This window comes from Adiantum capillus-veneris, chromosome 17, assembly GCF_014529385.1.
Source record: "Adiantum capillus-veneris isolate H3 chromosome 17, ASM1452938v2, whole genome shotgun sequence".
NCBI classification, from domain to species: Eukaryota; Viridiplantae; Streptophyta; class Polypodiopsida; order Polypodiales; family Pteridaceae; genus Adiantum; species Adiantum capillus-veneris.
Window position 1 is genome coordinate 142,148,386 of NC_140947.1, and position 72,089 is coordinate 142,220,474.

At 40.2% G+C, this 72,089-nt stretch overlaps 1 protein-coding gene across 4 annotated transcripts; it reads right to left on the reverse strand.

Moving 5' to 3' along the window:
* Positions 1-23,795: 23,795 nt before the first annotated feature.
* Positions 23,796-26,928, reverse strand: LOC147438220 (putative WRKY transcription factor 11). 4 transcript variants are annotated; one of them, XM_086487522.1, is made up of 5 exons: positions 25,366-26,928; positions 25,167-25,290; positions 24,755-25,076; positions 24,486-24,611; positions 23,796-24,367 (listed from the first exon to the last, which is right to left on the reverse strand). In XM_086487522.1, exons 1-5 carry the CDS (start codon positions 26,017-26,019, stop codon positions 24,208-24,210), a joined length of 1,386 nt encoding a protein of 461 aa, XP_086343648.1. In that variant the 5' UTR covers positions 26,020-26,928; the 3' UTR covers positions 23,796-24,207. The 4 variants fall into 4 exon arrangements, with proteins under 4 accessions (XP_086343648.1, XP_086343646.1, XP_086343647.1 ...); XM_086487520.1 differs by having other exon boundaries at positions 24,755-25,290; positions 25,366-26,927; XM_086487521.1 differs by having other exon boundaries at positions 25,167-26,927.
* Between the last annotated feature and the right edge of the window lie 45,161 nt (positions 26,929-72,089).

Here is a 72,089-nt window from a genome sequence, read left to right on the forward strand (position 1 = left end):
AAGTTTAAGAATTATCCTTTTGAAGATGCTAGATGGATGCAAGGCATACAATTAAAGGATAACCTAAACCTTGTCAATGCTTACAATGCTTCCCAAGAGTAAGCAAATGTACAAAATGTTATTAAAAATGAACAAAATTTTTGTCTTATAACACTCTCTTTTTCTTTATTTGTGCACAAAAATGAAGTAGTATGCATGCTTAGATCAAGTTTGCGGAGACGACGTCTCCCAAACACCAAGTAGAGCTTGTCACTCTACTATGGAAGATTGATAGGACTAATGTGCAGACATGCTTGCGGCAGCCTCAGGCTCTCAAGCGCCAAATGGACTAGTCATCCATTGTGGAATGATGTCGTAGGGTAACATAGGGATCCTCTACCCGCTAAGAAAAGGACTCATGAACATGCTTTATCTTCTCTACACCATAGTCGAGGACGACTATGATTTCAAGAGAGAGGTAATGTCATAATAATCAATATCTAATTCTCCTAAATGATTTTCTCATATTAAACTGATCATTTAATGTGGGGAAGGCCAGGGGAGAAAAAGCTAGAATATTGGTTAAGCTAGCAGACCGGCCACAATAGGGATCCAAAGGAGGGAAAATAGGGATCCAAAGGGGGGGCCATCTGCAAAAGATCCATGTGCAACAATGGGCTAAAAAGACCCTAAGGTGCAGCCCATTAAGAATTCTAAAATGCTAAGGTTCCAAAATTCAAAGGTTGTGTCCAAAGTTCAACCCTAGGGAAAATTGGATGCTTTGTGTGTGCCCTAAAAGTCTTTGCACATCCCTACATGGGAGGGGGTGAGCCCTAAAGGTAGGGGATGAGAGACAAAGCCACACACACACACACACACGGGCTCCCTTTAAACAAAGGGAATGAGGAACACATGTCAGCTCCCTAGGCCAGATACCCACAAGGTGTGCCCAATTTCTATTGGATGACACTTGAAGTGGACCAATGAAAATTAAGCTAGATTAAATCTAGTTTAATTAATTTAAAAACATTTAAAAAAATAAACCAATGAGAATTAAGTCTCCTAGAAGACTATTGGGCAATCTCCCAAGGGGTCCAATGAGCATTCAGGAGCCCCATGGCTTGCCTGATTCCTATTGGCCAGGAGGCAAAGGGGTCCAATGAGAGTTTAGTTTAATTATTTAATTACCTAAATCTCTCACAAAAGGGGAAAGGGGGACACATGTCAGAAGGCTATCACTTATGCTGCTTAATTGTAATTGGCTTGACTTGGGGAGGGCCAATGAGGCTTCAGGAAGAGCATTTAGCAAGAGGGCTCGCCCAAGAGAGAGAGAGAGGGGGCTGATTTTTGCAAGGCATTATCACACACACACTCACACAAGCTCATGTGTGAAGAAAGAGAAGACTATCTCTTCCCAAGATTTAATGGAGAACTCATCACCTACTCCAAGCTTGTGAGATAGAAGCCTACATCAACACTCTCTTGGCATGTGGATGAAAATCCAACCAAGATCCAAGCTTCAATGCATGCTCATCTCCTCTACCAAGCTAATTACTAAGCTAAGATATGCTACATATGAGTGATTATGTGAGGAGATGTACATCTTTCTCATAAGATACTCCTTCTTCCTCTCAATCTACTCTCATACCCTGCTAGCTCTCACCATCTTCGAAGGTGTGTGAGGTCTTGGGTCTGAGAAAGGGGATAATTCAAGTTGTGTTTGTTAAGTGTTTTGCTTAGTGCATGAAGTTTTCATCTTCATTGCACTAGCTAGTCTTGAAGGAACACAAAGAATTGTATTGTACAATGTCTCAGTATGGGAGAAACCATAATACAAAGCCTTTTGGAGGGGGGACCGGCTCCATGAAAATCCGGTCCTCAACTGTTGTCAATAGTTTAATTTCTCTCTCTTTTGAAAGTATTGTGGATGCTATCTAACTAGGTGTTATGCTTTTTGTTGCTCTCTCCACCCAAGCACTCTTGTAATTCTCATTAGGAATCTACTCTAATGAAATGCCCACTATGTTCATGCTAATTTCCGCTACACATAAGTTATTAGGCCATTAAATGTTACATAACCTCTGTTTATGAGATTTGTAATCTTTCCATATAATATGAACGAGTCGGTTTTCTACCATTCGGCGTAACTCTAATAGTTAATTCTGTACTTTTTGTTGTTGAAGTATTTGAATTAGTCAAGTTGTTAGATTTCACCTCCTCAACCATCCAAGCACCTGTTGGACGTGGGATGCCTACCGGTGAACATTTTACAAAACGGAGCCATTTTAGGTGCGTATGGAGACCGTGGGACTGCCAAAATGCACGCCGATGACCAGCGGTGCCGAACAGGCCAAAAAAAGACCCTATGCACCACAGCACGCATGAGGTAAAAATTTCAAGAGTTTGCAAAAACTCAAATTATTTACTTTTTCTTGACATTTTAGGCCAAATTAAGTTTTGATTTGATTCATAGGCTTAAAACAACTCATGAAAAGACTGTCCATGAAAGAAGTGCAAACACTTTTTCATTTTGGGCATAAAGTAAATAACCGCAATTATTTACTTTCAGTTTAAATTTGACTAACGTTGATACGAGTGACTCATTGTATGTGTATAAACAACTTTTGTAAAGGCACAAAAGATTTGGATCACCAAATTGGCAAAAAACTGGGTAAAAACTAAAGTTTGTACTGACTTTCTGAAACTTGAGTGTAAATTGGGGAAAAAATTGTCCAAACTCAATGAAATTTGATTCATAGGCTTATATTGATGTGATAACATGTGTACATGCTCACTTGACTAAAAAGATGCAAAAAGTTTTGAGTTATAGATAATCACGATTATTTTCATCTGCCTTAATTTTCAACTTTTTTGACCAAGTTAGTATACCACTAGTTTTACCATGTTGTAATAAGCCCACAAACCAAATTTGGTAAGATCTGGATCATTGGATTGAAAATTGTGACCAAATTTGCAAAGTCAGTCTGCGGACACAAAACTGATGACCATTTGACTAAAAATAGTCCAAATTTGATGAAACTTGGCTAGAGACCTTAATTTGAAGTGCTTAACAGATCTGTGTCAAGATTGGGACAAAAACTTGTAAAAAATTAGCTGGAGTAAATAATCGTGATTATTTACATCTACTTCAAAAATTGATAATCTTCCATATTTGGGCATACCACAAGGTCAAGCATATCAAGTAAACCACACAAATCAATTTTAATTTGGATCACAAAAGTGAGACTTAAGCCAGATTCTTGAAAACCAAGTCTGCAGACACGAAACAGTTGATAAACTTAAACAGATTTTGTCCAAACTTGTTGAAACTTGTCCAAGGACCTCAATAGGTTGTAAACTTGGCAAATCAAGCCAAAAAGGGCAAAAATTTGACAAAAGTAAATAATCGTGATTATTTACTACTGCTACACAAAGCTACCTATTTTGACTTTTGAGCTTGTACAGTGTTAGACCAACATAATACAAGGCTCCTGGGAAAGTTTGAGTTCAATCGGATCCAAATTGATACATGTTCACTCAGTTTTTGAGTTGCAGATTAGTCCTTTGATTTTTGCCAAAGTTGAGTTTGGAAATTGCAACTGTTGACTCAATTAGCTCGATTTGTAGTGATACCCATAGACCAATCATATTAGCTAGCAAAAACTATAATGTCTTTATAGAAGAATAGCTAACTTGATCAAATTTGTACAGGAATCGGTAGCTCAGACAGAAAGTGTAATCCAGTCAAGTGGAAGAAATTGACAGCAAGTCAATCCAAAGGTAAGTACTCTATCCAGGGCTTCATAAGTCTTTATGAACCTTAGATCTAGTCGTGTACTAGGAAATCAGGGCATACTTGGAGAAACCTCCAATAGAGTATCCACTGAAGAAAGCATGAATCAAGGAAATTCCTTGCACACGATTCTTGAAGAAGTCTCAGACACTTTTTCATATTCATCTAAAATGTCTTCCTATTTGACTCACTCGAAAACCGAACAACAATGCGCTATACGCATATACTCTCATTTTATAAGACTAATCGCCATGGAGCTCAAGTTTACCTGGATCCTAACGAAGACTATGCTATTCGCATTGATGACCATGGTATTGAGTTTGAAGAGGAGATTAGGGCAAACAAATAAGAAAAAATATACATGGATCGAAACGGAACTCAATATGGATCGAAACGGCTTAGTACAAATAATCTTAGGATCGGAGTCTGTGGACTTCGCATGCCAAATCAGGACAACTGACAACCATGAAGATCATCTATATCTTGAAGATCAAGGATAAGGGATCAGCAGACCTATCAACCTACCTGCTTAGGGATTGTTATAATAACAACTTTATTATGATGACTCCTGTAGAGGTAGAACAAACCAAATACCAAGGGTATTCAATAAGGGATTGGATATTGGTCCAAGGACCATAAACTATTCCAAGAGATGAACACCGTGAAAGATCTTCTGAGAGCTTAATGAAACCAAAAACCACCTCATCACGTAGAAAACCAGGTGACACTAAGGCCAGTCCAGGGCTACATGAGTCACTATTTCCAACAAATTGGTTTGAAGGACTTGGAACATGACCAACTACCAAGAGACCATGAGTTGAACCAAATAGACGTGTCAAACCTGCTGATTTTCAAAAATGGGTCAAAAAATACAGTGGATCTGGAGATCCATACGATCACTTAGCAAGATTTAAGCAAGTGCTAAGAGCGGAACATATATTCGATTTTCATACTCAATTCGAGGGGTTTGGAATGACATTAAAAGGAAAATCATTGACATGGTTCCAAAACATTCCACCGAGGTCAAGCATGGACTTAAACACATTAGCTCAAGGATTTGTAGCTACTTTTTCTAAAACGGGGATCAAACACAATACGGTAGCTCAAATCTACAGCTTTAAACAAAAGCATGGTGAGTCTGTTAGGGATTGTGAAACTCAAATGAAACAATACATTGCCAGATGTCCAACACTAGAGATACCTGCAGAAGAACAACTAGTATCATTGTTTGTAGAGGGACTGCTAAACAAAGAACTTCATGCTATACTCTATAGCAAGAAGCATACACCCCTAGAAGAGTGTGTGTCAGATGCTATTGACTTAGGAGACAATTGTGAGATTTTCAATGAAGAAGATTTTCCTAAGAATAACCAAAGTGAGAAAACAACATCCACTAAACTAGCTCAAGCGGGAACAGCTGGTGCAACACCACTTTCAGCCATAGAAGACGTGCTAAAAAGGATGAACGACATGATGAATAACATGCAAAAATAACCTATGAGAGGACCAAGACAAGGGATACCTCAACAGGGACAACCAATTAGACCGCAGAAATGGTGTGCAATCGAGGGTAAATGGACCAACCATGAGACCAATGAGTACTACTACCAACCAAAGTATGATGGGAATGTTCAGTACGTGCCCATGAGACCATAAGGACAAGCCATGTACAGATATCAGCCTAATATGGCACCAGCCCACCTATGGGTATGGAAAGACCTCAACCCCTGTTGGGTCAACAACCTCCGTATCCAGAACATAATGAAGTGCTTGTAAAGTACATGCACCTCGAGGGAGTCATAGATGAATAAGCACTAGTGTCTGCTACACCCTATGCTGAGCCTAGTCCATCTACAGTAATGGTAGAAGGAGATTGGTATAATTCACATCCACCACCAATAAAAGAACCCATGACTTATGCTCCACCAGAGCTTGCACCAATATATTATGTAGCTAATCGAGGTGTTAGACCTCCTATGGTAAGACCCATGGTTAAGCCAAGAATGGAAAACTGTCATAACTGTGGTGTAGATGATCATTGGAAAAATGAATGCCCAGAACTTGACAAGAACCTCAAACCAGTTGAATTTTATTGCATACAATGTTGCAAAAAGAGAGGACACTTCCCGGAAGATTGTCCAAAAATTTCTTTAAACAAGGAGAAAACAGTAGTAAACGTAGTCCAAGTGATACCTAGTAGCCCATCTAAGAGTGAACCGGTTGTTTCAATCAAGGTAATCACTAGAGCCCAGGCTAAGAAAAAGAAACATAACTCTTCTGATGATTTGGAGAATACAAAAATTTCCTCTCAAAAGACCAAAAGAAATAGAAGCAAAGATATGAGATGAGAAGGCAGAAACAAAAGGCTGAAATCAAGGAGAAAGCAAAGAAGCTATTCCAGGAAAAGGTGAAAGAAACTGGAAGCAAAATCAAAGAAACAACCGTAAAATCTGGAGGATCAATTTTGGTTGATAAAATTTTTGAGCCTATTAATGCAGCCTTGGAAGCCTACCAAGCGGGACTTAAAGCAGGCCAAAACATGAAAAATAAATGGAAAAACTATTCTTCTCGAGACATGGAAGCAGCTAAGCTTGAAGCTTATCGAAATTTGGTAAGAATCACGCAAGAAATGCTGGAAAAACAAAAACCCAAGCTTGAAAGTATGGCAAAACCTGAGGAGCTTGTGGTAAGAGACACTAAAGAAAAATCCGAAGTGGTGGTAGAACCCCACCTTGAAACAAAAGAGCCAAAACTTATAGTGCCGGACAACAAAAATGCCTTAAGATGGAATTCCACTTGTAGAAGAAGACTGGCCAAGACACTTATGGAAAAAAGTTAGAGAGACCAATGATGGGAGCCTAACTCTAAAGTCGGCTCCTATAGAGGAAGTTTGGTTAGACAACCTACCTCTTGAAATGGACATGGATGTACAATCCTTGTATGGGGATTGCGGATCTGAAGCTTCAGGAATGTCAAAACCATTGACCTTGAAAAATTACCCTCTTACTTGGGATATAACGAAGATGAATCCATAGTGTGCAAGACCACTCAATTAAAAAGAGCAGAACAGACCCTAGAAGTAGACAACATTCATTCAATAATATCTACACCCATCCAGTGCACTCTTACTTTGGGAGAACTATTAAAACTCAGATCATATTTATGGAATGATCTACAGAAAACCCTAGAAAAGGTGGGGATAACGGGGCTAATCTCAAAAAAAATTAAAAATTTAAAAAACAAAATGGACAACAATGAGATTCGATTTGTTCCAATGAACAAATTATGAAGGGGAAGAAGGAAACACCCCCCTTCTAGTGAAATAATATGACATTGAAACCACGGCAATACTGGATAGTGGAGCAGACATAGCCATAGCCACAAAAGCAATATGGGAATCTTGGGGACAGCCAGCCATTAGACAAACTCGAATGAAACTGCAATTGGTTGATGGACACATTGAAAGACCATTAGGACTGCTTGAAAAAGTGATAGTTAATTCCTGTGGGATTGAATATCAACACACTTTTGCCACAGTAGGCTTTGAAAAAAAACTCAATTACGAAATCATATTGGGAAGACCTTTCATGCGATAGGTACAACTTATCCAAGATCGGGGAAACAATTATCTGTACTTGAAGCAAGTGGAATCTATAACAAGGGTTAATCTAAAACATCACACTTATAGAGATGTCATGAAGACACCCATAGAAGAGTTTGATTCAATCTCTTCGGCTGAAACTAAGCTTCCATCATGGTTGAACAAAGACACTCCTATTTGGATGTACGGAGCTTCAAAAAATGGAAGCTTAAAACGGGAAGAATGTATTTTAAAAAGGGATTGTACGGACGAAGCCTATGTACCTGAACCCTTTCCAGAGCATTTGTTTGAGCCATTTGAGTGGACTCAAATTTTAGTGAAAATGGATGTATGTGTGAATATGTCAATGCCTACTCAGTTTTGCAATGAGGATGGCTATGACATAATTCCCATCCAAATGATTTCAACCCTCTACATTGAAGATGAAATTGAGGAACTCAAGGTCTTGATGAAAGCTTTTTCAGGCCTCTACTACGATGCAACAGATGAGTTAGAAGAACACTCAGCTACCGCAAAAGATTCGGGGTCAGAAAAAGAACATGTGAGAGCTAAGCTAGTCATGAAAGAAGGGGAGGAAAGTTTTTTTTACTTTCCTAACTTGAAACCGAGAAGACAAAAAATGGTATAGACGGAAAGAGACACCAGAAACATGAAAGCTAGACCTATGCCATCAGTTTCCAGTAGAACACAGTTCCTGATGCAGATAGATGCACATGATTGTGTCAAGGACAAAATCACTGGCGATTATCCTTTAAACGACAATCCAGGAATGTCGAAAACATCAAGAAAAATGAGGAAGGATACTCAAGCAAAGCCAAAAAAATAGGACAAGGAGTCAACCATGACACGAGTTGAGCAGAAAAAGAAGTATCAAGAGTTGAAAAAAGCTCTAGAGGAGATATATACGATTGAAATGGGAACCACAGAAGAGGATGGTAAAGATATAATGAGTATTCCATCCCATTACAAAAAATATACTCTCCAAGATCAAAAAATCATTGTCAAACAACCTGTTAGAAAACTACGAAAATAGGGCGAGTCCTACGAAGGGCTTGAAAACGCGAAAAAGATAGATTTGGTTGAACCAGGAGAAGAGACTAGGCTTGCCTACATTGCAAATGACCTAACATAGGAAGAAGAAGAGCTTTTGCTAAGTTTGCTAAAAGAATACCGAGATATCTTCGCTTGGTCTTACAAGGATCTCAAGGGTATTGATCCAGAAATATGTCAACATACCATACCCATGAGAGATGATGCAAAACCAAGTAGACAAAGGCCATACACATATAATAAAACATTTTCTAAGAAGATTAAAGAAGATATTAAAAAACTAAAGGAAGCCGAATTCATTTATGAAATTGAACACACAGATTGGGTGTCTCCAATTGTGGTAGTACCCAAAAAGAATGGAAAATTACGAGTGTGTGTCAATCTCAGAAAAGTGAATGTAGCTACCATTAAAGACAACTTTTCTCTTCCAGTCACTGAGCATGTGTTAAAACGAGTTGTAGGTAAAGAATCTTACAGCTTCTTAGATGGATTTTTGAGATACAATCAACTTTTGGTTGATCCAAAAGATCAGCATAAAACTGCTTTTGCAATGGAATGGGGTATTTTAACCTATCGGGTTATGCTTTTTGGATTAACTAATGCTCCTGCCACCTTTCATAGATTGACGAGTCATGCTTTTAAAGAATATCTTAGGAAATTCTTGGAAGTTTATATGGATAATCTCTGCGTACATTCATCAATCCGGGCTGATCATTTTGAACACCTAAAAAAGGTATTCGAAAAATGTAGACTTTATAGGATTTGCTTAAATCCTAAAAGTGCACATTCATGGGTAGACAAGGAAAGATTCTTGGACATATAGTGTCAAAGAGTGGCATAGCTGCTGATATGGATAACATTCATGTCATTGCTGATTTGCAACAACAGTCAAGGGGGTTCAAGCCTTCATGGGGCATTGTGGATATTACATGTCATTGCTGATTTGCAACAACAGTCAAGGGGGTTCAAGCCTTCATGGGGCATTGTGGATATTACAGACGGTTCATTTACATTTACGCTATAGTCGCAAAACCCATGTATAGCTTGATTACACACTTTGAGTGGACTGATGCATGTGAAGAATCCTTCATGAAGCTTAAGCAAGCTTTCATCTCAGATCTAATATTGAAAGCACCAGATTGGAATAAGATATTCCACATACATACATGTAGATGCTTCCAATTTTGCCATTCGGTGTCTACTAGCTCAAGCAGGAGACGACAAAATTGATTTTCCTATTTCTTATGCTAGCCGATAACTGAACATGGAAGAAAAGAATTACACCACCATCAAAAGGGAAGGATTAGGAATGATCTATGTTGTAAAAAAGTATAGACATTACCTAGCAAACAAATTTGTGTTCTTCGTGGACCACCAAGCCTTATTTTACTTGGTCAACAAGCCATGCAGCACAGGAAGAATAGTGAGATGGTTCATCATTCTTTTGGAATTTGATTTCACTATGGTTGTAAAACAGGGCACTACTCATCAAAGAGTAGATCATTTGTCAAGGATTGTTTCAGGGGAATCACCTAAAGGAGTAGATGATGATCCACCAAATGCATTTTTGTTCTCCGTGGAAATGATACCTCCATGGTTGGAAAATATGGTATCATTGATGACCATAGCTCAAGTGGATTCACAAATACCGCTCCCTATTACAATTGGATTAATCGGGCAATCAGCTAATCCTGAAGAGAAAACCCAATACCTAAGTCAAGCACATATTACCATAGTAGGACTTTACTTTGTTGAAGACCAAACTATGCAACGGATCTTCAGACTTGGAGTATTTTGGCCAACTATGAGGAGTGATGTTCGCTCTTTCGTAAAGGATTGTCCTCAATGTAAAAAACAAACACCCATACCTCATGTAACATTGTTTCAAATGTCGCACGTTCCTAAGTGGAGTAACTATCTAGTCACTTACTTAACGAGCCGAACATTTCCTGAGGATATGAGTAAACGTCATCAAAGATCAATTGAAACTGAAGCAAGAGACTATGCTCTCATTGGAACCAATTGTATCGCAGAGATAAGGATCAACATTTGCGTCCTTGTGTAAATGAAGATGAATATATTCCGATTATAGAACAAGCACATGCTGGATTAGTTGGAGGTCATGTTTCTATTGAGACCACCGCAAGAGCAATCTTAATGGTAGGCATATGGTGACCGACACTTTTTGTAGATGCCAAAGAATATGTTCGGAGATGTGATGCTTGACAACGAGCAAAAATGCCAACACGAGTAGATAGCATGCCCTTAAGACCAATGATGGGAGATAGAGCTTTCGCAAAATGGGGTATAGACTTTGTTGGGCCAATACAGCCACCTGCTTATAGAACCCAAGCTCAATATATCATTGTAGCTACGGACTATTTGACTAAGTGGGCCGAGGCTAAAGCAACTCAAAAGAATGATGCTAGAACCACTGCCGCATTCTTATATGAGTATGTGTTCACAAGATATGAACTACCAATAGAAATTGTTAGTGATAGAGGAACTCATTTCCTCAATGAGGTAATCGAGTATTTGCTTATTGAATTTATGGTCATCCACCATAACAAATCAACTCCCTATCATCCATAAGCAAACGGACAAGCTGAGCATACGAATAAAATTATCAGCTCGGTATTGACTAAAGTGGTTAGTTCAGGAAGGACAGACTGGGAAATGAATCTCGATGCTGCTCTATGGGCTTATCGAGTTTCATTCAAAACAGCTTTAAATGCTACACCCTTTAACCTTGTTTATGGTCTTGATGCCATACTGCCAATAAAATCTCTATTGCCGACATTAAGGGTAGCAAAAGACCTTGAGTGGATTGGACATGAATTGTCAGAAAGACTTGAAGATTTAGAGAAGCTAGATGAGCAAAGGCTAACTGCTATAGCTCACATATATTCACAAAAGCGGAAACAAAAACATTTTTTTTATTCCCCTCTAATTACAAAAATCTTCAAAAAAGGGGACTTAGTTCTAGTCTATTCCCGTAAGCAACACATTCCCAAGTTTAAGAAAAAGGGAAACGGACCTTTTATCATTGAAGATGTATCTCCAAGTGGAGCAGTTAAGCTTTCCATCCTAGATGGTGAACCAATGGCTAATTGGATTAGTGGATGTCATTTAAAGAAGTACAATTTGCCACTAACCAATGAATTGCTAGAACGAATGCATGCAGCCAAGCAAAGAAAGATAAAATGACAACAGGTTATTGATGAAGCGCAGAAAGAAGCTCGGCTTCGAGTACTCAAGAGAAAAGCTGCTTCAAGAATCAACAAACACCTATTCCCATCAACACATTGGAAATAGATGACCAACAATGGGAATTACCGAAACATGCAGTGTCAAAAGATGATGAATGGTTAGATGGAATGGACCTTCGCATCAAAGTACAACTCAACAACCATAGCACAAATGCATTGGTCGATACAGGAGCTAGAGTAAATGCAGTCAGTTATTCCACGTACAAGAAAGTAAAAAGTCAGTCTTTGATAGCAAGAATAGCGACAATAAAAGGATGCAACAAGAACCCAACACCAACATTGGGAGTAGTCAACTTGAATGTGATAGTACATGGATGTTCATGCCCTCATAAGTTTGTATGCTTACCAGACGAACACATGAATGAGACGATGATTCTTGGAATTCCATGGATGCGGACATACAAGGTAGTACCAAATTGGGATACGAATCAGCTCAAGCTATCACCTAAAGACGAACAACTCATTGTTCCAATTGCACCAAGCAAGGAGGAATGGAAAGAAAGCAATCAACAGACCAAACCACGAAGTAATCAATCTTCTCCATCCTATCGACAAGCAAATTCTACAGGTAGCATGCAAGGAGTCAAGCAAATTTGGGTACCCAAAACATCATCGACAATACCAAAGACGGTTCTAAAGGTCAAAACACAGAGACGAGCATCTCCAAGCAAGGAACCCAACATGAAATGGGTTTGGAAGAAAAAAGAGCACTTATCTTCTCTGCAAACTTCAAAACCAATCAAGCAATGGAGAGCAAGCCTCAGAACACTCAACCACACCATTCTGACCAAGACAAACCAAGGTATCAATGGCGGGTAAAAGCTCGACAACAGTCAAACGTGTTACCAACAGCTCAAGAAATCAAGGTGCTAAAGCATCCTAACGGTCAATCAAGCAAAGAGCACACAAGCTACAAGAATTGCTCTTTGGAAGACAGCATCAGAAAGCCTCGACGTCAGAAATCCTTGAGTTAATTACTCAAGATCCAACTCATGCACATCATAATGGTTTGAACTACATTGATCTTCAAAGCTTGGTAGAGCCAACCAAGGCTATGCATAGACACGATTCTTCAACCCATGCACACAGTCGTCCCGGAGTACGCCATCTAGCAGGGGTGGAAGGGCACTAAGTAATTAAAGGAAATGTTTGAAGAGGGAGGAAAAAGTTTGATGTTAACGTGTGATTTTTTGCAAAATTACCTAATAATGCCCTTATAAATGATCAACAAGGGGAATTTAACTGATAATATCTCCCTGATGAGTGTAAATAGTGTATATACTATCAAAAAATCATCAAAAAATAGTGCTTTTTGGTTATTTTTTATCATTTTTCTTGATATTGGAACTTAAAAATGGAGAAATCCAATAAAAACAAAAAAGCTGTGTTTTTCAATGGATTTTCTTAATTATTGAATTTTTACTTTACTTTTTTAGCGCATTTTGTTTTTTGTTTTTTCTAATAAACAGATCAAAAATTAATAATAAATAGCAAAGGAGCTCAAATGGAAAAATTGAAGACATGGTGGTGATCAGAAAGACAAGGCGAACAAGCACAAAAAATTTCAATGAAATCAGAAGATGGAAGCGGGAAGCCTAAATTAGGCGATCAGATCTACTTTTGCAGAATTCTTGCAGAATGAGCTACAAGAATCTAATTGGGGAAATTTTTGAGTCTAACATAGATTTCATGGACTACTAGGACTAACAGGGGAATCTGGGAAAAAATGGTTCGTGAAGTCCGGGTATAGATATCCCAGGTAGGCTAAAACCACCTCATTTCCACGTTGCCTTTGGAGAGAGAACTTTTCGACCTCTTTCGCGCGTCTTTTCCGGAGTCTACAGTCACTTGTTTTTAGCATCGTCTCACACGAGACATGAGGCATAAGTTCTTTACTCATCAATGATCCATTTTGTACGGCCGGAAGTTAGTCTAAACCCCTAGAAAAAACCCTAGAATCCGAGTAGTGCACGAAGACCTACTACCAAAAATTGACCATAGCGGCATGTCAGCTCAACCAAATCGAATGAGATTTGAACTGTAGCATGCCCCAACATAATATAACACTTCTATATCACCAGTAGACCATTCGGCAAGGGTTGAGGGGGTCCCAAGTAAAAAAGCTAAGTTTTTGGCAGATGCCAGAATTGCATTATGACTCCACAGACAGCTTGTATACGAGGTCTATACACAATGTATATGATTGGTTTCATAAAATCAATCAAGCGAAGCCCTCAAAAAGCAAAAAGCGGCTCGAAGGCTACAAAGCGTCAAATTCGACATACGAGGTCAAATTGACTCCAAATGGGCCAAAATTGGATGAGTTGCTTCACGATTATGTTACGGACAAGTCCATAGCCTCAAAAGTGACTAACCAACTCTATAGGCCATGTAGTCATAAAAATCAAAAATTTCAGAGTCAACAAAGCACAAAGTGATGCCGGCAAGACCAAATTTTACCAAATTCAATTTAGGACTTGTTTTAGGTATATAGAATGTGTTTAGGTCAAAATTAACAAGTCTTGCAAGAAAATGTTGGCTGCTGTAAATAATCACGATTATTTACTTTTATACTATTTTGGATGGGAAATTGTATCATCACCTCACCTATCACTTGTACACACCTGTTTACATGCCAAATTCCAAGTATGAGCCAAAATGATAAACTATAACTTGGAAAATTGCCAAAAAACTCAAAGAAGTCCTTGCAAGCCAATTTCTAAGTTATGAGCCCTATCTTTTGATCCAAATCACCCCATATCACATACATAGGGTCTATACCATCCTTAGAACCAAGTTGTACCAAAAAGTGTTCATTTTGATGAAAAAATGAATAATCACAATTATTTACTTTTTGGCCAAAATGGGAGAAAATTGCAACTTTGCCATCATAGATCCAAAGTACATGATGCCCTAAGCCCACTAGCCAAGTTTGAACAAATTTGAAGCTCAAAATCTCAAAATTCCCTTACGTCTACTGTTTTAGAGACCTAAAGCCTAATCTGGCACCATTTTCACTCTGTACATTCAAATAAGCCCATATTTCACTAAGAGTATGTATTTGGTATATACTTCAAGCCTATAATGCCAAATTTGCAAACTACCAAGTTCAACCTTCATTTTTGCAAGGTGATTTCATACTTTCAATGGAAGGGTTAGAGCTCCTTCTTGTATGCCTAATAACAAACAAAGAGGAGCCTCTAGATTATCGAGCTTGCCTAATGCATTCCCATACACGCTCACACAAGCTCACTATCAAGTTGCACTAGTCTACTATTCAATTGCTAAGGGTTGGAATAGTCATTCAACCTTTCATGACGAGTACTAGCTAGTTTCAAAGCGGGAGGCATTTTTGGAGGGTGGTTCAACCACCCTCCACAGAAGCAATGGCCATTGTCGCATGCATACAAGTGCGCCAAAAATGGTCAATTCCACTTTCAAGGACAGTTTTGGAGGGCCTACACGAAGACCCTCCTATGGCACCCAAAAGAAGTTGATAAAAATTGTTTCCTTCTAGCATAATTTCATTATTTTACAACATGAGGAATTTGAGACTAACTAAAATTCACAAGAGTCAATTTAGTGTGAAATGAAAACTTAACAAATGAAGATAGGACTACCTAATACCATTGCCATTCTCAAAACCCAGTTTGGAAGTTGGTATATAGTAAGCTATAAGTGGTCAAGCACCAAAGACAATAGGCCCTTATACTAGATATAAAAGGGGGTTGAATTTCAGTCTCGCCCTCCCACGTCTCTCTCTCCCCTATATCCAACGCTTTAGCCTAGTGTGCCTTGAGAGAGAGAGAGAGAGAGAGAGACAAAGAGAGGTGCCTCCATCGGAGGCGGCACCTATGTATTAGTGATATTTAAAGCTTCTCATGGAAAAAGCATGTAAGCACAACCTTTGATCACTCATGTTGTTCAAATTAGCTTGGCCCTCTTATGACAAAGGAGGAACATGACTTCATCACTCTTTGGAACCTTGGTAAAGAGCTCCTTCAACAAGGATTCACACACACACACACACACACACACACACACACACACAGAATAAATTCCATGCTACGAAAAGGTAACATTAAGCTTTATAATGTTCTTAAAAGACCATATCTTGATTAAGTATGGGGTATCCCAAGGGAAGATGAAGTCAAATAGGGAACATAAACAAAAGCAAGGACTGGACTATGTGTCTTGAAAACATGGCATCTCTTATTTGAATTCCATCTCAAACACAAACAAAGGATTGTAAGAATCTCTCACAGAAAGCAAGACAATTTGCAAATTGATTACTCAAGTAACATTTTCAAGCGTTGAGGTTTTGAGCGAGCTTTGGAATGAGCTTTTTTGGGATATTATTTAGATGTTGCCTTTACCGAAAACACTCGTTCATGAAGCAATTGTAGCAATCAGGGTGAGCTTTTGGGAGAGAGATTCTCTCTCTCTCTCTCTCTCTCTCTACATATATATATATATATACATATATATATATATATATATATATATATAGAGAGAGAGAGAGAGAGAGATATATATATATATATATATATGTATATATATATATATATATATATATATCTCTCTATATATATATATATATATACATATATATATATATATATATATATATATATATATCACCCACACCCCCCTCTGTTCATCCCTTTCTCACCCTCCCTCTCTCTATCTCTCTCTCTCTCTCTCTCTCTCTCTCTCTCTAAGCACAAGCGGACGTAGAACCCACTTGTGCTCAGAGAGAGAGAGAGAGAGAGAGAGAGAGAGAGAGATAAAATTTCTCTTTCAAAAGCTCGCTCCGATTACTCCAATCACTTTATAAACGATCATTTTTTATAAAGACAACATTTAGAGAATATCCCATAAGAGCTCACTCCAGAGCTCGCTAGAAACCAATCCCAACAATAGAGAAACATACGGACTTCATTTTGAATGAAGGTTGCCAAATGCCCCCTCGAGCATTCCAACAATGAAGTGAGAGATCTAAACGACAAATGGTACTAAATTTCTTTCAATGTACGTATCTGAACCTTGCAAATTACTTCTCAATCTATGGGATTACTTCAAAACTTAAAGGCAATCAAATGCACCTTATTCCAATTTTATGTATATGTTGTCTCTAGTCGCTTCGAGACTAACACACAAAATTTAATGAGAGGTGGTGAGGGGATCCACGGTTGCCAAGTCCACGCACAAAAATCAATGCAATTGCAATCGCAATCGTCACATCAAAACTAAACATAGGCAAAAATTATACCCCTTAAATCCGAGCAAAGCATGTTGAGTTACCATAAAGAATCATAAAAACGGGTTGGGTTACTTAATGTGCACGCGGGTGAGGTGGTTAGCCCATGTGTCTCAAAGCTTGGGGCATGAGGTTGTGGGTTCAAAGTCATTTGGTAAGTTGAAAAAATTACTCAGCTGTAAATAATTGCCATTATTTACTTTTGTTGCAAATTTTGTATTGACTTTATGGATTTGATCTTTACATGTTTTTATGTATCTATGCATGTTCAAAAATTGATTTGAAGCAAATTGGACCAAATTTGTCAACATTTCAGACTGAAGGACATTTCAGAGAATTTCTATCAAATTTGCTAACTTTGACACTCTATTCACTTAACAGGATCCATGCAAGCCACAGAGAGGGCCAAGAAGAAGCTCTCGCAAAAGGAAAAGCTCCAAGAGCTACCGCCATACCAACTGGATCCCGATTCAGCCAAGAATGCCAAAGCGACCTACCTATCAAAGGAACACCTTGAATAGCATAACACAACAGTGTTCACAGGAAGATTCAAGAGAGAAGAAGGACATCAGGTAGAGCAGCAACTTCTATCAAAAGGAGTTTATGATGTCGCTACAAAGCCCGATACCAAAGAAGCCAACAAGAGGCTTGGTCTCACAGAATTCTATGAACAACAACCGTGTGGAGTGGACTTTCAAAAAGCTTATGAGCTTTTGTCCACAATCAAAGAAGATGGAACCGCTCAACTCTATGACCAGCAAGGGAACAAGGTTGAAGTGGTGATTACCAAAGAGATAGTGGCAGAAGCACTCAAACTGCCAACAGAGGGAATGACCATGAGGATACGAGATAGAAAGACGGCAGGAACCTTCACCAAGAAAACCACCGCTACCACATTTGCCGACCTCGTTCAAAAACAGGTGGAAGAGCCCGCTAGATTGTATCACCAGCACTTCCACTTCCTCACCAAGAGACCACCAAGGTATACGACACCAAATCATGCGGTTTCCACAACCTTTACACAAGTTCTGAAATCGACAACCAGGCAACCAATTGATCATGCACAGTATGTTTTGTCCACATTGAAGGGGACAAAGAAAGAAGGAAAAATTACATACGTGGGAGCACCAGAGGTTTTGACCAGAATCGCCTACCATGCTATCGGCATGGCCGACAACTTGCCGCCTGCCCCAGATCAGAACACTTGGATAGTGTCAGCACAACCCTCCCCTCGGGCTACAAGATCTGCCAAGAGAACATACAATTCAGATAAGGAGTTTGCTGAGAGCTTGCCAAAACGGCATAGCAGTGAAAGCTCAGATAATGAGGAAAAAAGAACACGAAGGGAAGAGATGAAAGAAAAGCCGTGGCAGCACATCAGGAGGAACCTGTACAAAAATAAGCCCGATTTGAAAGAGAAAATCAATCTTATAATGAACGCAGTTGCCAAGCACAAGGCAAGGACCCGGCAAAATGGGTACCAATTGAACTCAAAGGGCCAAGAACAAAGCACCATACTAGGAAACAGGCAGAAGATCCCACAGAATCACTGGAAAAGATGTATCAAGAAGCAGAAGCTTTAAAGATGAAAGAAGCCTAAGAAGCGGAACAGAAAGCTAAAGAGGCGACGGAGCAACAAAAGCAAGCAAAGGAAGCAAGTGCACAAGGAGAAGCACAACATGATCAAGGTGATGTGTCTCCCCGACCTTCTTTACCCGTTTCAGCACAGCATGATCACCCCATGCCGAGCCCACCACCTTCACCAGCAAGTAAAGCCATAGAACCTGAGCCCACCAAGGAGACAGGGCCTGAACAAAGAGAAGCAGCTGGCTATGCACAATAGGCAGCTGAATCTACACAAGAGCAGCAAAAAGAGCAAGACAAAGAGCCAGAAAGGCATTAGGAAAGAAATGGACTCATTTTCGGGCCTTTTAGCTCTAGTGAGAGAATGCTCCTTAGCCAATAGGAAGAAGGATAACGTTACATTGAAAAAACCTTTTTTCTTATTTTGAAAATGTCCATGAAACCATTTGGTGAAATTGTCACTATCATCAGAAAAGTAAGGTGCTTGATAATGACATCTTGCACAAGCGCCGAACGCCTTTTTATGACCCGTTGTTGCTATCCTATAAAGTGAAGTACTTGTACTTGTGCATCTCGCACAAGTATCAATCACCTTTTTATGAAGTACTCGCAATTTAAATTTGAACATATCGTACTTGATAGTGATTGATAGGTACTATTTAAGACTATGATGGAGTCAGAACCAAGCAAAATGAGGCCCTTGAGGGGTCTCTGGGACCTCTATTCGATTGGTTCTGACCTCATGAGGCCCTAGGATTAAGATATTGCATTTTTTAAGCCCATAGATGCATCTAGAACGTCCAAAAACCTTAGGATAGCTCTACTAGAGACGTCAGATTTCAGTGTTTTAAAGAGCTATCCTAAGGTTTTTAGACGTTCCGGATGCATCCGTGGCATTATTTTTGTATTTTAAAAACAACTCTTATGTGTTTTCTCTCATCGCACATCACATCACTCATTAAGATTCACAGACATGGATTTTTGTGTACACTTAAGTTGGGCTCTCGAAAAGCATTTTGTATGAGCATGCATTTAAGTGATTGAGCAAACTTTTACGTATGTACTATGAGAAATAGAATTCCAAAAAAGAACTTTTACATTTTTCACAATTACCTCTCTCTATGCTGAGTTGGCGTTTCTTACAGGGCCCAAAATTGAGTCCAAGTTTCTCCTAATGGACAGCGAGTCCTGAACAAGAAGACACCACAAAGTTTGAGCACACAAGAGATCACGAGTCTGAGGAAACACCTTCTACCTCAACACAACAAGAAAAGGCCGAGGCATCCACATAGCCTCAGGATGACAAAGCGGGAGATGATCAGCCACAACCTCAAGAACAACAACAACCAGCCACCATGACGCAGCCAAAAGATACACAAGAGACTGCAGAAACATCAAGGTAGCTAGCCAGAAACGAGGATTGGCAATCAAACGATGAAGTGATCCCGCAAGTCAACGAGTATGCCAAGCAAATGCAGGACATGACGGAAAGACTCCGAATAGCCGTACTTAGCCGTAGCACAAGGGCCAAAGAATTAGAAATGATGATTGACGCACTCCAAGGGGAGCTAGACGACCGATTAAACGTCATCACCGATCTACAAAGGCAAGTGCAGGAGTTGAAAGCAAAAGCTGAACAACATCAGCTAGCACGGGATAAACAACAGAAAGAAATAGAGGAGCTCGGTGACTTGCTTACGAAGTTGTCAGATACATGCAAAGCAAAAGATGAACAGCTAACAGAAGTTACAAACAAACTTCTAACTACAACCCTGTCAGTTCAAAAGATTCAGGTACAGTTAGATGTAGCAAATGCTTCTCTACAGTACTCAGAGCAAAGAATAAATGATCATGCAATTTTCTTGCGGCAAATACAAGAGAATCCAGTCATAGCCTCGATCAAAGGAACAGACGAGGTCTACAAAGCATTAGGGAAGAAGAATAAAGACCTCGAGCTGGAGTTAAAATTGGAGCAGTCTCAGTGCAGAGACCTGGCTTTAATGCGGGTGCAAAGAGAAAAGGAGCTGCTGAAAGAAATAGCTGAACTTAAAAGAGTCAACCAACTGTTGCGAGAGGGACGGCCAGAAACACAAGAAGAGGCAAGAACTTCCGAGAAACCACAAATAGAGATCCCCTTAGTTACTTTCGCTGAGATGGAGACACAGCCAGCAGAAGAGCTAAGTGGCGAGGAGGAATTTCAAGTACACATAACCGAAACGGATACAGTGCCAATGGTCCAACTCTCAAAGGTTGAGGAAGATGCACTGAAAGAGAAGATTACACAAGAGGTAGATAAGCAGTGGAAGGCAGCAATGGATTGGGAGCTGAGAGTTCTTCACTCCGTCAAGGTTATACAACTCACTCCCAATCAAATCAATGTGCAATGGGACCAACAATCCCTGCCCTATCCTTTGATAAAGGTAGAATTGCTCTAGGTAAAAGAGAGGTTGTACAAAGACATGCAGGTAGACAGCGCAGATCAACCCCACCTAAAGTGGCAGCTGGTTGAACAAGAATCCAAGGTATTTGATTCTGTTCATAAGAGCACCTGCGGTCTTACAAAAGGATCCTACTTTCTGTCCTATACCAAGAGTAAGGACCTGGCAAGCATAGGAGGTATTAACAAAGAAGCGACCAAACTTGGCTTAACTACCCCGATTGCCTGCTCCAGAAAAGGGACCACCGATTGAAGAGTACATGGTGAAAACCCTAACCGGCGTCATGTTCTTCTTCAAAAGTCTACCAGATTTATCATGTGCAATGCTATATAAAATTTGTCGAATGATGCTCACATGTATCGAGGTTTTTCATGAGCCAAAGCAAGCATGCACCCCTTGGATGTCATTCCTTGAGGGTAATAAAGGTTTATGTTACGATCTCAATGGCCAATCTTCCGAAGAAGTCCTCTATGGCTTCTATGCCCGATGTATGTTTTTACCTTCTCACAATATGCTGGCGTTTTTTAGGAAGCGTTCTACACAGGGTTCTTCACTTGGCGAACGAAGATATTTGGACCAGTAATCAGCAACCTAACATCACGATTTGTCCGCTACTCAGCAGTGGAGTTGAAAAGCAGAGTAACTATGCAGTTCTTAAAAGTGTCAGATAAAGAGATGAAGATCAGATACCAAAAGACACTAAATGCGCTTGAAGACCGCCTCGCCAGTCGTCAACCCGAAGACTACTTCAGCCCATAAAGCTGTGTCAAGGGACGACACAGGCGAGAAGGGGAGAAATGTTAGTAGTAAGCTACCACGAATACCATTTTTCGGAGCTCCCATGTAAAAACACTTTTTTTTATTATAAACCAAGAATATTGTAACTCCTATTTTTCGTGTAAACCTTGTAATAGTTGAGCCAGGGCTACAAGCTTCCAGATTGTATCAACTTGTCATTACCTATCTTTAGTTAGAGCTCCAAGATTATTAGTTTTGATCACCAAAAATCTTGGCTAAGGTATAAAAACCAATTTTTATAAGTTATTTGTATGTTTTGGATAATGAAATACACAGCGTGAGCTAACAGAACTCACTTCTCTCCTTCTCACGCTTCCTACTCTCTCCCCGGTTGTCACATTGCAGTCGCGTTTGTTGCATTGCAACCGTAGGTAAGAGCTCTACGCATTGACGTAAATACATCACAGTATTTCGTAGCTTTTGACATCACCGACCCGCGGCTTAATTTCATTATAAGTAGGAATTTACACTTCAAAATAAAAAACTAAGCATAGGCGGAATATTGGTACATCATTGCTAAGCATTTAAGTGCATTCTACGTCGAAAACGACTGAGTCAAAAATCCACTGCTGTTAATAATCGCGATTTTGGTACTTGACCTAAAGTGGGGTTTGAAACCATAAGCATGTGTGTTTAGGTCTTATAAACATATCGTAGAAGTTTCGTTACATTTGGATGTCATTTAATGTTGTAACGGATGTGAATTGTTTGCCAATGTGAACGATTGGCTTTTGGTGATTTCAGTCGCTTGAGTGTAGCTTGAGTTAGATGCGAGTTGTTAGTTGTTTCTAAGAGACTAACAACCTCTTGTAGCCTCTATGCACTAATCGAGTCAGCTTCATCCCATGGATTGATAATTTAATCGTGGTTTTTGCTAAATCTACAATAAGATAAGAGTGAGGTTAGACACCCGTCCCACATGTTGTTATGAGCATGAAGAGGCTTTCCCAGATCTCTCTCTCTCTCTCTCTCTCTCTCTCTCTCTCTCTCTCTCTCAGATGTGATGAAGAGGCTTTCCCAGATCTCTCTCTTAGATGTCATGTCTCTTTCTACCTCAGTGATCTCTCTTCTCCACAGACGCCTTGTATGTGGCTTTACATGAGTCCACCGGATCGTGAGTCAATTCTTGTCTTCATTGCATCCTCTGCTGCTTACTTTGACACTAACCTCGGGTAGTCTTCTTTGAAAACAGTTGTCCTTAGTAAAACTAGAACATAATGCAATGACCAAGAGATTCCATTTAAGCCAATACAAGACACTATTTGCAGTGGAACCAGCAAAAGATGGGAGATAAGACCTCATGCTTTGGCTATGGGGGGAAATTGAGAAGAGCATGCTGAAGGAGCAGTAGAGGGGGAGGTATTGATTGAAAATGCCCATGCAATACGCACATGTCGCGAAACTATCCATCGTGCCACTTTGCGCGATGCACATGCTACTCATATGGATACACAGACGTTTTGAGTGCGTGCATGAAAAGTAGTTGCACGGCCAGGGGATATATCATAGTTCTTGTGCTGAATAATCTTGATTAAGTAAGAATATGTCTCTGATCATTTCACCAGTGTCGTGGGGTGGCCCCCTTGTAAGCCAATGTACTAGTGTCTGCTGAAAGATGGCATGTCTCGTGATGAGCATGACTAATATTTGTAATTCTTTTGGGTTACTAATATATTTGTGAGTTTTGCCCCAAAACAAAAACAAAAAAAAGTTTGGTAAGCCCCACAACCTTAAGTGGTACCTAGAAGCTAAGAAGCAGGACAGCCCAGTGCATGTTTGCATTGGGTGAATTCCAAAGAAACAAAAGCAAAAAGGCTTCGATAAAGCTAAAAAGCGATATTTGATGAGCTTGCAGTGCATTAGGTCATTAAACTTCATTTGCCATCAAAATTTCGTGCTACCTCGAAGATTGGAGTTCATAGACACACAGTCATACACTCACAAAAAGACACACATGAACTACTTTCTCAGATACAATGTTGAAATGAAAGAGCGGCACTTTGGTTCTTTCAGAGACTGCTGATCCACATTGAAACCAAACAACTTATGGTGAGTAATTTATACAAAAGCGAGTTAGATGCAGAGTACATCATTCAGTGATTGGTGCAATGTTAATTAGGAGGGGAGAACACGTTCATCCAAAGTTTATGATCTCAATCTCACACGATCGGTATCATCTTCTCAAAAAACCATCCTTTTTATGGGTAGGGCCTTCGGCGAAAGAATGATAACCAATTCTTGCAACAACAAAAAAACCTTCAAATCTCAGAAAGACTCATCTGGGTGTAGGGTAGTAACTTGAAGCCACCACCGCTAATATTAAACAGTGGCCGCAACTTCAAAGCAAAAAAGCCCTAATCCAACCATTTGTCAGCTTTCTGGGAAAAAAAAACAAGTTTCAACACACCAAGCTAGCTAATTTTTCTTGTATATCTTCAGACTTGGACCATCATGTTGTTTGCTGAATCATAAGGTCTCTGAAAATGGTTATGCTCCCCCTCATATGTGACAATCAGCATGCTCGAATCATCCGAAGCTCGTTCGACATACTTTCGCGCACTACATCCTCTCACACTGCTGCACTTGTAATAACTCCTGAAAGAAGTAGAGAATAAATCAGCTCTTCTACATTCTGATGTGCTCACTGCTGTCCAAGTTTTGGCCTCTAAAAGTTCAGTTATATTGATTCAGGTTAAAAGCCATGGAAACATACCTGGGATGAGGGGAGCCCTTGATGGGCTTCTGCCCGTATTTTCTCCATGAATAATCGTCTGCTGGAATGTCCGCCATTTTCGAGCTTATCGCAGGCACTCTAATCACTGTTCTGTCTCTTGATTTCCTAGAGAAATGAAAAAAATCCAATGTTAACATACACACACACACACACTAAAAGCCCTTCCATAGCTTGTGAAGGCGCCTTGGACCGCCTATATAATATACAGATGTCCAAATGCACATACAACTCATCCAGAGGAAACCAACCTGCGTTTCGAGCAATGGCACCTCCCAGAACTATTGCATCTACCCCCACTTTGATCATCGAGCCGCTTCCCACATTTTCCAGTTGACGAAATTGGAGGGTGGCCACCCATACCGATGTTCCCGAATGCATGGTGGAAGACTGGATGCTTGTCACTCACACTCCCAGCAATGCTGAGAGACGACATGAATGAATTCGTTGTTGTGGAGAAGCTCTGTGTGCACATTGATGAGGTCTCCGAGTTTCGTATGTAGCCATCTGAGTAAGGATTTTGTGCATGCAAAGAGATAGGGGGCTGCATGGACTTGATGATGTTGTTTGGTCCTTCAATAAGACATTGGTTATGAGATAATGCTGATAAGGAGCTATCAACTTGGTAGAATGTAGGTGAAACCAAATTGAGGGCAGGATTACCAGAGCTGTTGTGGCAAGCAATATACGCCGGCTGAACATTCTGACGCATCGAAGGGGCGGTGTAAACACCAGATACATCAACACTTCGGCCAGTATTTTGAGAAGGAATTGTCATCTGAGACTTCTGAGAACCATACACTAAGAAAGGGTTAAGCATTAGACTTGGCGGGGGCGAATCAGGTTTCAAATTCAAATTGACCTGCTGTAATGTGGGTTTGATGGCATAATGATGTTGGGCAACAGGAGGCATGGTACTTTGCTGATGCTTCTGTGTTGGGACTACCGGGAGACCATGCTGGGAAGTGGAGACAACAGGGGAGAAGGCGGTCGGAGATGCCGCATGAGGGGCATCAGAGGAGCATGTCACACTTACTGATGAAGAGCCTTGAGGGGACAACTGTTTCACAGTTTGGGGCAACAAAGAGGAGGTGGGCTGTGGCCGGAACAATCTGCCACCATTCATGCTCCCATTGTCGGCAATGTCGATGTGTGCTGTGGGAGTACTCTCTTTAGAAGTAGAGGCAGCCTTTGACACGGCCTCCACTTGCATGTCAGATAAACTGGTGGCTATGGAAGAAGAAGCTCGTGGGCCTTTCCGAAAGCGAGCATGGCCGGATCTGCCGAGCAGCGAGACCACTCTCTTGAACTGAGACAATGTTTCATCGGCTACCGTAGAGCAGCCCCCAATATCCTTTGACTGATCTAATTCATGTTGTTCTATATGTTGGTGCTCTGAGAGCAGCTGCACTAGCCTATGAAAATTCTCCAACCCTGCACTTGCAGCTTCGTGCACATCGTGGTCCCTTTGCAGCTTGGCAAAGTTGCAATAGTCCAAGGTTTGTGTGGCGGCCATGGTTCAATCAATGGAATCAGTTCAAGCCAGCTCTGTTAAGAGGCAATTCGCAATATGCTTCACACTAAATGTATAGAAGACCATGAAAGCACAGACAATGAGGTTTACTCATGGACCGAATGAGAGGAAGTTAGGAAAAGATACAATGAATTCTATGAGGCTCCTCATATAACCGAGAGAGAGAGAGAGAGAGAGAGAGAGAGAGAGAGAGAGAGAGAGGCAATGGATGCAGATTCAAATGTGGCAGTACATGACAAGGAGAAATGGAGAGGGCAACATGGACCTGCAGGAAGATGTCAAGTCAAGGAAGAGCACGGAGATGTGTGTGTGTTAGAGAGAGAGAGAGAGAGAGAGAGAGAGAGAGAGAGAGAGAGAGAGGCCTCGGTGAAAACTGAAAAGTAGTGATGAATCACACATATAATGAGTGAAGGTGTACTTGACAGCTGGAGTTTGCTACTACGGAACAGAAGAGAACGAGCACCTTGAAAGTTTAACCAGCATTTTCATGTGAGGACCTCAAATGCAGCAGGCAGAAGGGGGGACTATGAGAGAGAAATGTACTCAAATGCAGCAGGCAGGAGGGACTATGTGAGAGAGAGCATTTTCATGTGAGCACTGAGGACCTCAAATGCTTTGAAATGGGTTGTCTAGAATCAAAACAGAGTTAGGCGCAAAAATGAAGAAGGAAAGACAAGAGAAGTACTAATTTGGGCTGATTTGCAAATCGTGCCAATTGTAAAGGGGAAGAAGAAGAAGAAGAGGCGCGGGCAACCGTAAAGATTTTATTACGACGGGCAATTTACGAAGTGGGCGATGGTGATTTGGATACAAGGCGCAAGGGGGGGAGATGGGCGATCGCGGTTCCGACAGAAAACGGAGAGCTGCGGATGTGGGCGATGTTTGGCAAAGGGGGGGGGAGTATTTCAGTACTGCGGGTAGCTATACCTATATAAATAATTGTACCATTCCCGAAAAAATCACATCCTGCGTGAATAGCTATATCGGTGAGAAGTTAGAACTCATGATCAGGTGGACTCACAGAAAGCTCTCATCGTAATTTTTCACCTGTGACCTCAGTGGCTCAAAGTCAACTGGAGCTCTCTCTCTCTCTCTCCCTCTCTCTCTGGTCAAGAATGCTGACTCATTGCTGAGATGCTCATCGCTGGAATCCGCGACGCGTATCTCGATTCCCCACAATTTCCTTCTTATGATTGAGCACCTGACGAGGCCCTCTCTTTACCCCAATCTCGTTGACTCTAATCGCAAAGCATAAGGCTCCTGTCACACATGACCAGCGGCCATGTGTGAGAGGGCACACACTGTCCACGACGCCCAAGTAGGTTGCACATCGAGTGTACGCAGCTTCTGTCACACAAGGTGGCACAAAAGAAGCCCTGCGCAAGGAGCTGCTCCAATCATCTTTCATAGAACATCAGTTGGGCGGGAGGGGGCGAGGGCGACCCCTCAGATGCAAGAGGAGAAGCGTCGGCCATGACTTGGGCATCCAAATCTGCTCATCATCAGCGAGACCACTGCTCTATGTGAAAATCTTGAAACAAGGTAATCAAAGTAATTGGACCAGCTCAGCCTGAATTGCGTTTGCCCGGTCTAGAGTGATAGGGGCCTAAACGTCCTGTTCCCATGGTTGGTAGCCGGTTGCAAGTATAATTAATATCATGGGCATCAACGGGTGGATCAACAACACGTATCAATCTCGATTGCCGATGTCAATCGTGCCCCGCCCCGTAGTGTTGTCTTCGTGGTTTTCGTTTTGTAGAAAGAGGTATCAATTAAAATAACCAGAAACTTAGAATGGGAAAGGGCTGAAGCAAAATTTGGTCCGTTTAGAGTTAAGGAGCTCATTCTAATTCTTTTCCTTCAATTTCAAATTTTGACCGAGGGCACACACTTTTGAGGGTGTTAACACTAGTTCTGTAATTGGACACTTAAGTGTCCTGAGACACTAAAGTGTCATGTTTTTCTACCAAGTTTTGGCAATTTATTTGTCAAGCTAGAAAGAAGTTTTTTACACCTTGCTTCTACCATAGATTAGTTATGAGGGAAAGAAAACACTTGATTTCTCTCCAAAGCAAAGTACAATCTGTATGGAGAGAATTTTGGTAAGTTCTAAGACATAAATTTAAGTAGAATTTCGCGCTGTTTTGCGAAAAAAATCATAAAATTATTATATATTTTTGTAGAGATGGCCTTTTTTATGATTATAAAAGCCAAGTGTTAGCACTTAGTGTAACAAAACAATGGAATGAACTCCAAAGACAAGTTTTCAAGTCACATGCAAGTTATATACATAACTTCATACTTGCCACGTGCTGAATAAGAGCATAATTTTGGTCTTTCAAAGGTCCCCTCATAAAATTGGTACTATTCTAGTGTAATTTGACAACTACAAATGACTTTATATATTTAAACTAAGAAACTACATATTTTTTGGCTCCTTAACTCAATTAAATCTTGTTGCTTGAACTCTATCTTAAATTCTTTATCATGCAAAAACTCTTGAAAATCTTGAGTTCGCCATAATAACATTGAAACCAAGGTTTTAAGCACCCCAATTGTGTATGTACCACGTACTTTGATACATTTAGTGGATCTACATGGAAAGTTTGATATTATTTGAGGTTTTGAATGCTTATGTCTCAAGAATGAAAATATAAAAGTTTTCTCTTATGCAGTTTTGAATATTTAAAATGATCCAATAATTGTTGCATACCAAAGCTCTTCTACTTGCCACCTTGAGTGCTCAATGGAAAGGGCAAGCAATGTATCACTTTATAAAACTCACAAATACATCAGAAACATACAACGATATGCTTGAAATGACCATATCAAACACATGGAACTTTCCTTTATTTTACACACTCCAAAGTCAATCTTTTTGCACATGAAACTTTCAATTATCTATAGAAAAATTGTGGAAGAGACCTAAAATTTTTTACAAGGTCGCTTCATTTTTTCTTGTGCTTATAAATGCGATTTCTTCAAAGCATCAATCGAAGTCTTACCAGGGTCAACTTGATGAGTATAGTTCTTGATCATGATAGATTCTAAAATACAAGGTTATATCTTTAAAAGACCCTCTACCTAACATATTTAAGCATATACAGAGGGTTTTCTTAAATAAACCATCTAATGCAAGTAGCATTTAATTTGAATTTGTTCAAAAAGGACACTTAAAGTGTCCTGTTTTGGTACCAAACTAGTGTTAAGGTCGAATTTTCGAAAAGTTTTGTATGTAGCAAACGTAGTTCTAAACAGAAGGAATATTAGTTCTTTCAGTATTTTAAGATTCCATCGTTTTGATGCTCATTTTAGCCCATAGATTAAGGAAAATTTGGAAAAATGTTGATTTACATCGAAATTGCCAGCTCGCAAATTAATTTTTGGAGAATCCGAGCAGGATGTGACTTTTCGGTGCCACACAGTTGTCAAAGAAGATAACGAGGTGAACAACTTCATGTGAGTAGAGTCCGAACATATTCGGAGCCGTTTGGGAGCTACGGGCCATTGAAAATGGCCAAAAATTCAGGACTTAAAAAAAAGTTTTCTAATTCTTTTACATTTGCACTTATGGGATATTAGTAGTGCCGTTTTTGTGGTCGAGTACAAGGCATCTCTTTTCAACCCTATTTTTGCCTTGCATTTCTAAAGACAAGAGTCAATTACAAAAATAACTACTTTTAGGCTAGCTATTCCAAGGAGACGGTCTCTGTCATCAGAAGAGGCTGCACGATTGTGATTGGGATTGAAAGTGCAATTGTGATTGTTATTGCGAGTGTGTGTGGGATTGTGATTGAGAACGAGATAGCTTGGGGGTGATCAAGAGATTATGACATGAGCTAAGCTCTTTCTGTGATCTTTATATACATCAATACAGATTCTTTATTTCGCCTGCCTATTTTGTGCACTATATCACTTTTTTGTCTTTTTAACTATTTCACACCCCCGTGTCACGTCCGAAAGGGGCATTTCCATGTGGGTGGAGGGAAAAAACAAAGTCCATACATCCATGGATCAAGGTTGGAAAACAAGCAGCAAGATCCAAGTGCTATGTGATACATCTATAATAGAGATAAGATGGAGTCGACCATAGCTCTAGTGACGGAGTAGAATCCACTTAATGTCTTGGTCCGACTCTTCCATTCGGTACACTTTTGGACAATTTATAAATCAAGGATTGAGGCCTCCTTAATTAATTGTTGGAGAACTTCTGTAGCTCTCCTAAGATCAAATTGTAGCAAAAGGAGAGCATTTGTGATTGGAGTACTATAGACATATGAGTTTCGATGAACCCATATGAGCCATACAAATAGAGATCTGATCTTAAAATGAACTCCTTCCATATGATTTGTTGGATGAGTAGGTTGAGTTTTTTTTTTGCAAAGGTTCCAAGAATTGTTTGTTAAAAGGGTAGGTAAAAAAAGAGACAATACTTGATAGATTTCACCTCTCCCTAGCATTTGGGGCATAGTCCATCACCCCTTCCAATTCTTCGAGATCTCTATCCCAATCCAAAGCCTTGATGGAGCATAATCCATAGCAGGTAATTGTGCTTAGCACCCCTTGGAAAAGCCCAAAGAGTCTTAAACCTACATGTCCCTTGACGAGAATTCCATGCAATTGACCAATTGGAATTGAGCCTTTTCTTCAATTGGGAAGACACATTCAAGACCTTGGAGAACTACTTATATATGTCAAAACACAATTGAGTAAGAGTGCAACATAAGTGTTAACTAGCATGTTGAAGTGCTGCCAAACTACTTGCCTTGTATACAATAATGTCAAGAGTAGATTGTAAGATATGGAACGAGGCACATATTTCTTCTTCCGACATCCACCCATGATTCATATAGATGTCCTTTATGGATCGAATTCTTGCTTTGAAGAAAGTGTGAGGCCTCATGTATGTCCTTATACTCATTTGTTTTGCTTGGTGTACATACCAAATAGAATCTTGGGGAGTGGTCTTTTAGCTTCAAGCTCAAGTAGAAAATGACACATCTACCAAAAGATGGAGTATACATTAAGCAACAAATATCACTAAAAAAGCTTCACTTTGCAAATAACCTGTGTAAAACCATCATAAGGAACCTCTGAAATACAATTTCAACTAGATGTTCAATGGTGCCTCAAGTGTGGGTAGCAAAAATATCATTTCAATTTTTTTGCAAATGTAGAAAATTGATAAAATTCAAATGACCAAAAGTTGCAAATCATAGTTTTCTAAAACAACCTCAATGTTGGACTATGAGGATCAATACATGTGATATGCATGCCGAACGACCATGAAGTAGTACATGTGCTATGCATCTCTCTCAAACTAAATTGACAATATACACTAAACATAGGAGCAAGAACATGTGTATTCCATAATCCAATGGAAGGGCTAAATGAATACTTGAGGGGGTCATCCATAATATGTTACTATGGCACATGAGTTCAACATAAGGGGATTTTAAATCGTAGATTTTACCTTTAGTTAACTTATACAAGGGTACCAGACAAAAGAGGTTTACACATATTGAATAGGAAATGGGTGTATAATTCATTCATGGAAAATTTACAGGCAAGGGTTTTTTAAATAGCCTTTGAACACACTTGATACAAATGGTTTGCATGTAGTCCCTCTTGAAAGAGGTTATATCATTTGTTTGCATGTGCTACTATGTGGGAAATTGTCAAATGGGTTTAGCAAGTTTTGAATTGGAACGACATCTAATGGTCATCATTTTCCAATTAATGGATTTATCCGGTCACACTTGGTACACCCATGGTTTCAAAAGGAGTTTTCAAGACTCAACCCCACCATCTACATGATTTAAAAGAAGATTGATAGAAATCTTGAATTTTTTCAATTTTATTAGTAACACTTTAAAACTTTTTCAGCTACAAGACTTCAAATCTGCAACAATCATTGATTTGAAACCTGTTCTTTTCATTACTTCCCAACATTGTTTTTTGGTACAACATCCTGCAAATAAAGATTATAGACCTTTCTTTTCTGGATTTTTCAGAAGCAAATAGTAATATTCATGAGATATTATAACTATCATAACCTAGTGATTTTGGTCAAAAGGGCAAGAAAACAAGGTGTGTAGGCTTAAGAAGGCATTGTATGACTTAAATCAAGATTCACAAGCATAGTATGAAAAGATTCGTACTTATTCAGATGCACCTGGCTTTCAAAATAGTCCAATTGAGAGCACTTTGTATGTCAATCCTATAGATGATGTATTTCTAATCATTGTGCTCTATGTGGATGACAGTTTCTTACTATACCAAATGAGGAATAAATTGTTGATTTAAGGCTGGTTTGAATGTATCTTTTGAGATGTTAGGTTTGGGGCTTATATTAATCTCTACAAATACACTTCAAGTAGGTTGATGGAGTAATTTCTTTGTGCTAAACTAAGTGTATTGAGACACTATTTCATAGATTCTGTAATGGAAATGGCCTATGAACTTTGAGAGTAGCGGAAATTAGAAGAAGCACTTTTGTGGAGTTACTTTGTGAGCATAGAGGGTGAACTTAATTGATGGTAGCAACATTAACATAGCATTTAGTTAACTTGGCATGAACAATACTTTTGCAAGAGAGAGAGTTTAGAGAACATGACAACAGTTGAGGACCGGATTTATGTGGATCCGGTCCCCCCTCCAATAGGCATTTGTACTATAGTTTCTCCCATCAAGAGAGACTTGGTACAATACAATCTTTGTGTTCCTTGTGACCTAGGTGATGCAATGAAGATGGAAAGCTTCATGCATCACAAGCATAACATAAACTTTGTGGAAACTATTAACTATCCCAAGCCTCACTCCCAAGGCCTCAAACACCTTCGAAAGTGGAGACAGCTAGTGGAGAATGAGGGTAGGGAAGAGGAAGAAGAAACATTTCATAGGAGAAAGAATTAGTTCCTCACTTATCATCACTCTCCTTGTTAGCATACATAATAGTATAGTAATGAAGATGGATAAGATGGCAAGCTTAAGCATTGAAGCATGGCTCTTGGTTGGATTTGCATTCCATAGCCAAGAGTGTTGGTGTAGGCTCTCAACTTCTCTACTAGGTTGGAGAAGGAGATGGAGCTCTTGCACTTTGCACTTCACACAAGCAGAGTGTGTGTGTGAGAGTATACCCCTCAAGCATGCCCCCTAATTGCTTTGGTCGACCCCCTCTTCTAGCACAAGCTTGAAGCTCATTGGACCCCTGCAAGCCTGGCCAATCACATGCAGGATGCATATCAAGCAAGCATGCTAGCCTTGGGATAGGTGTCCCCCTTTTCCCTTTGGGAGAGAGGACTTGATAAATACAAAAACAATTAATTAAGTCTACTAATTTACCATTGGACCCCTTGGGAGGCTAACCAATAGGCTTTAGGCACACCATGAGGGCCACATGAGGAGCAACTTGACAATTTTCCTTTTGATTTCTTTGTCCAAGCTTGCCTTGTGTGAGGGGGTGTGTGTTCTCTCTCTAGAAGGGCTTGCCCCCTCCTTGTAGGGATAGTTGTTGGCTTTTGTGGAACACCTTCCCCTCAAGCACCTTAGTCAACAAGCATGACAAACCACCTGAAACTTGGGTCATGTTCCCACAAGCATCTCAAGCTCCCTAGTCGGCAAGCACCTCAAGCACCTTAGTCAAAAAGCACAACAAGCACCTCAAGCACCTTATTCATCAAGCACGACAGGCACCTCAAGCTTGGGTCGTGTTCCCACCTCAATCTCAACCCTAGCTTACCTAAGGTCAACCTAAGGTCAAAATACTTTTTAACACTAACCTTTGGAGGTCTTCAATGAAGCCAACCCTAAGGTCTTTTAAGATCCATTGGTTAGCCTTGCTCTCTAACAGACCATCTCTCATTTGGACCCCTTTTACCATTGGCCCCATGGTGAGATAGATTTGTAAGCACGTGTCTATATTCTAAACCCTGGTTCCCGTTTATTCTCCCACATTAAATGATCATTTTAATATGAGAAAATAATTTGGGTTGGTTAAGTGTTAGATTTTATGACATTACCTCTCTCTTGAAATCATAGTCGTCCTCGATTATGAGGTAGAAGAGATAAAGCCTTAGTCATTAGTCAATCTTGCTTAGCGGATATAGAGGATCCCTTTTTACCCTACGACGTCTTTCCAAGATGGATGACTAATCCATTTGGTGCTTGGGAGACATAGCTTCCGCAAGCATGTGTGCTCTTTAGTCCATTTCATTCTCCCAAGTAGAGTGCCAAATTCTACTTGGTGTTTGAGAGATGTCGTCATCACAAACATGATTCTAAGTATGCATACTATTTAAATTTGTGCACAATAAAAAAAGAGAATTATTATTATACAAAAAAAACATTGGTCATTTAAAAGAAATTTGTACATTTTCTTACTCTAGCTAATGTAGCATTGTAAGCATTGACAAGGTTCATACAATCCTTAAGCTATATTACTTGCATCCAGCTAGCATCTTCAAAAGGATTATTTTTGAACTTAATAACATACCGTCGAATAATCTTACCATGTCGTAGTACCTTGTCTTCATGCTGAAGGATAGCTTCTTGGTCTTCGATTTCGGGAGGGTCTTCAATAATTGGTTCACTTGGTGGCTCTCCTTTGTAGGGCTTAAGTAGGCTCACATGAAAAGCATTGTGTATGAGCCAATGGTTGGGCAACTTGAGTTGATAATCCATCTCATTGATTGGCTTCAAGATTTGAAAACGACCATAGTATCTTTTTGCTAATTTAGCATAATACTTTTGATGGCCCGTAGGATTTTTTCCTGTCGTTTGCCTCAATCAAGCCTTAGGAAACTTAAGTAAGACCCAATCATTTTCTTTGAACGTTAAGGCCCTTCTGTGCTTGTCAGCATCAACTTTTTGCCTTTGTTGAGAGATGGATATAGCCTCCTTAATCTTTTGAAAAGATTCTTGTAGGTCATGGCTATACTCATCACAACGAAGATCTTCCCATGTACTTTGAGTAGCAAGGGACTTTTAGGTCTTCCCTCAATGATTTCAAAAGGTGCTTTTTCCATAGAAGTATGTAGAGTATTATTGTACGCATACTCTACAAGGGGTAAGTACTTTTCTCATGTAAGTGTTGATCTACTTCGATAACATAAGTCTTTAGTAGATCGAGTATCGTAAGATTGGCTATCTCACTTTGGCCATCTGTTTGTGGGTGATAGGCCAAAGAGAAATTCAATCTTGTACCTAGATTTTCAAAGAGACCTTTCCTGAAATTGCTGGTCATTCTAGGATCTCTATCTAACATGATGGATGTTGGTAATCCATGGTGTTTGAAAATATGTGATATGAAGAGGGTTGCCATTTGGTGTCCCTTGATAGTCTTTTTGATAGGAATAAAGTGTGCTTGCTTGCTAAACCTGTTGACTATTGTCCATATTCCTGTATTCCCATGGATAGACTTGGATAATCCAAAGATAAAATCCATGGATAAACTCTCCCATGGTGAATTAGGGGTGGGAAATGGCTGGAGTAATCCAGGTTTCTTCCCTCTATCATACTTAGTCTTTTGGCATACCACACATTTTGAAACATACTCTTGTTTCATGGTAGGCCAATAGAAGCACGTCTCTACTCCTCGAAGAGTAGGTTGAATGCCTCTATACCCCGCATAGAGAGGACCATGGGATTCATACATGACTTTCTCATGAAGGGAGTGGATAACACATGATGGGGAGGAGTTGGGAGCACAATGGAAGAAGAATACGCACGCACACACTCACACACACACCACCATAGCCACACACAGGTTCAAGGGGGAGAGCCAACGTACTGTATGCTCCCTTTCTTTCTTCTCTTATCTTATGCACTAAGGCACAATAAACATTGTACATAGTGTTAGTGGCTCATACAAGTGTATAGTTGTACACTTAGGGTTCGTGCAGTTAGTGATGGGCGGTCGGTCACATGGACATTAAACCTAACATTCTCCCACTTGATGGCCAATGTGGGAGACTATAAAAATGGAAGAGCACCACTCTTCACCCAATGCCCATCAACTCACAACAGTGTTGAAATTGATGGCTGGAGAGACTCTTAGTGAGTGCATCCGCTGTGTTCTCTGACGTAGGAATTTTCACTAAATCAAGTCTCTTGTTTGCCAGGCATTCACGCAGACTGAAGTGATAGCGCACATCAATGTGTTTCGTTCTGGAATGAAACACTGGATTGTTAGCCAAGGCAATAGCACTTTGACTCTCACAATGAAGAATTGGTGTACACTGCTCCAATCCAAGATCTTTCACTAGGCGAGCAAGCCAAATAGCTTCTTTGCATGCTTCACTCAATGCAACATACTCTGCCTCTGTGGTAGAAATGGATGTACAATCTTGAAGAACAGATCTCCAAGATATAGCAGAACCAGCAAATGTGTAAATCCAACCTGTTGTTGATTTACGACTTTCAACACAGCCTGCATAGTCACTGTCTACAAATCCTTGAATGGATGACTCTCCACGACCATAGCGTAATTGTCTATCTGCAGTGCCACTCAAGTATCTGAGAATCGACTTGACAGCATCCCAATGCTTTTTACTAGGTTTAGATGTAAATCTGCTTACAACTCCCACTGCATGTGCAATGTCAGGTCTTGTAGCCACCATGGCATACATGAGACTACCACAAGCTGAAGCATAAGGAATTTTAGCCATCGTAGCTTTTTCCTCAGCAGATTTGGGACAATCGTTCTTGCTAAGTTTCAAATATGCAAGCAATGGAGTACTCAAGGCCTTCCCCTTCTGCATATTGAAACGATCAAGAACCTTGTGCACATACTCTTTTTGAGAAAGGTACAACAACCTCTTCTTACAATCACGAGTAATGCACATACCCAAAATGTGATTGGCTTCACCTAAATCTTTCATGTCAAATTGACTTTTCAGCTTAGTTTTCAAGTCAGCAATGTCCTTCTTAGAATGACCAGCAATAAGCATGTCATCTACATAAACGATAAGCATAATAACCTGTCCATTTGGTTGTCTTTTCATGTAAAGACATGGATCCTCATTACTGCGCTTATAGCCTAGGGAACGCATAAATGCATCAAACTTTTGATACCATTGTCTGGACAATTGCTTCAAGCCATAGAGACTTTTCAGAAGCTTACAGACCAAATGTTCCTTGCCCTTGAGCACAAACCCTTCAAGTTGCTGCATATAAATCTCTTCCTCAAGATCACCATGTAAGAAAGCTGTAATGATATCCATTTGATCAAGCTCCATATCTTCAGTGGCAACCAAAGCAAGCAACATTCTTAGTGTCATCATCTTGACCACTGGAGAAAAGATTTCATGGAAATCTACACCATATTCTTGCTTGAAACCTTTGGCCACTAAACGAGCTTTGTAATTCTCAACATTGAATGCAATCTTCTTCTTGTAAACCCATTTACAAGGCAAACCTTTCCTACCTTTTGGCAATGGAACAAGTTCCCATGTTTTGTTTTTTGCAATACTGGATAGCTCCCTCTTCATAGCATGTTCCCACTGAACCTTATCATTGGCTAGCATAGCCTCTTTGTAACAAGAAGGCTCACCACTATCTGTCAGCAACACAAAGTCCACGCCTTCTGGCTGATGTGAGACTCTTTGAGATCTCTTGGGCTGATGAGAGCTTGTACTAGCCTTCGTAGTAATTGGCTCTGGAGCTATCTGTACAGGAGGTGATACATCGGAAAACGTCACTTTCCAAAATTCAACCTCTTTCGTTGGCTGCCTATGTATCTTGGTCTCATTGAAGACAACATCACTTCTACGGATTATTGATCGACTTTCCAGATCCCATAAACGATAGCCAAATTGACCATCTACACCATAGCCAATAAAGATGCATTTCCTGGACTTAGGGTCAAGCTTAGCACGCAACTCCTTGGGTACATGTGCATAAGCTTTGCAGCCAAATGTACAAAGTTTTTCATAAGACAACTTATACCATAACTCCAAAGGTACACGAAACTGTAATGAAGCATGTAGTGATCTATTGATCAAATACACAGCAGTGTATAATGCTTCAACCCAAAATGCTTGTGGTAAATTAGCCTATGATAGCATAGACATAATCCTCTCTTTGACAGTCCTATTCATTCGTTCGGCAACACCATTTTGTGCAAGGGTATAAGGAGCTATAAACTCGCGCTTAATTCCCCTACTTGAACAGAAGTCTGCAAACTCTTTGGAGACATATTCTCCACCATTTTCTGAGCCTAAAACTTTCAACTTATGTTCAGACTGAGTTTCCACACTAGATAAGAACTTTTTGAAACAAGAAAAAGTCTCATCTTTAGACTTCATGGCATAAACCCAAACATGTCGTGTTGCATCGTCAATGAATGTAACATAATAAGACGCACCACCATGCAATTTAGAAGGCATAGGCCCACATAAATCACTATGCACAAGCTCTAAGGGCTTTTCTTCTTTGTCAAAAGACTGTGTACGATGTGCTCGTGTTTGCTTACCATATTGACAGTGCTCACAAAAGGGGAAATCAGAAAATGATAAAGAGGGTAAGTAGCCCAAACGAGAGAGAGTTTTCATTCCCTTCTTTGACATATGACCTAACCGGCTATGCCACAAAGCAACAGTTGGCAGCTCGGTTACAGAAAAAACATTGTTCTTGTCAGATACATAAAGAGGATAAAGTGTACCAACTTTAAAACCATGGGCTAAAATAAGATGACCTTTTGCAATATGCCAAGACTGCTGATGAAAAGTGACTTTGTAACCAAATTCATCAAGACTTCCAACCGAAATCAAATTTCGTGTCAAAGCTGGAACATGACGCACATTATGTATGGTAAACCACACCCCATTTTCCATAACCATAGCAATATCACCTACGCCCACAATGTCACAAGAGTAGCTGTCACCTAGTGTAACAGTGCCAATGGTTTCCTCATATGTAGTAAATCAATGCCTATGGTGTGTGACATGCAACGAAGCGTCGGAATCAAGAATCCATGTATGGGACACTTCACCACTAACAAGTAGCTCTGCTGGCATAGAACTTTGCAAAGATAGAGTTTCTTGTGCATCATAAACTACATCATTATTTTCAGTCAACATATTGATGTCTTGTGCATCACAATCATCTTGCACTCTGTTCAGTTCTTCAATCTTAACCGAACTCTTTGGTTTCTCCTCTTTATCATCATTGTCTTTGCCTTTGCCTTTACCTTTGTCACGCTTCCAAGCATAACAATCCTTCTTTATGTGACCAAACTTATCACAATAATGGCATTGAACATTGGGACGACGAGGAGACTTTTATCTACCCTTTGAAGCATCTCTATTGCCCTCTTTCTTGGATTCACGATTCCAAGAACGACCTTTACGCTGTTTTCCATCCTTTTGCACATAATGAGCTTCGCCATGATGTGAGCTATCCATAGCCTTGCGGTGCATTTCCTCTGACAAAAGAGAACTAGTGACATCAATGTACACTAGCGTACCATTAGGAGCAGAGTTACTGATAGCTGTGCAAAAGATATACCATGAGGGTGGCAACGAACAAAGTAAGAAGATTGCTTTCATCTCGTCATCAATATTGATCCGTTGTGCATGAATCTGGGCAAATAGAGAATCAAAGTCATTAATATGACTAGCAACATTGGATGACTCCTTCATGCAAAGGTTAAACAGTTTTCGCATCATCAAAACCTTATTACTTGCCATATCCTTCTCATAAGTGTTGCATAACTTTTGCCATAAAGCATAGGTAGATTCACATTCTAGCACTGAAAAGTACATTGACTCAGCAAGGTGCAATCTAATAGTAGATCTGCATAGCTCATCAAGCTCCTCCCACTGAAACTGAGTCAAATTCATCTCTTCAATCCGTGTCACATAAATAATAGGAAATTTCTGTTTCTTTTGGACAAGCACATCTTGCATCTGATTCTTCCAAAGCTGAAAATTGTGAGTGTGTGTGAAAGTGCGCGCGCGCGAAAACGATTTCGGGGATGAAACCGCTCTAATACCAGATGATGGGGAGGAGTTGGGAGCACAACGGAAGAAGAATACGCACGCACACACTCACACACACACCACCATAGCCACACACAGGTTGAAGGGGGAGAGCCAACATATTGTATGCCCCCTTTCTTTCTTCTCTTATCTTATGCACCAAGGCACAATACACATTGTACTTAGTGTTAGTGGCTCACACAAGTGTATAGCTGTACACTTAGGGTTAGTGGCAGTTAGTGATGGGCGGTCGGTCACATGGCCATTAAACCTAACAACACATAGCCTATTGCCATGGACAAGATAACCATCCTGCATGGTGAATGGTTCCTCTTTCTTCCCCAAAGCAAGGGCTAACATTACATCTTTAAAATCAGGGTCAATAGAATACTCATCTATCATAGAAGATAGATCATTGTGAGTTGCTATAGACACGGCATTAACTTTTGGTCATTGTGAAAGTGCATCGGTCACTTGATTGTGCTTACCTGCAATGTGAGCAATACGAAAGTTAGATTGCAAAGGAAAATTTTCCCACCTCATTTGTTTGTCGGAAAGATTGGTTTTCATCAAGAGGTACTTGAGACTTTGGTGGTCACTTCGTAGAATAAATGGAGTCCCAAATAAATAGTGCTTCCATATGTCTAGGGCATGTAGAACAACTAAATGCTCTTTCTCATAGATGCCTGAGACGCATTCATCTGTGTTGAGACTTCGGCTCTCATATGCTATGGCATGCCCTTCTTGAAGCAAGACCACTCCAAGGCAATCACCACAAGCATCACATTGGACCTCAAATGACTTTGAGAGATCCGCAAGCATGAGGATTGGTTGGGAGATAAGCTTCTCTTTGAGCTTGTCAAAAGCATTTTGCTCCTTAGCAATCCATGAATACTTAACGTTCTTCTTTGTTAAGTCATGTAATGGTCCTACTATTTGAGAAAATTTAGCTATGAAGCGTCTATAGTATGCACACATACCAATAAAGCTTCTTAGCTCATGTAGATTCCTTGGATTAGGCCATGCTTTTACTACCTCTAACTTCGATGGATCCATACGTATACCACCTTGAGAGATAATATGACCTAAGTATTGAATCTCTTGAAGGAAAAATTCACCTTTCTTTTGGTTGAGAAAAAGCTTGTTCTCCTTCAATGCTTAAAAAATCACTTGGAGATGTTGCTTATGTTCCTCCAAGGACTTGGAGTAGATAATGATATCATGAACAATGAATTTTTGGCAGGGTTTTTAAGATTTTCTCCATTAGACAATTGAACTTGGCTGGTGCATTAGTCAAGCCAATAGGCATGACTAGATATTCATAAAGGCCAAACATTGTACGAAACGCGGTCTTTAGAATATCTTCATCCACTATCTTCATTTGATGGTAGCCACTTTTAAGGTCAATCCTACTGAAATAGGTAGAGCCTTGTAGCTTATCAAATAGACTTTTTACGCGAGGCACGGGAAATTTGTTTTTGATAGTGATATGGTTTAGTGCTCAATAGTCCACACACATATGATATGTACCATCTTTCTTTGCACTAAAAGGACTCAAGAACAAAAGGGAGAGGAGCTAGGCCTCACCATCCCTTTGTCAACCAATTCTTGTACTTGCCTTATGATCTCCTCTTGTTGAGCTTGAGAAACTTGATAAGGAGGCTTGTTAGGTAGTGAGCTTCCTGGTACGAGCTCAATTCAATGGTCATCATCCCCTCGTCTTGGAGGTAAGTCCACAGGGATATCATTGATGAACACATCTTGGAATCCTTTTGGAAAATTACACAAGTCTAACTCTTCTTGATTCCTACCATTTACATTTGATGAAACATTAGGACCTTTTAGGGACTCTTTGACAAAAATCATGTACGCAAAAACTAATCTCTTCATTGATTTATCAAAAGCAGGAGGATTTAAAAGTGGTATAGTACAACCAAACTCACTAGCATCAATATACATGTTCTCGTTTCAGGAAACTTCATATTGGCAGCCATGTGGTTGAACCATGGTGCCCCTAATAGAGTCCTCATGTTGGAGAGGAGAGATGAAAATGTCATAATAACTAATATCTAATTCTCCTAAATGATTTTCTCATGTTAAGGTGATCATTTAATATGGGGAAGTACCAGGGGAGAAAAAGCTAGATTATTGGTAAGGCTAGCAGAATGGTCATGGTAGGGATCCAAAGGAGGGAAAATAGGGATCCAAAGGGGGACCATCTGCAGAAGAGCAATGTGCAAGCAATGGGCTTCAAAGACCTAAGGTTCAGCCCATTAAGACCTTCAAAATGCTAAGGTTCAGCCCATTAAGACCTTCAAAATGCTAAGGTTCCAAAATTCAAAGGTTAAGTCCAATGGTCAATGCTTAGGAAAATTGGATGCTTGATAGTGTACAAAAAGTCTTTGCAAGCTCCTAAAGAGGAGGGGGCGAGCCCTTTTAGTAGGGTATGAGAGAGAAACACACACACACACATTCATGCAAGCCCCTTTACACAAAGGCATAGTGGACACATGTCAGCTCCCTAGCCCAAATTGCCCACAAGGTGCATTCAAATCCTATTGGATGGCCATAGAGGTGGACCAATGAGAATTAGGCTAGAGTAAATCTAGTTTAATTCATTTAAAAACACTTAATAAAAGAACCAATAAGAATGAATCTCTCTAGAAGACTATTGGCCAGTCTCCCAAGGGGTCCAATGAGCATTCAGCAGCCTAATGGCTTGCGTGATTCCTATTGGCCAGAAGACTAAGGGGTCTAGTGAGAGTTTAATTCCATTAATTAATTACCTCTAAATCTCTCAAAAAAAGGGGAAAGGGGGACACATGTCACAAGGCTATCACTTATGCTTCTTAATTATCATTGGCTAGGCTTTGCAGGGTCCAATGGGGTGTCAACATGAGTAAAAAGCATGAGGGGTGGACCAAGAGAGAGAGGGGGCTGATTTTGTCAAGGCATTATCACACACACTCATAGAATCTCATGTGTGAAGCAAAGAAGACTCTCTTTCCTTCTCAAGCTTTAATGGAAAGCTCATCACGTACTCCAAGCTTGTGAGAAGGGAGGCCTACACCAACAACTCTTGGCTTTTTGATGCAAAACGAAGAGCCAAGATTCAATACATGCTTGTCTCCTCTACCATTCTAATAACTAAGTTATACTAAGCTATTATGAGTGATTATGAGAGGAGATATACTTCTCGTAAGACTACTCCTTCCTCTCAACCTACTCTCATACCCCGCTAGCTCTCACCATCTTCGAAGGTGTGTGAGGTCTTGGTCTGAGACCATGAGGGAATTGATGTTGTGTTTTATAAGTGTGCATGGTGCTTGAAGATTCCATCTTCATTGCACCAACAAGTTATTGAAGGAACACAAAGTACTGTATTGTAAAATGTCTCCCTTGATGGGGGAAAGCTATAATACAAAGCCTTTTGGAGGGGGGACCGGCTCCATGTAAATCCGGTCCTCAACTGTTGTCAATAGCTTAATTTCTCTCTTTTGAATTATTTTTCATTCCCATCTAGCTAGGTGTTATGATTTTTGTTTCTCTCTCCATCCAAGAACTCTTGCTATGCTCATTAGGAATCTATTCTAATGGAATGCTCACTATGTTTATGCTTTTTTTCTGCTACACAAGGGTTACTAGGCCATTAAATGTTACAAAAAAAGTCTTCTTTGTCGACATAGATTTGGACATGAAGCCTCAACTTCCCAATCAACGGAGTAATGGAGGCTCGATGTCCCTTGAAAGCAGTGTCAACCGTTACAGCATCTCCCATCTCGAAAGCTTGAATGCCCAACTTGGTGGCCAACTCCATTGATATGAAGTTATGAGTAGAGCCAGGGTCAAAGAAGATGAAGGCATCATGCTCCCTTATCTTCCCAAGCATAGGAGAGAGGTGCACCTTTGCAAATGAGCATCCTCCGATTTTGGAGCTTCGATGGTGGAAGCTCTAGGTGTCTCATTGCAAGCATTTTTCTTGGGGCAAGAACGATAGCCATGTCCTTGCTCCCCACACTTAAAACATTTATGGTCCTTGTGAAAAGCTTCAAGCTCTTCAAGAGAGAGTTTTTTTTTTACCTTTGTAAACTCCCTTCTCCTTGGACCGATTATTGTTGTTAGAATTGCCTTGGGAAGAATTTTGGGCATTGGTTTTCCCCTTTGCATCATTTTTGTCTTTGTTTTCCATGGGCTTGTCACTCCGTCTAGCCCCTTGTTGGAAATTGATGCATGAAGTCAACATGGTGTGGTGGATTACTTCGGTGATAGAACCAGGCCATTGGGAGTTGACATACTCGGCCATCCCTTCAGGTAATCCCACACAAAACTTTTGCTTTTTCTCGGCAAGTCTATCTTTTGGAAGACAGTAGCCTTGAGATGTAAGTCTTCCACATATTTGTGAATAGACTCATGGGAGAGAAGCTTCAAAATGTGCCATTTGGTGAGCACTTTGTCCTCTGCATCGCTTGCAAGAAATTGCTTCATGATGGACTTTTGTACCATTGGCCTTCTTGCATGGAGACAAGTAACATAAAGACCAAGTAATGTTCTTTGTAAATGCGTCATATTCATCTTGCATAGCATCCATCCAATTCTTTGAATTTTGTCCTTCATCAAGCATAATAGGTTCATCATCTTCACACATACTTAATGCAGCCAAAGCATAACAATATGATGCACAAAAAGCATGTTGAGAACCCAAACAAGTAGATTAGACAAAGGTGCATCCAATTTATTGTCACGTAAAGTATGCACCAACCATTTTGGCATACCTCTAGCTTCCTCATTTCCAGCCCTATCCTCATCAAGTGCATCATTTATATCTGCATAAAAAATAGACTGATCAAAATGACATCACTTGAAATCTATGTAGGCCAATTCTTTGTCTCATTTGGATGCACATTTGTATTCCCACCATTGAAAAGAGGCAACAAAGTATCAAAAATGTCATGTGAGCTTTCACCTATCTCTTTAGTACATGAAAACAAGGGCTGAATTGCATCTTCCATATTAAAAAAAACATATCGAGAAGTCAAGATACGTTTTGATCGTGGATGATATGTGTAATCATTGCTCTCAACTTTGTAACCAACAAAGATGCATTTGATAGCCTTATCATTCAATTTTTTGCATTGTTGTTGCAGCACTAGAGCATACAACAAGAAACCAAAAACACACAAGTGACCAATAAATGGCTTCTTATCATCCCATGCCTCATATGGAGTCATGGACTACAAAGCCTTGGTGGGACACCTGTTAAGTATGTCGGTAACACACATGATAGCCTCTAGCAAGAAAGCATGTGGGAATTTTTTTGCTTTTGACCATACATCATGCCATCTCCCATAATTGACTTGTTTTTTCTCTCAACAACACCATTTTATTGATGTGTATGAGGCACTTTACTTTGGTGTTTTATCCCACAACCAGCTAAAAATGCATCAAATTCTTTTGACATATAATCCTCCCCTCGATTAGAGTAGAGGGTACCCATAATACAACTAGATACATTTTTAGTCAACAACAAAAATTGTGTGAGGCATAGAAACACTTTGGACTTAGCTTTAAATGGCTATACCTATCTATGTTGTGAGTAATCTTTAATGAAAGTCACAAAGGACAATTAATTACTAGAAAAGACGTGTGCATCAGGTCAAAAACATCAGTATGAACAAGATGCAAGTTGCGAGTAGCCCACATAAAAAAAATCTCTCAAAACCCTAGAACGTTGCATTTCTCCCAAAATACAGCCTCCACAAGCATGCTTAGATGGTGCCTCCAAAGGGGGCAATGAGGCAACCATATCATATTTCTACAAATGCATCAAGCTCGAAAAATTTAGATATACAAAACGTGCATGCCATAGCTTAGCATCTAAAACAACTTTAGAATTTGAAACTACATTTGCAAAGCTTTACACACACTTGTTACAATAATTGAGCGTGTACAACCCACAAGGCAAGGTACTTGATGCCATAATAGTATCACATGAAGTAAGATTATGAATAGTGCATCGGTCATCCACAAACCTTACAACAAGATCAAGTGTTGCTAATTTACACTGCAGTTTACCCAAAATACATCGTTCACAAACATGTTTGACAAGTGCTTCAAGAGGTGGCAAAGAAGCAACCATATCAAATTTTTGCAAACACAGCAAACTGGCAAAATTCAGATGTCCAAAACATGCATGCCAAAGTTTTGCGTCTGAAATAGCCTTAGAATCCACAACTACATTTGCAAAATTACAAAGTGAGCTTATTTAGCCCATGACATAAAATGCCAAATGCAACAATTTCATCACCAAAACTAAGATCATGGGCTCAAATCTTGACAATGATGGATATATGTCTCCTACAAGAATCTTTGGCGAGACAAGAAAGGATATGACATAATCCTTATCCAAATGATGTCCAGATTTAGCAAAGACTACACACATCTGAAAGAGGCAAGAGAATGAAAACAAAAAGGAGATATCTATATTAAAGATGTAAGAAGAAATATCCATACAAGACTTGCATGAGAAATACAACGAGGAAAAGACAGCATTTTACGATGCTACATATGAAATAGAAGAGGATTGATTCACTTGTAGGGGTTTTGATTATTGGCGAGGAATGGGGAGTAAATTTTTTTATCTCCCAAACCAATGATGCAATTGAAAAAAAGAAACAAAAGGTTGAGTGATGAGGACACATTCAATGCCAACAATGAAGGGTAAAACACATTACCTTATGCTAGTGAATGCACAAGATCATGTCAAGGGAAAAATAATCGAAAGCAAATGTAGCCCCTATGAAGGGTGTGGTTGATGTTGTCAATTGTTTCAACCCAACAATTGTGTATAAAGAGTAATCACATATACACAAAGAGTTTTTTGGCTAGTTTTACAGGGTGACATATATTAGGCTATCTAGTGGGATTGTGAGCCTATTCAAGGATAGCATACAGAGAGCATACATTCCATTGCATTGGTAGATGTTTAGAACAACCCTTGTACTATGCATTTTTGGAGACTCTCATGCTTTTGATAGATGTGTAAGTGGGAAATGGAAGAGATGGAAGAACATGAAATCTCTAGGGGTGCACCTTGTAGGTTTGTAGGCGTATCACATGCAATTTATAGGAGGATACATCATAGTTCATATCACTTATTTGGCTACAGATGCAAGCATACCGAATATTTATAGGTGTGTCACATGCACTTGATAGGAGGATACATCATAGTTCATATCAAGTATTTGGCTATAGATGCAAGCATACCGAAGGAGAATGTCTCTACGCAAGTTTAAATTGAGGAGGCAATGAGTAAGGATGCTTGTCTTCTCACAGCTAAGAAACAAGAGGAAAGGAGTAAGCTCAAAGAGTTCTTGCATGAGGTCTTGAGGGATGATGGAACCCAAATCCACACAGTCATTGATGAAGACATTCATTGACAACATATTGATCTCTTAGCATCTTGTTGGCATGTGTGTCATCACACATCACTAGTCTGATCAAAAAGAAAAAAAGAAAAGAAAAAGTGAGTCTCCTTCTGACATTATAAGCTCTTGATTGTGCCGGTTACTTTCTCCTTGTAAAAGCTAGGTACATAGAGTCCTTTAGTCCCCATGGAAATTCTATCATGCATGGGTTAGGTTGTACCACTTTCATTTTTCTTTTGATACAAATATCCCATATAATGTGGAAATTGCAAAAACAAGAGGTTTGCAAGATTTTGCATCCATCTATCATGTTCATGATGAGTAATTTTAACTTTTATTTTTGACAAGTTAAGATTTTCATATTAATGACATAGCAATTGAGGGCAATTTCTTTCATAACAGAGGGCTATGTAATGGGTTTTATTTATGGCAAGCTAACCAGATATTAATTTTATGGCTGACAAGTGGAAAGAAATCTATATCATTAAATTACCTTTAAAAATCTAAAGGTATATGACAAATCTATTTATAAATGCTCTCTCTTTATTCTTGAAGCCCTTTCAAAAATGTATAAATAGGATGACATGGATTCATTGAGGGACCCATGTGAGGAGGAGTATCCTTTGCCCCTATCTAGTATCAATATTCTCATCTCCCCTCTTCTCTCTCGTGGCATGTATAGCACTCCAATCATGTGGGGAGGAGTAGCCTTTGTCCCTATCTAGTGTCAATATTGTCCTATCCCCTCTTCACTCTCGTGGCATGCGTAGCACTCTAGCCTAGGAGCTATGCATATTTCTCTAGATCCCCCTATTTCCACTCATATATTCATGGATAGTGTGTCTTGTAGACGATCATCTCTGTGGGTATGCATGTGCAATTTTTACCTCATACGTTGGGTTATTATGTGTATGTTGTAGGTTTGTCGTGCCCCCATTGCTTCTTGCAATAGTCATTGGCCATGGCTACCAACAATGATGTTTTTAGCATGTCATCTGAGGAAAAACTGATGGGAATAACTATTCACTTTGGGCATACATGATGCAATATATCCTTGTGGTTAAGGGCCTTTGGAACATTTTGTGGGGTTGCTACGTAAGACAAGGTTCCGTAGATGCAATTGTTTTTAGCAGCTCCACTCTTGAGGTATTTTTCCTACTACTAAGTAGGCATATTGAAGTGTTAGAAATGCATAGGCTCATGTGTTGATTATGCTTTTTGTTACACATTCATTATGCCACATTTTCTTTGCATGAAAAAAATAATATGCATAGGAAATGCATGTCTTATTGGCAAAATTTATTGCTATGTAAAAGAAGCCTTAGAGGTGAGTTGGGTTAGGCATACTTTCAATGTTTTAAAATAATAAGTGGATCTTTTTATTTTACCTTTCATTTCACATGGTGACATGTCTTGATTTCTCTTACATTCTATTCTTTTAGAATGTTAAAGTGAAGCTTGCATAATTCTAATAGATTTTATAGATACATACACATATATTTATTTATTTATAGATGAGTTTTTTTGGCTTTCTAAAAGAAGCCTCAGAGGAGAGTTGAGTTAGGTATACTTTCAATGTTTTCAATGATGATTGAGACTTACCTTAAATGTTATTTTGGTTTTTAAATATTAAATGGATCTTTTTATTTCACCTTTCATTTCGCATCCTCATATGGCTTGACTTCTCTTGCAATCTATTCTTTTAGAATGCTAAAGTGCAGTTTTCACCTCACATGATTCTAGTAAATTACATACATACATACAAAAACACACACACACACACACACATATATATGTGTGTGTGTGTGTGTGTGAGAGAGAGAGAGAGAGCAAACCATAGCAAAGGGAATACAAAACGATGAAACATGTGAGAACTTAGTTCAAAATTTCATAAATTTTAATATTTTTTCTATATTTCCAGTTCGCTTCTTTGCAAGAAGGAAACCTGGTTGCTTAATAAGAGAGACAATCTTGAACAATGTTTCACCTTATATAATTCTAGTTAAACTCAACATAATGATTTTATCACTTTTCTTTTTTTTTTAAAAGAAAGCCACCGTGACCCTTTCACTTTCACTTGTTTACCTATGTAAGGACTTAGAGTTGAAGTTTAAGCATGGCGAGGTTCGTCTCCACCCTAGAGACTTGTTATAGAGAATAAACGTTATGTGAAGTTTGTTTGTCTTGTCTCCCTATTGTTGAAAGAGGCCCAATCTAGGAATAACACATCTAGGGAGCGTGCTTGTTGAGCCAGCAGAGGATCACACCCACATTTTTGCTCACACCCATCATTTTGTAACCATTGATTGTAATAAATGTCTTTCCGACATTAATTTTGATTTGAGCCATTCATTAAGTAACGGGACTCAATTGAGTTTCCAGCTTGTAATCCCGAAGTAATTTCACCTGTTGATGTAAATAATTAGAGATGTTCTCACCTCCAAGGCTGAGGTATATAAGCCAAAGTTTTGTAACCTAAAGGAGATTCAATTATTAATCAAAGTGAGTTTTTGAGCGCCGTGACTGTGTCTGAGAGAGAGAGAGAGAGAGAGAGAGAGAGAGAGAGAGAGAGAGAGAGAGAGAGAGAGTCTTATCTTCTTGCTACGTGAGCTACGGGGCCGCCATTGGAGAAGCGACACCGCCATTGTGTTAGCAACGGTGAGAGCTACGCACAGATACCAAGAGTGCGCGCTATCGGCTTCTACGTGTGGTAAGTTCCTACGAGCTTCGGTGTGAGTTTTCTTCCAACTCGTGTGTCGGAATAGAGCATGCAGCATATCTATAGAACCACAACGAGTAGAGCTACGCATTAGTACCATCGGGGTCAAGTTTCGGTCACCTGTATTTTTCGGCCTGTCTTCATACGCGTTTTCCGCACGGAGTGGTTATACGTTGATTTTGCAGTTCAAGTCTTTAGGGTGTTGTTCTTACCTAGTGTATAGACTTCCCCTTGAGTTTGAGATCGATTCAATGATTCTAGATCCTGTTTCGTATAGCATTCGTTCGTAGTACGGATTTCAGTCACTTGCGTATTTTAGAACTTAGATTTGATTTCCTTAGTAGTGATTGTCATTAGAAGGTCGAGTAGGTGATTTGACACCCACCTAGTTGTTTCCATGCGCCTGCGGGTCAAGCTCCGTCCTCGTCTGACAAATTTTGTTGTTGGTTGAGTTCTCGCTATTTAGCTTCCGCTAGCGGCGTAACCGCCTTAACATTTGGCGCCGCTGCCGGGGACGAGAGCCCTAAGTAGGTGACCTTAGACTAATCCTACGAGGTGAGTCGTATAAACTACTTTGTATACTTTAGTTAGAAAAGATCTAGGAGTGGTGGACTCCGAAGGTCTTGAGAGATACTATGAAGTGGGGTATTCCTGGGTCTTCCGTGTTGACAGTATTTTTAGTTTAGCTTAGATTAGATTGTTTTTTATGGTGTTTAAGTGGTTGTTGACATAAAAAGCATTTGCTACTCCTTGTGTGGTAGTAAATCTCTTTATATTTTCAATTGCAAAAAATCCATTTCATGATTAGAAGTAGCTTAGGTAGGGCCTGATTTGATCCTGATCCAGAGCTATCAATTGGTGTTCTATTTGCTTGATGTGTTTGATTGCATGTTAGATCACTGAAAAAAGTCGCTTTGGTAGTGAAATATGCAATAAACAAAGTTCAGAAAAATTTTATGTGTAACTAATTGTTGCTGAGCACTTAAAAGAGCTATTGGAAGAGTTCTGTGCTAAAAAACTGGAAATCTGCAACTTTAGACATCATACGCGTATGATGTCTTAGGACCTAAACAGAGACTAAAATTGAAAATTTGACATTGCCAGAGTGTTTAGAAGGGGGGTTTTACCCTAAGATCAACTTAAAACAAGAACATTAACACTCAAAGAAACCCAAAAAGACAAGTCGGAGTCCAAGAAACGCAAGGAATAGGAAATTTTGGATTCAAATCTTGTTTTTACATTCAAACCTAACAAAAACACTTGAAACTCAATTATAAACATTGGAGAAGGCTTAAAACCAAAAATAGTCAAAATCTGGGACAAAAGACATCATACGCGTATAATGTCTTTTGGCACATCCACTGCTTATTTTTGATATCTGACCTGACAAGATTGTTACAGGCACTGTAGGAAGCATAAATATCAAGTTTGGACCCAAATTGATGAAAAAAACATCATACGCGTATGATGTCTTTGACCTAATTTTGGACATATTTTGATACTTTGCTAACACAGATCCATTGTAATAGCTATCTAGAGGCTATATTTCAAGTTTCATCCCATTTGGATCACAATTGACCCAAAAAACAAGTCAAAAGCGGAAAATTGCCAAGAAAAGCCTAAATTAGCCATAACTTGCTCAAACAGAGTTCAAACTGAATTTTGTGAGTGAACAGAGCATAAAGGGGCCACTGAGAGTGAGCATAACCAAAATAGTCAAAATCTGTGAAAAAAGACATCATACGCATATAATGTCTTTTTCAGCATAACTGCGACAAAATTCTCACTTGATGAAACAGAAGTTGTCCAACTGACAGGATTAAACAATTGACCAAGTATCAGTCAGTTTGGATCAAAACTGACCACAAAAACTTGGGGAAAACAAATTGCCGAAACGAAAAAGTTACAGTCCTTTAGGGGAATTGATGAATTTGAGGTCGGGCAGGAATCTCCGGAATAATCAACCAAAACAAGGGGAACCAGCAAGTGCCATATCAACCGAGGGAAGTGTAAACCAAAGTTGGGTGCAACCATTAGAGCTGATCTTTGAAGGAAGTGTCTCTGATACTTCTTCGGAGAGATCTTACGAGATTTTCACCGAAAACTTGGAACACTTGAACCTGAACAACAGAGAAAATATGGCAGCAGGATCATCAAACCCTTCCGCCACCATGAAGCTATTGTTCATAAAATACCAGTACGACAATGAGCAAGGTGCCAAGATCTACAAAGATGGAATGGACCGCTATTGTGTAAAGATAGAAGATAGACCTAGTGAGTTCAAGGACTTAGTGCCTGTGAGCTATAGCGGAGATAGATATCTAGATGATGAGGGTACCATGTACTTGGTAGTCCTAAACCCTAACATTGTGGACAAGTGGGGATTGATGGGCACCAAAGCCAAAGTAGATGAAGAACTTGAGGAGAAGGCACCAATAATGAACTTCCCTAATGCGAGGTTAAGAAGAGAGAATGAAACTACAAGGATCAACACTGATAACATCTATGTGGGGCTATACAAATATAATAATGGGGAGCAAGATCTCTATTATAGATGTGAAGAACCCTACACCGGAGAGTTGACAGACAAAAAAAGACTCTATGTCTTTACCTACACAGAGGGATCGGAAGTGAAAATTGCCGCTTACGATAAGTATGGCAAGCAATACTCAACAATGGGCAAGAAAGAATTAGAAGGATATACATACTTTGGGGGACCACTACATCAGTATTATGTTACTTCTAGCTCACATAGACCAGCACCAACAACTGGAGTGCAAAACTCAATGACAACAGGAGGACAAAGAACTCAGGTTGCTGACTCTTTCAGTCAACCTTGGGACTCGAAGCTCGGACCAATGGGATCATTACATTCCAGAGAGTCAATGGAGACGAATCGAGGTAGTGCAGTTCCAATCCCCACCTATACCACTCCAGGTCCAAGGTTTGAAGCGGAACCATCACATTTACCTCCCAGTAGTAGATTCAGGGCAGAGGAACCGACAAGGGTAACCCATGAAGTCCATGATGCTAGAGAAAGCTTTAGCCGAGACACAGGAGCAATGAGATTGGTAGCAGATCATAGACGTATGAGACCATCTCAAGTAGCCAAGTGTATGCCAAAGAAGTATGGTGGTTCAGGAGATCCGTATGCACATGTGTCACTCTTTAAGCAAGTCTTAAGAGCTGAGCAGATAACAGATTTCCATACACAATACGAGGGATTTGGTCTTACTCTAGAAGGTACTGCATTGACATGGTTTCAACCAATGAACATAGGGGGATTCCATGACATTGACCATTTGCTAAGAGAGTTTGCTGAGGAATTCTCAAAACGAGGGATTAAGCACAATACGGTCTCACAAATATATGCTTTTAAACAGAGAGAACACGAAAAGGTGAAGGAAGCTTCACTTCGCTTCAAACAATACATTGAGAGATGTCCAGTACGTGAACGACCACAAGATGACAGACTATCTGTTCTCTTTATTGAGGGACTGAGGAACGACACTCTCAAGAAGGACTTGCACTTGAAAGCTTGTACAAGTTTCGAGCAAGTAACGAGAGAGGCATTGTACTTAGTGGATAACTGTACGGTTTATGGAGAGGTGTCAGCGGATACAGATTTTGCATCCAGTAGCTCCTCCTCCGTAGCGAGCGAGACTACCACTAAAAAGAATGTTCAAACAACAACCATGCCAAATGTAGAGCAAATGATAGAAGATGCTCTAAAAAGGATGGCACCATACCAAAAACCATTGCCAAAAACACTGAAATGGTGTGCTATTGAACAAAAATGGACAAATCATCCAACAGAGGAGTGCTATTACAACAGAGGGTATGTAAGGGAGCGCCAGTATGCACCTCCTGCTCAATTAGCACCACCTCAGATACATCCAGTACCTTGATACCCAACGGGAAATGTACCAGGACCTATGGGGATAGAAAGACCGCAACCGGTATTGGGACAACAACCACCTTTACCAGGAGCAAGACCAGTGGGCATTAGATATGCACCAACCTTAGAGAATCAGGAAGAACAAGCCTTAGTGCTTGTTCAAGCCTATTACGAAGAATCGAGTGCACACATGTCTCCAACTATGTATTACCCACCAGAAGAACCCAAACAATCAGAACCATGGGGCATGATTGGGAATGTTGGAATACCAACAATTACAAGTGCTTCTGATGAAGAGAGATACAATTTGGACGCAAGAACATTGATGTTCATAGCTCATGGAGGGTTAGCAGGACAGAGACCATCCTATCCACAAAGGACGAATCAAATGGGACCAAGACCAGCACTAGGACCCTATTACAAGTGTGGAGGTGACCATCTGATGAATGTTTGCCCACATACAGAAATCATTAGAATAAACGCTTATTGCACTGAGTGTGGGGTTACTCACTTCATTGAGGATTGTTCAAAGAATCCAAACAAAGTGCAAAAGACGACATTGAATATGTTAGAAACTATTCCTACCAGCAGTGGGTCTGAAAATGAAACTCTGATACCAACGCAAGTTGTTACTAGAGCTCAAGCTAAGAAAACCACTAGAGAACCTGAGAATGGAAAGTTAGCGACATAAGTGGTTAGTCAAGGACCGCGGAGTCAAAGAAACACATGGAAAGCTAGAAAAGCACGCATGAGGTTGAGAAAAGAACGTGAAGACGCTATTCTAGCTGAAGAACTAAAGCAAACTAAAGTTAGATTAGAAAAACTTGAGAGTCAAAACGGGAAACGAGAGATGAGCCCGGAAAGAACGAAACAAAAGAGTATCAAAGAAACAACGAGCTTAAGCTCAGGGAGATCAGTGCTAGTCGACAAAGTACACGAACCATTGGACGCACTGATGAGAGCTTACGAAGCTAGGTTAAAGAACAACCAAACACAAGAACAGAGGTGGATGACATACCCAAACGCGGAATTGGAAAAGCAGAGACTTGAAATGTGCCAGAGAATGATCGAGACTGCACAAGCCTTATTAGAACCACCAAAAGAAACAATGAATTGTGGGAAGGAAAACCCAATTCAGCAAAAGACTATCGTTTCACGGATAGCTGAAAAGACTCCCAGTGCACAAAAGCCTGAAAATACACAAAAGGATGACCGCATAGTATTGAACACAACCGATCAAGAGATAGAGAGTTTTCATCCAGTCATACAGAGGATTTACGGAAAAGATGAGGATTACAATGAATTTTGGAAACAAGTGAGAGAGGCAAACTTTGCAAACGAGCTAAGTTGCCAAGCTAATCAAACAAATTGGGAAAAGGACATCATGAATCCTCCCATAGTGGAATTTGAGGCAGGATCTCAAGTGGACTTGGATCTGCAATCTTACTGGGGAGATGGGGGCTCTGTTAGAACAATGGAGAGCAAACCTCATTCACTGAAAACCTTACCTTCATACTTAGGAGAGTATGAAGCAAAATCCGAGATTAGAGCACTTCCCTCACGAAAAATCTCATCAGAAAAAGTCATGGACTCGCAAGGATTGATAGAGATTTTGTCAACACCAGTGACATGCACTATCACTCTAGCTGAGCTTTTGAGGCTAAGACCACATATGTGGACCACTGTAGGAAAATGCTTGGAGAAATTCGGGATAAAAGATCCAACATCGAGATTGCAAGAGAGCATAGAGGAGCTGAGCAAACCACAGAAGAACGCTAAGCCTGTACCCTTAAACAAGGTCGGAGAGTATTGCAAAGGTGAAGAGGGGAATACAACCTTACCAGTTGAATTCCAAGGAGTGAAGACGATGGCAATACTAGACAGCGGACCAGGGGTAGCCATTGCTACAAAAGAAATCTGGAAAAAATGGGGGAAACCAGCAATAAGGAAGACTAGGTTGAAACTCCAATTAGCAGATGGACACATGGAGAAACCTATGGGGGTATTAGAGAAAGTTTTAGTGACTTCTTGCGGCATTGAATACGAACATACTTTTGCTATTGTCGATTTTGCCAAGGAGAATAACTATGATATCATATTGGGAAGACCATTCATGAGACAGTTGAAAATGGTCCAAGATTGGGGCTACGATCACATATACTTGAGAAATATGGAAACCACTACACGTGTGAACCTGAAAGACCATAGCTACAAAGATGTGAACCGAACACCGGTGGAGGAGTTTGATTCAGCTACTTTGGCGGGATCCGAATTTCCAGCTTGGTTAGGTAAACCCAAGGAGTTATGGATGTGTGGAGCTTCGAAATGTGGAAGTCTGAAACGAGAAGAATGTGTTTTAGAAAGGGCTATCGAAGACGAAACTTATGTAGGAGAACCCTTTCCAGAGGACACGTTTGAACCATTAGAATGGACACACATTCTAGCAACCTTAGATGTTTGTGCAATTCCGGATGGTCCCACAACGAAATTTTGCGACAAGGACGGGTACGACGTGGTTCCGTATTTCATGTTGAGAACTGTACTCGAAAAAGAAATTGATAGAATAGATGACCTGGAAAAGCTAGATGAGCTTCGCCTAAAAGCAGTAGCTTCCATCTACGCTCAAAAAAGGCGACAAAAGGAATTTTTTGATAAGCATGTGCGGACTAAAGAGTTTAAAGTTGGGGACTATGTCCTAGTTTACACTCTGAAACAGCATGCTAAGAAGCTTAAAAAGCGAGGGATGGGACCTCTGGTGATTAAAGATCTATCACCAAGTGGAGCTGTCAAGCTTGCTACATTAGACGGAGAAGAAATGCCCAATTGGATTAGTGGATGCAGAGTGAAAAAGTATCTGTTGCCGCTAACAAAAGACATGCTTCTCAAAATACATCAAGAAAAGCTGCGTGTCCAAAAAAAGAAAAAGATTGAGGAGGAAGCGCAAGCCGAGGCGAAGGAAAGAATGGAGAAAAGAAGACTACTGCGTCAGAAACAGCGCAATGAAGGAGCAATACGAATAAACGCAGTTAGTATAACAGAAAATGGGGAATGACAAAGAAGAACCCATCATTGAATGCAAAGTAGGGACCAACCAAATTAAAGCCAGAGCACTATTGGATTCAGGAGCTCAAGCTAACCTACTGTCACTCAGTTTGTATAGACAATTGACAAATGACACTAAACTACAAATTGCCAAGCAAGAGTTAAAGAGTTACTCTGAGAATTCAATCAAAACTGTCGGATGCACAGTTTTACATATACAGATTAACCAATATGTGTATCCTCATATGTTTTACGTGGTTGAAGACCAAGCTACACAACATCCATTATTGCTAGGACAACCATGGCAGAATCAATACAATGCAATGATTGACTGGAGTTCTAATTCAGTGCTTATCAAATACGAAGGTGAAAGTCAATCAGTTAAGTTCACCAAAGGAGAAGAGCCAACTCCAAAGGACGAATCCAAAGACAAGGGCAAACAACAAACAGAGAAAAAGAAGAAGCAATGGCAACCAAAAGTTTCTACACAACTGGATTGCTCGTCGACGAGGAATTCTCAACGGTGGATAAGGAAGACAAGCAATAATATAACAGCTCAACCTTGGAAAAAAACGGAGTCAAAGTTGGTATGGAGACCAAAAAAGGCTGTGCCAGAGAACACAAAGGTGGAAAACAGAGTCTTCAATACCAGACAACAGAGTGATTCCAGACAATCAAGGACAGTGAAACAGATCTGGATTCCAAAGAAGTTCATGACGGCACAAAGCTATAGCAAGCAAATTTGGATCCCAAAGATTTGTAAACAGGAACTCCCTTCAATACAATCAACGGAAACTCCTAGGTATTTCAAGGCGAGGAAATCAACACACAGAACAAAGCAGGTTTGGGTCGCAAAGAGTTTGTGGCAAGCACAAGCCAAGCGGAAGCAGATTTGGATTGTGAAACAAGGTAATGAAGAATCCATCTACTGATTCTACTACCAAATTGCCAAAACCAACCCAAAACCCGACCACCAACCCATCAATCAAACAAAGAGCAGCTTTATTGGAAAGACTGTTGTATCATCGCTCTACAATTGCATTGGGAACTTATGACCAAAACAACTACAATGCTTCACCCACAGACACTTCATAGTAGTCCGGGAGGACTCAGACTAGGAGGGGGGGAGGTATACAGGAGCTACAAAGCAGCTACAAGCGGAAAAAACAAAGAAAAACAAAAATTATATTACAAGGGCAGTGTCTTACATGATTTTGCAATTTTTTATGTTTGATTACGGATATTGATAATATTTATGCCCTTATATACCTTGTTTTGCAACAAGAAGAGATCAAATGATGAATTTGGGTCTCTAGATGTGTAAATATCACTAAATAAGAGTGTTTTTGGAGCTAAAAAGTGGAAAAAAGTGGTAATCCAAGTTCAGAAATCACAAAGAAGTGTATATTCATATACACAGGGTTACCAGCTATTTATCGTGTATGTTTGGAATTTTTTGGCTTCAATTTGCTATTTTCCTTTATTTTTATGATTTTCTTAATAAAAGTAAAAGAAAAATAAAAAAGCAGGTGAAATGAGATCGGAAAAAAGAAAAGAATAGACGGTGATGGTCCTAATGACAAGGGCAACCCATGGTAAAAATTGGGTACAATTCTGAAAAAGTTGCGGAAAGCCCGAAATGACAGAATTTTGGCAAAGTGGACAGATTTCTCAGAAACAGGTCAAACGGAGTCCAAATTGAGAAATTTCAAATCCTAAAGTGCATTTCACGACGAGATAGGAGCACATGTCAAATTTGGTAACAAGTGATCCGGGAAGCCCGAAGTTAAGTATTTTTCACTTCACTATCAAGCTCATTTCCAATATTACCTTCTTGGAGAGAGCAAAGAGCACACAGGAGCATCCGACCTTCTACCGCCTTCTACGACTGCTACGAGAGCTCAGAGGACACCATACATGAGAGGTAGACTCGTTGCCATAAGCTTTTGATGCTTATCGTTAACTTTTGTCGCGAAAACTCACCAAAACCAAGAAACAAGAGCAGACGGGGAATGGGGAGGAACGCTAGGTAGGGGCACAACCGCCTAACCAAACCTTGCAAGAACTTAGAGGTGGGTTACCCTAGTATAGGAGATGAGTTTCTAGCACTCAAAGCTCGAGAAAGAACGACTGGAAAAACCCTAGCTCAACAGAGCCTGCAAGAGGCAAACAGAAAAAAGTTGTCGGAACGACACAAAACTTCTCAGGAAGCTTAACAACATCGAGGTCAATGCAACCATGGAGTATCTCTGGGTTTGGATCACCAAAAGTAGGTCGGAACAACCGATTCGGCGGCGGACACACAAAGCGTCATTTTGGCATAACGGCTAAAATTGACGACCAAATGACATGAAACTTCACAAGCAGCTTCAAATATACATGGATGACTTATGTTTGCAAGCAAAACCCAAAAGAAAGCTGATTCACTTACCGATGGTGAAAAAGACGCTTTCGGGCAACCAAATGGAGAAAGATGGAGAACGGGGAGCCAAAGTCAAGTTCAACCAAATAGGTGGCTTCACAACATATCCAATGAGCTGGAAATGCAACTCTCGAGAAGAAAAGTTGAAGAAATTCAACTCCAAGGCAAATAAACGACTTCGGAGACTGAAATGCCTATAATGGGGCTTTTTAGCTAAACTGATGACTTTTTAAGTTGAAAACTAGTTAGCAGGGCTTAGGGCACTAGCACAAAGCATTCTTTGCACAAAAAGACCAACATTTCAAGAAAAGACATCATACGCGTATGATGTCTCACAGCATGATTTTCACATCCATTTCAACATTTGAGTGCATAGCCTCATTCCACATGTTAATCACATCCTATGAACCAAGTATCATGAGAATTGGAGTTAGAAAACCCAAGGAAAACCAAAAAGACGCAAAGTAGGCCATAAAATTGATTTTTGGTCCTAATTTTGTCAAAATAACTCCAAACTCATTGAAACTTTGTAGGATTGTTGATTAACACATCTACAAGCTATCTGGAACCAAAAAGCACCATTTTGACACAAAAGACATCATACGCGTATGATGTCTATTTGCACTTACAAAGCCAAAAATGCTCATTTGTCGTCATACATCCATTATATATATCTAATACATGCTACATATGAAGTTTGGAACCATTTGGTCAGGTGGATCACCCCATTAGCCCAATTAAGAGAAAATCCTTCATACAAAGCCTATTTTTGTCCCAAATCCAACATATTCAAGTCCAAACCAAGATTTGAGTATAAACAGTCCTTCACTAGCACATGGAGAGTCCACAGAACCAATCCCATGAAAAATTGACAAAAAAGACATCATACGCGTATGATATCTCCAGAGCCATTTTTAGTCCAAATTCTATCCAAACTTGATAAATCCACTGAATAAGCCTATCTAAAGCCAAAACCAAGCTTATAGAGAAAATTGGTCCAAAAATGCACTAAAAGACATCATACGCGTATGATGTCTCACTATGTGATTTTGGCACCTCAGGGCTTCAACCACCAAACAGAAGTGATCTACATGCCATTTGAAGGTGAACCACCAAGTTTTATCCAGTTTGGATCATAAAATCCATTTCCCTTTCAAAATTTTGCCAAGAGCCTGAACTGGACTGAACTGGCCAAAACTTGACCAAATGGGATCCAAACTCAAGTCCAAGCATATGATACTCATGTATACACTATCAGCTACAAGCACAACCAATATGAAGTCATTCTGACACAAAAGACATCATACGCGTATGATGTCTCAAGCATGTTTTTGAGCCCAGTTTGCATATTTTTTCACCTACATTGCATCCTTAGGCCCTGAATAGCTCATGTTTCAATTTTCAAGTCATTTGAATAGTTAAAAGCTTCATTTCGGCTTTCAGTACTAAAAAGACGCTAACTTCTGAAATTGGAGTTACAGGATCCATGGATTCCGCTAAGTCATCGGCAACTAAGAGAAAAAGACCAACCATCAAGGATGCTCTTGCAGAAGCAGAACCTTTTGATATTCCAACAGAAACCCTCAAGCCAACCAAGACTTGGGTGGAGGAAGCAGTACTAGAAAAAGAGGGAATAAAGATCTACCAGGGGACTTTCAGAGATCCTCAAGGGCAATCGGTCGATGTACCTATGATCCCACGAGAATTAGTGGATTATAGCAGATCAGAGAACATCAGCAGATACCTGGAAAAGGCTGACTTACACAGGTTCTTCACCTCGAGACCATCAGGTGTAGACACAAGAAGAGTGTATGAATTGGCAACATCCATTCAGAAGGATGGGAAAGCCACGTTGACAGCCATGGATGGAGAAACAGTTGAAGTACAGATCACTCCACAGCTCATTGCAGATGCATTGAAGCTGCACAACAAAGGGAGTTCTGTCAGAGAAAGAAGGGAGGCCATAGAGGTCTATGGATCAAAGAAACAAAATACAACCTACGGAGATATGGCAGATCAATGAGCGGCAACCCTTTGCCGATTATACAACCAGTTTTTCCATGTGTGCAGTAAAAGACCGCAGAAGTATACTACACCACCCCATGCCATTGCGACAACCATCACATGGGCACTGAAGAGCAACATGCCAAAAGAGGTGAATTATGCTCAATACATCCACGAGCAAGTAATCGCCATGCACAACCAGAAGCCAAAGTACATAGGAGGAGGAGAAATCCTAACAAGAATAGCTTATGAAGCTATTGGAGCTAGGGATCAAGGGCCACGGGTTCCCTCCCAGAATGAGTGGCTTAGAGAAGCCGATGAAGAGAAAGAACAGCAAGAGGTATCCAAGAGGGCGTCCACAAGAGCACGCCGAAAACTAAAAATAGTTTCAGAACCTGAAGAGGCTGTGGACGAGCCGCTCAAGAAGAAAGCGAAGAAGAAGGCTGATCCCAAGCAAACCAAAAGTCAAAAAGCCGCAAGAATGGAAAGGCTGGTGGAGCAGTTTAGAGCGGAAAGAGCTCTAAAGGGGGACTTTGAAGAAATGTGGGTGCCAGACCCCACTAAAGTCGGAACCAGCTCTGCCAGGCCACATGTTGATCAATATGATCAATATATTAGAGCTTATGAGGAGTCGGAGGCCATACTGGAACAGCAGCCTGTCGAGCCTTATACTGAAGAGGAAGTACAGCTTTTAAAAGCTGAGCTGAAAAAGGACGACAAGGAGAAGAAGGAAGTAGATGAGTCTACTGAACTTCGAGAGAAAGACGGGCAAGCAAACAAAGGAAAATCCAAGATGACTGAGGACAATCAGCCCTCCTTTACTGATGTACCAAGCCCGAAGAAGACGGAAATTATTGTAGAGAAGACCACAATAGAAATAGAAACAGAAGTTATGGAAAAGCCGGAAGCCGGGACCAAGGAAAAGGACATAGATCCAGTTCAGAAAAAGAAGGATGATTATGAGGATCTGGTAGCGATCGGATACAATGAAGAAGAGGCCCTGGAGGCAGTTTATGGGATATCCCTACGAAAACAAGATGATCGGAAAGGGACGAAGGAAAAGACAAAGGGTACAATGGAGAGTGAAGAGAAAATGGACGAACAGAACATACTAGAAGAGCCGAAGCCATTGGAGGTGGTGGCAGAAAGAGCTGTCAAGTTGACAGATGAAGATGAAAAAGACATGCACATGGTGCATGAACTGCTCAGCAAGATTAAAGAAAGATCCAGAGCAAAGGAAGTAGCAATTGAGACAGCAAAACAAAAGGAAGCAGAGTTGCAGAAGAAGTTAGAGAATGCTATGACTGAATCTGAAAGTCATAAAGCATCACTCTACGACGCAGAAAACGAGAGAGACGGCTTGATACTCCAACTAGCCGAAGCTTCAAGAGAGGTAACAAGTTCACAGGAAGCAAAGGAGCGAATAGAAGATGAGCTGGAGGCAGCCAAGGATGAGCTCATTGAGCTAAGGGAAAGAGTCGAACTTCAAGAAAGGACAATCATGAGACTCAGGACCACCCCTAGAGCTAGCAGAGCAGGAACAGAACAAGAGGGAGCCCTCGTACCAGCTCTGGAAGATCAGGTCAGAAGTTTGCAAAGAGAGCTAAGGTTAGAGCAAGTGCAAAGATTGCACATGGCGGAGGGATCATTGGCTGCAGAGGAGAGGCTCACATCAGAGAACCAAACACTAAGGACAGAAAATGAGGCCCTCCGCAAACAGCTCCAGGACCTACAAGAGCACCAAAGAAGAGAAACAGAGCCACCACAAGAAGAAGCAGGGGGAGCAGCCATAGAGCTACCAGAAACTGGAGAGGCGCAACCACAATTGAAGATCCAGCCCCAGTTCAAGAAGTGGCATCGACTTCAGGAATCTCTGAAGAAGAAGAACAAAGGCTCCAGAACCAAATAGAAAAGTCAACAAAGGAAAGTGCCAAGGCGGAAATGGAATGGGAAAGGAGACTCCTCATCTCCATTAGACTTCAAGGTTTAGACACAAAAGTGCTCCATGAAGAGTGGATGCAACCCAGCCTGCCTTTCCCTCTGATGAAATTTGAAGTGATAAAGACGAAAAAGAGAATAGAGGAGGAGCAGTATGTCGCTCTTTACGAAGGCGACATCACAAAGGATGAACAATCAAAGAAGATTGTAGATTCTCAACCTAGATGGAGGAAAGGTTGGCTGAACAAATACCCAGCCTACCTCATCTACTTGGTAGAGGCTCCAAAGGAGATTCGGGAAGATGCAACCTTCTGCCCGGCGCCAAGAGTCAGAAGCTGGAAAGAGCATGGCAGGATTGCAGAAAAGAAGCCAAATTGGCTTAATTATCCCAGGATGCCAGGACCAAAGGAAGGAGAGAGAATAGGTAAAGCCTACATGGTGAAAACCCTAACGGGCACCATCAAACTCTTTACTGGCTCTCCTGAACTTTCGTGTCAGATGCTAAAGAAAATCTGCAGGACTCTCTTAGCATGCATTGAAGTGTTCGCGCCAGATAAAGCCACGACCTCGAGTCTACTATCGACGGTCGACACAGTGACGTATATGATGTATGATCTTTCATTGCAGCCATCACCAAAGGTGTTACATCTCTTATACCAAAGAATTATGTTTTTGCCTAGCTTCCACTTGCAAACATACGAAGAAGCTTTCTACACCGGCTTTTTCACTCACGAAAGCAAAATATTCGGCCCAACCTTGACCATCGGCAACCTACGCTATGAATCACATTTGCAGATGCTCAAGACAACAGGACTCTATTGACCAAGCCTAAAATTCATGTCAGGGACGACATGAACACGGAGGGGGGGAGTGTTGAGCCAGCAGAGGATCACACCCACATTTTTGCTCACACCCATCATTTTGTAACCATTGATTGTAATAAATGTCTTTCCGACATTAATTTTGATTTGAGCCATTCATTAAGTAACGGGACTCAATTGAGTTTCCAGCTTGTAATCCCAAAGTAATTTCACCTGTTGATGTAAATAATTAGAGATGTTCTCACCTCCAAGGCTGAGATATATAAGCCAAAGTTTTGTAACCTAAAGGAGATTCAATTATTAATCAAAGTGAGTTTTTGAGCGCCGTGACTGTGTCTGAGAGAGAGAGAGAGAGAGAGAGAGAGAGAGTCTTATCTTCTTGCTACGCGAGCTACGGGGCCGCCATTGGAGAAGCGACACCACCATTGTGTTAGCAACGGTGAGAGCTACGCACAGATACCAAGAGTGCGCGCTATCGGCTTCTATGTGTGGTAAGTTCCTACGAGCTTCGGTGTGAGTTTTCTTCCAACTCGTGTGTCGGAATAGAGCGTGCAGCATATCTATAGAACCACAACGAGTAGAGCTACGCATTAGTACCATCGGGGTCAAGTTTCGGTCACCTGTATTTTTCGGCCTGTCTTCATACGCGTTTGCCGCACGGAGTGGTTATAGTTCAAGTCTTTAGGGTGTTGTTCTTACCTAGTGTATAGACTTCCCCTTGAGTTTGAGATCGATTCAATGATTCTAGATCCTGTTTCGTATAGCATTCGTTCGTAGTACGGATTTCAGTCACTTGCGTATTTTAGAACTTAGATTTGATTTCCTTAGTAGTGATTGTCATTAGAAGGTCGAGTAGGTGATTTGACACCCACCTAGTTGTTTCCATGCGCCTGCGGGTCAAGCTCCGTCCTCGTCTGACAAATTCTGTTGTTGGTTGAGTTCTCGCTATTTAGCTTCCGCTAGCGGCGTAACCGCCTTAACAGTGCTATTGTACCCACCCAAAAACTATTAATAGACAATCCTAAAATAACATGTAAAGAACCAATTCATATGAGCACATAGTAACGATCCTTAACACAACTCACAACATATTAGAAGTGCGGCCTTCGATCGCCTCTCCTTCTCTCTCTCTCTCTCTCTCTCTCTCTCTCTCTCTCTCTCTCTCTCTCTCTCTCTCTCTCTCTCTCATGCAAACGCTCAGTCCAAACCTCCATTGTACTAACCGAAAGAGTAGGGCACACAAGCCGGATGAAGAAACACACGCCATGTGGGGTGGGAGGAGGGGACTCGTTACTAATCTACACCTCCTTTTTGGAGGTGAGATCAATGTCTCATGATCACCGGCGGCTGATTGTGACCGTTCGATTGCCTATTGAATGCAAAAAATTCCACTTTCATGAAATTGACTCTAACTAGTAGGCTATCGCGCATTCATTGAAAGGTGTGTGTGTAGTAAGCTTATAGACCACAGCATCGCATACAAGTTTACACCTAGCTCACACCGAGTTCACATTGAGTTCACACCAAATTTGGTGTGGTGTGCAGACCCTCCCCAATTCACACCAAGCTCACACTTTGTTCATGTCGAGTTCACACCGAGTTCACACCGAATTTAGTGTGCTGCACATACCTCCCGAGTTCACTCTTAGTTCACACTTAGTTCAAATGACGATCGGACGGCTCGGATTGTACCCGCCTCATGACGCCTACTGTGGGCCATTGATCCCACGTCCCTAAGGAGGTGTCAATTAGTGACCAAGGGGAGGGGGAGGGGGGGGGGGGGGGGGTTTCCTCCCCCTTTTATAATAGTATAGATAAAACATACAACTTAATCGAGATACTTAATCGAGATTCCTCGCCAAGGCTGTGAGCCGAAGCAAAAGTCCGTCGGGGTTCGGTTCCCGCGCTGGAGTTCGAGCTAGCGCAAGGCATCTACCTACGGATGCCTCGCAGCACGAGCAGGTCACAGCACAACACTGCCCGCCTTCAGTTGTGTGCACCGCCTGTGTGCACTCCCGTAGTTGAGCAACCCCAGCTGCGGCCGGCAATAGCCATCGCAAGCACCGTCCAGCGTGTACCACCTCACAACCGAGCAATTGCCACCTGCAGCCAACATTGAAGCAGATACGCGATGCTGAGGTTGTAGGAAAGACACCGCGTACGGCTCACCCTGCCCGTGCCCACTGACAAGCCACCTCGCCCTCCCCTCTCCTTTTTCTCTTCACCTCCCGCTAAAGCATGGCACAAAACTCTGTGTCTGTGTTTGCGTCTGAGAGAGAGAGAGAGAGAGAGAGAGAGAGAGAGAGAGAGAGAGAGAGAGATGCGGCCCGTCAGTGCACGCGATGCCCCAGTGCTAGGCTACACAGAATTTTAAAAAAATCATCGTCCGCCGCCATACAAATTTCACTCCACTCCTCTCTCTCCTCCACACCATTCCCCTTTTTTTCTTGGTAGGCATGACAACATCTCCTCAGATTCCAGGTAATGTGACCTGCTTGCAAAGATTGGGACCACATACTGGCAAAGTTCAAACTTTCTTGACTATTAAGCTTGCCAAAATCCTAAGGTTTGTTGGAATTGATTTAACTAACTACTATGAACATATTATAGAATAAATGCTTACAACTATTCTACTACTACTACCTAACTACAAACATATTATAATGCTAGCTCGCAAAACCCGCCTACCGGCGGATCTCCTCGCTCTTACCACCTCACTCTGTATGTGTGTGTGTGTGTGTGTGTGTGTGTGTGTGTGTGTGTGTGTGTGTGTGTATATATCTTTATACGTCTCTCCAAGACACACACACACAGTCGAAACTATCACCAATAATCTACAAATACTTATTTATCCATTGTTCAAATGCAAGTTTTGTCTCGCTCTATCTTTGGTCCTTTTAAACTACTCCTCCTACATTTAACCTTTTTGCATATTTCTCTTCTCCTTCTCCCTTTTGCGCGCGCGCACACACACACACACACAAATTACATAAAAGCACATCACTAAAGAAACATATTTCAATATTTACATTATTGCCAAAAAAGCTCAGGAATATATCTACATAGCACTCTTAGTCGTGCTATTTCAACAGGATCAAGCTATTGAGTTGGAGCTCTACACACTTCTCTTAAATCTATTTTTTGAACCAAGCTCAAATAAATTTTGTAATGGCGAATGAACCCAAGATCTTGCTTTAAGAGCCCGAGGCTAAGATTGAGAAAGAAATAGGGATCAAACAATTTGATGTAAATCGTGTCCAACTCTTCATATGCATATGACCTCAAAACAGTGTAGTTTTTCTTGATCACTTCCCAGGCCCATTGCCATCCCCATTCAACAGGTAACAAACTTTCTTCAAAGGCATCAACAACCAAATTTTTTACACTTGGAAAAATATTCACAATTTCATGGGCCATTTATTTGGCTGCAAGAAAAAAGGGCAACATTAATACTCAAAGCTTAAAATTATGGGGAGAGAGAGAGAGAGAGAGAGAGAGAGAGAGAGAGAGAGAGAGAGAGAGAGAGAGAGAGAGATGATCAACACTTAAAAAAAGTATAAGCGCAATACGAACACTTCAATTACTCGAATTCATTCCAAAATAGAGCTGCATTGCCAAAAAGTTTCAAGAGATCCATTAGGTCAAAGTTTTTACAACAACCTCAATGTTTTTGTTTACAACAGCTCATATTCTACTCTATGGTTGGATGGTTGAGGATCATTCCAATATATCCCATTGATAAGCTTCAAAATTAACTTAAAAACTTCAAACTCTTCATCTGAAATATAAGATTTATGATTGTGATATATCTTTTGCAACTGAGTATGACAACCACAAACATTGACATAACAAATATCAACCATATGTAGTTCTTGTATGATTCTCATCAATTTTATCTTGCTCAATATTTGTGACACTTTGCATAGTGAAATTCTTAAGTGTCCGCAATTTCCATACCACCCATCAGCGTATGAATACGCCCAATGATGCCACCAACATGTACCATGTCTTTGACAAATGTACTCATCCTTAACTTTCAAATAAATAAGCATCTTGATATGTATTGGGAGAATTGCCAATACATGATGACCCATGTTAACCTACATTAGCAATTAGCAAAGTTCTCTCTCTCTCTCTCTCTCTCTCTCTCTCTCTCTCTCTCTCTCTCTCTTTCTCTCTCTCTCTCTCTCTCTCTCTCTCTCTCTAACCTATGTAGTAGATAAAAACCCACTTCAATAAGCCAACAGTAAGTAAAAAAATATGGTTCTTAGAATGCATAGACAATGGATCAATTAGTGCGATCATCTAGAGAAGTTGAGCCGACGACACACTCTACTTGAAACTCTCAAGATCCAAGGTCCAACACGTCGAACACTACGATCGAGGCATTGAGGTGAGTCACCCAAAGAATAGATTCTAAACATCCATTCATTCACTCCATACGGACCGTATGAAAAGTTGCAATTGAGAGGCCGCTGCATACCTAACTCTCGTACAGTGACTCGAATATCATCTATATCAAACTCTATGTGATAATCACCTCAACACTTCTAAAATATTGTGATTCATATAATGCCAAGACAGAATGTCTGCAATAATATTGAAGTCTGCAATGAAGAAACAACCAGTCATTCAGGCAAAAAAAGTAACAACTTATCTAGCGTCATATGGATTCAAGTTTAAACTATACGCACCAAAGTATCTCAAAATCCTCAATAATATGAACAATATCCTCAGCATGTGCAAGACCCCTCCACAATGGAGGATCTATAAAAAAATGTCACACGTGTAAATACACAAAATAAAGACCATATATTTATCAGTCATATCAGTCATGGTAAAAGTAAGTATCAAAGATAAGATTTTACATACCTCTAATATAAGAAGGTACATCATTTAGGGTGTACAAAACCATGATGTATCGTGCCATTCTTTATCTTCTCTAACAATGAAGATTTAGAAGTTTAAGAGGAAGAGAGATGAAATAGAATAAAGAAGACTTACACAATCATACTGTAGAGAATCATGTCCATCTTTCTTTTTTTTAAAAGAAGGATTAAAAATATTGAGAGAGAGAGAGAGAGGAATGAAAGCAATTCAAGAGACTTTGAAATTTCACAACTTCACAAAGATGCTTTAAATATTTTGAATATAGTAGAAACAATACAAAAGAGTTATTCAAAGTGTAGCCTTCAAGAGACCACATTAGGGATTCTATAAGTCCAAGGAACTATGTTGTATACATTTTTGCAAGATACGGGGCAGTGTTTCAACTTGAGTAAATATCCTCAATCGATATGGTGTAGTGAGGTCTCCAGCAGCCCCCACCTGTTGTGCATTGACTGGACTTTCATCACTCACAAACCAAATATTAACTTGAATTTGATGATGCTCCATTAGGAGAAACTTGGAGTTAATTTTGGGTCCTATAAGAAACGCCAACTCATCATAGAGAGCTAATTCTAAAAAATACAAAAGTAGTTTTTTGGAATTCTATTTCTCATAGTACATACATAAAAGTTTGCTCGATCACTTAAATGCATGCTCGTACAAAATGCTTTTCGAGAACCCAACTGAAGTGTACACAAAAATCCATGTTTGTGAATCTTAATGAATGACGTGATATGCGATGAGAGGAAGCACATAAGAGATGTTTTCAAAAAATACAAAAAGAATACTACGGATGCATCCGAAACGTCCAAAAACCTAAGAATAGCACTTTAAAATGCTGAAATCTAACGTCTCTAGCTCACGATATGGCATTTTTAAGCCTAGGGCCTCATGAGGTCAGTACCAAGCGAATAGAGGCCATTGACGGGTGTAACCATAGAATCCATCGACTACCAGTGGACTGATGACCAACTCGAGCCAATATGGGATATGTCAATGGCAGAACACAAAGATGGAATTAAAGATTATGGTCCTGCATTTATCCATGGTGACTAGGATCAGTTTGATTCTCAAGGGCCTGTATTTGCTTGGTACTGACCTAATGAGGCCCTAAGTTTAAAAATGCTATATGTTGAGCTAGACATGTCATATTTTAGCGTTTTAAAGTGCTATCCTAAGGTTTTTGGACGTTTCAGATGCATCCGTGGGCTTTAAAATGCTATATCTTAAGCCTAGGGCCTCATGAGGTTAGAACCAAGCGAATAGAGGTCCCAGAGACCCCTCAAGGACCTCTATTCGCTTGGTTCTGACTCCTTCATAGTTTTAAATAGTACATATCAATCGCTATCAAGTACGATCCGTTTGAATTTGAATTGCGAGTACTTCATAAAATGGTGATTGATGCTTGTGGGAGATGCACAGATACAAGTACTTCACTTTATAAGATAGCAACATCGGGTCATAAAAAGGCATTCGGTGCTTGTGCAAGATGTCACTATCAAGCGTCTTACTTTTTCAGATGATAGTGACAATTTCTTCACCAAAATGGTTTTCATAGACATTTCCAAAATGAGAAAAATGGTTATTTCTACATAACGTTAGCCTTCTTCCTATTGGCTAAGGAGCATTCTCTCACTAGAGCTAAAAGGCCCTAAAATGAGTCCATTTCTTTCCTAATGTGGTCCAAAGAAAAGGCAACATGGTGATATCCAAGAATTTCCATAAACATATCTCTATCTATGTATAGCATTTCATAAACACCTACGATGATAAACCCTCGATGGTAGTGATCTCTACAAAGGCATCCATGAATTATGTAGACCAAGAAAAGCTTAAAACTACCACATTACCACATAAAAACCTTAAAATATAGTATGAGTTGTATCAAATAAGATCACCAAAAACATAGCAAGAACTCTTCCCCTCCATTGCGGTGGATCTTCAACAAAGTAATTCAATGTATAAGCCAATCTTCTCAAGAAAATAATAGGTCAAGTTAAAACTCTAATTGAAAAAAGAAGATAAATACCTCGAATGAATTCAGTGATGTGACCCACTACATAGGATGCACTGCGTCGAGGATCCATTTGTGGCCAACACTTTGATCTAAGAGATATCAATAAAATTTAATATCAAGTGTGTCTGACTTTAAGTGAGAGACACAATGTCAATTTGAACTTATTGTTATGAGTTTGCTAGTTGTAATACTTCCTTGAATACAACATTTGGAGTGTAGTAACACTCCTCTTGAGTGTTTTTGGTATTGACAACAATCCTCATAGTAGCTGCACTTCACACATGTGACATTGCAACATAAATTGTATGTGAGAGAAGATCAATGATGCAAGATATAGACCAAGAATTCCTAGTGTTTGCCCTTGTGTTTTGTTGATAGTTATCCCAAAAGCAAGCTTGATTGGAAACTGATGACGCTTCATTTGAAATGGAAGCCCCTTATGGTTTCCAACAATAAAGCCAATCCTTGGAATAAAAACTCTCTCTCCAATATTCGATCCTGTAACTATCTTTGCCTCAATTACCTTATGATGAAATTTCTTGCATATCAATATGGTTCTATTACATAATCCACGTCTTGGATCCAAATTTCTCAGCAACATGATAGGAGCATTTTCTTTCAGGACTAAAGCATGAGATGGAAAATCACCAGCAAGAGAAAGGCTATTCAAATATTTAATTGTGTACAAATGTGTGTTTTCCTCTTACTACAAATTGAATATTCACTCAAATACTCTTTGCAAACTCCATGCATTCTTTGCAATGCATAGTCATTGATTAAAGCCACATCTTTACTCAATGGAGCAAGTATTGCTCGATTCTGAAAAAACTTGCATGATCTTGCACATGAAACAAATCTCCATATATAAAGCATAAAAGATCTACCAAACTATTTCATG

What these genes read in the sequence shown, in the direction of transcription:
- LOC147438220 (XM_086487519.1), bottom strand. Translation starts at nt 26,019, where the DNA reads ATGGCCGCCACACAAACCTTGGACTATTGCAACTTTGCCAAGCTGCAA. An exon ending in TGCCATTGCTCGAAACGCAG is followed by an intron (nt 24,612 to 24,754) that starts GTTGGTTTCCTC and finishes TCATTTCTCTAG; the next exon opens with GAAATCAAGAGACAGAACAG. An exon ending in AAGGGCTCCCCTCATCCCAG is followed by an intron (nt 24,368 to 24,485) that starts GTATGTTTCCAT and finishes TACTTCTTTCAG; the next exon opens with GAGTTATTACAAGTGCAGCA.